This window comes from Glandiceps talaboti, chromosome 5 (assembly GCF_964340395.1).
Source record: "Glandiceps talaboti chromosome 5, keGlaTala1.1, whole genome shotgun sequence".
Classification (NCBI taxonomy): Eukaryota; Metazoa; Hemichordata; class Enteropneusta; family Spengelidae; genus Glandiceps; species Glandiceps talaboti.
In genome coordinates, this window is record NC_135553.1 from 12,782,075 (window position 1) to 12,844,076 (window position 62,002).

Sequence of the window (62,002 nt, forward strand, 5' to 3'; positions counted from 1 at the left end):
AAAATATAGAGACCAAACGATCAATTCAATGCCATTTATTTTTCACTGTCGAGGGCATTTTGAAGAAGAACGATTGTGACTAACATCACTAGACGCCATGGATATGGCTGTGAATGGCCCAGTGGCTTTTGTAAAATGTATTAACTTTGAAGCTTTTGAATTTAATCTTCTAACAATAAAAGTTGTAGTTGTTGTAGTTGTAGTTGCAGAAATTTAAATGGCATATTTCAGTCAGACTAATGTAGCAAGAAATCGCAAAGAGAGAGAGAGAGAGAGAGAGAGAGAGAGAGAGAGAGAGAGAGAGAGAGAGAGAGAGAGAGAGAGAGAGAGAGAGAGAGAGAGAGAGAGAGAGAACAGTAACCTCCAATGCGCTGTAAACGGTGCGACTGTAGTGCAGATTGAGTATTTATCTAAATTGAGTAAAGGCAAATGTTAATGAAATAACTTAGATTTAGTATTAGGACCAGCATGTTGCAAATTGTGGAATTATTTTAAAAGACATCCTATAGTCTAGATCTCCCACATGCAATGCATTAAATATAATCATATATTATAATAAATTATATTTAGCATGGCCTTCTACAGAAAACTTGATAAAAATCTGATATTTCATGAATCTAAATCTGACTCTTATCTGAAAACCTCGAAGTTTACAATGTAGCATAATCCAGTCATGTGCGTTCTAGGTTAGACTGAAAGATTCAACGTTGTGGGCGCTCTTTAAATCGCTCAGATACAGACACATACAGGCAGCTAATGCACAATACGACTTTTATTGTCTTCAATTCCTATTGATTGTCCAGCTAAAGTTTTGATACAACAACGTCCGAATGTAACTCTACGGACTTGTCCACGTCATGATCAATTTTGTTTTGCATGGAATTAATTTCTTGTGTAAATTTAAGTCAAAATACTGCATTCACACGACAATACTTACAACATTTGTGTATGCTAATATTTGTATTTCTTAATTTGATACACTTATAAGGGAAGGTTATGGTATGGTGATGGCTGTCTGTCTGTCTGTCTGTCTGTCTGTCTCTCATTTATGTTGTATGTGTGTACCTGTCTGTGTTATCATTTTCTTCCTCAATTTACATGAAATTTGGTACACACCTTTTAGGGTAATGGCTAGAACAGAGATGGTTTTCATAGCCATTCCAGGATTATTTGAAAAGGTATATCATGCATGACAACAATTTTGCGCATGCTTCAAATTTCACATAATTTCGTATGTATACATCGATAGTCAATAGGGCACATATATTGCATACAAACTATGATGTCTCTTTTAACCGCATACGAAAAGTCTACTTTACCCACCTTACCCAACTTTTACCCTACATGTGACCCACCTAACCAACATCTCTGTCCAGGGGTAGTATGAGATGCAGTACCACTTTTGACTAGCTACAGCTCCCAGAGGAGAGATCATCGTGGGTAAATTAAGGCAAAGGAGGAACATCATCTCATACTTCCCACATTTACACATCCTCTGCTCAAGTTTTACCCCGGGTGGAAAGCCATGACTTTTTGTATAGTGATAATGAGTGACTTGCATAAATAAAGATTTTCTGTCACTTGGCAGTATCTTAACAATGAAAGCTGTAAATTTCATACAATTTGATACACACATGGATGACAACAAAATTTCCCACCAAGCATGTTGGTGTAGCCTTAAATCTAACGAATAATTTGCACAATGTTGATTATCAGCAAATTAGGCAATATCTGAAATGAAGAGAAACTTCAAATTTTATATAATTTGGTAAATACATTGATGATAACAAAACTAACTTATCCTATATATCGTCTAAATGTTGCTGTTTTATTTTCATGCTTCATTTGCATAATTAATGATAATAAATTAGACATCATCCTAAGTTTATGAGCATTAATATAATTGTAAATAATTTGGTACATTCATTGCCAACAACAAAACGTGTCCAATAAAGCCTGTTGGTGTAGCTTGTAATTTTGATGAGTCATTTGCATAATTAATGATTTTCAGTAATTAGGCAATATCTGAAGAATTCAAGCTTAAAATTTTATATAATTTGGTACATAAGCTTATAACAAAGTACATGTGCTCTCTGTGGCCAGTTGATGTAGTCTTTAATTTCAATGGGTTGTAAGTAATCAAATGTACAAATTAAGTGATACACCTTGTATGGAGGCTAAGAATTTCACAATCTGCTGTGAAAGAACTAATCAAAAGACCTTACTGAAGGCATTCAGTTTACATCTCGATTCTTCTTGTAGTATTACTTGATATGACTTACACTTCATTGTAAAATCTTTGTTTGTAGTATAAAAACTAGAATACTGTTTGCATAGATACAAAAATGCAGATGGACAATCAACAAAATAAGAAAGTCACAAACTTAAAACCACTGAGAAATTTTGACACAATTTATCAATAAATGCTGATATCATTACACCCGGTAGGGTGGTGTCTCATACAGCGAGTTTTTCTTGAGTGGCAACATTATTCAATCTCATTTCTAACTTCTGAAATGAATTATTGAAGGGAAGAAAAAATGTCATGTAAGTTTACTGTTCTACTTAATTAGTTTCCATGATCTCCTAGTAAAGGTTTTTTATGCACCTTGCTTACCCCTGTCACCCAATAGTATTTACATAACTGACAGGGATAAATTAAGAATAAGGTCGTTAAGTTATGTTTGTTTACAAACAAAATCAAACTACATGCATGCTGCACCAGTCTGACACATTTTCAGGATGGCGGCTTTGCAAGTTTGCTATTATGTAAAGCACACACAGCACAACAGTGGCTTTAGTTTGTGTCTGTCTTAGTTTGCTGATACCACTTTTGCCATGGTAATAATATAATTGTATTCAGTGCCTGGTTATAGTATCTCAATACTAACTATACAGCTTACCATAAGAACCCACAGTCATAATGCAATCATATATTTCCTACTAAGACATATTTTCAATAACTGTACTATAACAGTTCTATACATTATAACTGTAATAGATTTCCTCATTATATACTTTCCATGACTTCTGTAGACTCTGAATATCTATATCACTAATAAGTTAGATTTATACTATACTATCTAAACCATCTACTGTTGTTACTACCAAAATTAGTCAGAGTACATATGCATTAGATTAACAATGAATATTCATGATTATGTATCTGAAGGTACTATAAGCACTTAGCAGTCATGGCATTGACAATTTCTATGATGCAAGTCTAAACTAAACATAAAACGAGGAAATTAATAACCCGCAAAAATCCCATCCCACTAATTTGAAAGGAAGGTACTTTGTAATATCATTTTTGAATTGATAACATGATTTAGAAAGAACCATTTTTGAAAGTTAGTTTGTTAAAATGGACATATGGATGAGAAATGGATATATATTTTGTATTTTTAAGTAATAAAACAATGATACTATCTTTTGCTACTTGAAAAACACAACGTGAAACAGCTTAGCTAGGCCAAGTGTTTATGGACCAAGTCAGTGTTTGTAACTACAATGGAAATGAACAGCAAACAAATGTAAAAGTTTACGTAGGAAGAGATTTTTTTCTTCTTTTAAAAGCTTTTTGCAAGTTACAAACACAGAAATTGGCCAAGTTAGTTCTTTCACATTTTTTCTCAGGTACCAACAAACACTAAAGTTGTTTTACCAATTAAATGTCCAAAACAAATTCCCCATTTTCCATCCATATGGTTCATCTTTCAAAAGTTGGTTTTTGAAATTTTCCTATGTTTATATAATGTCTCGGTTTTGGTCTCCCCTACAACTGTACAACCCACAAAAAAAACACTGGTGCGTTTGCTCGCTCATGGTAAGCAAGAATGAGACAAGACGTCGATAACTTATCACAAAGCATAAACACCACAGGAGCCAGTATCCCGTGACTCCCATAAATGTTTAGTGATAGAATGCAACATGGTATAACAATGGAGTGTGACCGTTAGTGTTCAATTATAAGCAAACTGATAAAAGCGTTGCTTGAACTTACATCAGAGGCACCCCTTGTTGTTTTTGTATCAGTTGTATTTATTGTTGTTTTAATGTAACTTTGTTGTTATATGAAATGTTTCTTTAGCTCACTTGATTTAAGCAAATTCACTGGTGTTTTTTTGTGGGTTGTATCAAAATACATATCATTCTCTAATTATGGGAACATGGGCCTATTTGAGAAAGAAAAGTTAAAACTGCAATAGCTGCACCTGAAACATTTTTTGAAACTTTTGCTAGATTATGACGTTAATCATAATACTATACATCTTGCACAGTATTATGATCACATGGCGCAATATATTCAATCAAATTGATTGTTGGGTCGGCACCCAAAAATCAGCAACCCCCATCCCATCCAAACACTTATCAACTCACCACTACACTACTTATAGATAAAGTATACCTCTAATTGTCTAATTATGTCTAATTATTGGTATTTTAACAATTTTCAGTGAATACATGGTTGGTTGTCAAAAATAGTAAATCAGTAACAGAGAGCGTAGGTTTAAACACTTTAAGTAAAACCCACCCAGTATTGTATAAATGTATGTGTTTTTAAATGAATATAACAAGATATTGGTTTTACTTCGGGTTAACTAATTATTTAGTTTGCCTAACTTAGCATGCTACAGATCTGACAATTACTAATGTTAATTAAACATACATCACTAGGTACAAATTAGAAATAAATCTAGAAATTCTTTATATGAAATCAATGTAACACAGAAAAATGTTGAGATTTGGCCCATGTCCCTTTAAAAGAAAATTTTTAAAAGGGAGAGTTGGAATTGAAGCCAGTAAACCTGAGATTGAATGATGTTTGGTTCAACAAAACTTAATAATATTACTATGGTTCTTATCTAACTTGACACAACTCTTTCCAAAATTGCTACATTTTCTTCAAATGTAGCAAAATATGTGTCAGATTTTTGTTGTGTCACATGATATTATTTCATGTTAGCTGACTTCAAATTGTAACTTCCAAGTCTCTTTAATCTGTGACCATGAGTCAAAGATAGGTGGAAACTTCTCAGTGATTATGGTATTGCTCATCACGAACTTGACAGTCTTCAGAGATCTTCTTGCCTTTTTTTCCATTCGGCAGAGACAAGTGCATGTAAGTGTTCACATGGAAGGCAATGTCGTGTAAATTAACCCAAGGGTGTCAACAATTTCTAGAAAGGAATATAAACAGATGTTAAACACAAACATTTCAGATACTTTCATAAAAAAGTCAGTCTACATGGTGGAACAACAAATAACAATGAATTACATATGAACAAAAAAAAGAAGATGATCATTGTAATTAGACATTTTTTTGCAATTTTCAACCTCAAATGCAAATTTCATATCTGCACACCCTAACTAATGTCCCAACCAAATACTAAGGCAAGCCCTTTTTATGTCAACTGGGACTTTGTAGGGGCCATATAAAAATTGCACACATTGAAGATTTCCAAGACACCATGTTCAAGTTATCTACCTTACGGTACATTCATTTTGCAATGACATGACTCTGAACATTCCAGATGAGGAACAATGAGGGCTGAATCACATGGCCATACATGACAAATTTATTAAAATGTGCCTAAAATAACTCCTTTAGTTCCTGACTTGATTTACAGCCAAGCTAGCAGTATACAGTTGCATTTGAAGTGTTTGTGAATGCCACCATTTTGGCTGCGGCAGAGCAAAATGATAGTTTTTGAAGGTATATTTACTCAACTATTGTTACCCACATTTCTCATGCGGATAAAAACAGTGTTTCCGATAATACGGCCTCTGAAAATAGTGTAGGTAGGTTGGGAGTTTTATTTTATTTTATCTTTCTAATTGCTTTTAACGTTGCAAAATCAAATGAAATGTCATTCAGAATAACCCTGCTTGATAGTTTGATGAAGTATGTACAGACATCACTGGGGAATGAAAACAGACATATATGAAGGTCAAGACTAAGAATTTCTTATCGTTTTATTTTTAAATGTTTACATAATGTTTAAGGTCAGTGGTAGGGTCGGTCGGGTTATCAGAAATACACTTTTTTAGAAAAGTATCCAGGATTGGACGGTGATACTGTAATGGAAAAACTCACCACCAAAGTTAGGAGGTCTCAAGAGTTCATTATGTGACCGACATCTATCAATCAAATTGCAAAGATCAGGTGGGCATGTACAGTCACTGGGTATTGGCTCCATCTTCTTCTTGTTTACCACATAGTCATCAATCTGTTTATCAGTCATTCCTTTACAAAAAATACAAGAAAAAAAAAGTTGATATATGTTCCATTTGTTAAAAGTATTTCTTCATCCATCCTAAAGTTGTTAATAAGGAAAAATAGGTAAAATGACATTCTGCATTCTCACTATTTTGACACTTTCATTTAAGACATCAGATAAGTTTGATTTCTTCCACTGTGAGTTTGTGTTCATGCCAAAAAGTTATAGACATACAGTATTGTAAGCCCTCATTGATGGAAATGTCTGAATGTGTACTTTATATCTGAACAATCATCTTTGTGGTACAAGTATACTGTGCTGCTACATAAACCAAAACACATTACTCGTATGGGAGTGCATCTATGCTCTTTAAAGGAGAATGCCACTAGCAAATAAACGTATTTCATAAAATTGGGTTCTGGAGAGCCATTTCTTGGTTTCTCATTGTAGACACCGTGGTGAAAAAGATATACAATTTGGTTTTTCTTGGCAATCGAGTGAAATTTATGTAATGTGAAATCCATGAAATGACCATCCATAACCCCAAGTATATGGAAATACCTTTTATTTGCTGGAGTGTCATCCCATTTTAAGGACAAACCATAGTTTTGTTACAAGACAATGTAAATAATGAATTATTAATGTGTCTGTGTATGTATATTGTGAGTCAGAGTTAAACACCAGACTTATGTATATATTCCAGTTATGTACAAAGTGAAGTGTACATTCATACTTTAAGTTAAAGGGAATGAAAGATGAGGCTGATTTCACCCTCGCTGCATTTCTTAAACTTAGAAATACAGTTCATTGCATGGCATCTCTAAAAGAGACCTATGAAATTTGCACATTTTGGTTCAGTAGTGAGCTACTGGATATTGCAGCATCATGGGAAGTAAACATTGTTTGGAGCTTCTTTTTATTCACACAGCTGACTCCAAATTATGGCATTGTTCCAAGATATATGATCATAGCTCATAACTTTATTTATTTCCCATGCTTACTCCTAGCATCCTGCAGGTCTTTTATGAACCAATTTTGACGAAGTCAAGTTTTGGTGCTCAATTTTTTTTTTCAAGGCTTTGCGATTCAGAGACAGTAGCAACAATTTTTCTGGGCCTCCTAAAATAAGAAGTTATGCAAAGACAAAATCAGCATCACATTACCATTTCAACATTTAATATTGGGAACAGTCAGATAGGCAGCCAGACAGACAAGTTACAGAGAGACATAAACATGCATGGACAGAAAGACCAAAGTGACACGCTGTAGTATCTTCCTTTGGGAGATGAAAAAATTGATGGCTGATACATGTATTAATGGTGTACATTTGAGGTGAAATGTGATGAAATACCTTCATATGGAGTCTTGAATGTGGCAATTTCCCACATAACGATGCCATACCTATAGAAAATTGAAAATGTCATCAGTTAATATGGGCATTTTGTGATATCATTAAGTTAATTATTGGTGGAGTGAAATTCTTCCTACAACTCTAATATGACAACGCCAACAAATTTGACTGCAGCAGAGACTGGCCACCTTTGAAAGTATAATACTCTGGCTTACGATTTTCACAAATGGTATATACATTGTACAAGTAGTAGGTGAAAGGTGCACTATCATATTTAGTGTGTTTCTATGATTATGGAGATGATATGCTATCTATCTAAGTAGACTTAATGTAAATAGTCTTAAATGTTATGATTATCATCTTTAAAAGCAAAATTAGGAATTATAACGTAACTACAGTGTAGATGTATTTGCTGGTTTGTGCTATGACAATCATACACATCATATTCAAAGTTATATATCATACAATCATTAGAATTAATCCAAGAAATTAGGAGTGTAGGTCGAAACTCGGATTTTCACGTTTTTGCGATCTTCAGTCGTCTGAAGATTGCAAGTGTGAAACTCTGAGTTACGATTTATGACCTCCTAATTAATAGGGAACTTGCAAACCCGCCATGTTGAATATTGCATCATGGGAAATGTGATAATAAATGCTAATCAATTAGTATTATGAACAATATTGTTATATTGTTTGTAACCACGAATGATCAATTCATAGTCACCCTGACCATTGTGGGAGGTTTATTTTATCAGTAGTTCCAGATTAGGTAATACGATAACCTCAGATAATCCCATAGTCCTTTGCGTCTGAGCATGCTGTCTGGATTGCAAGTTCCCTATTGGATTAAGTCAAAATGCTCTTTTACTAATATTGCATTGAACACTGTTCTCTCAAGTGAGATGCATCTATCAATACCACAATTATTGTGTATTTTTATTCACTTTCATTCTTAGAATTCTTAACTATAAAGAGAGAGACAAAATTACTTACGAGTATACTTCACTTCTCTCATTATACTTAAGATGAATGCCACTGGGCTGCAGATGTTCAGGTGCTATGTAAGTTAAATTTGTTTTTTTAGAACTACTGCTGTGTCGAGCTGCTGAACTCTTTGTCAAGCAAAAACGAACATCAGAAATCTGCAATACAACAAATACAATGGAAATACAGCATTTAGCCATCTTCTTCTAAAATTATTTACATCAAGTTTTCAAAGTATTTTGTGGACAAATTTTATCTTATGAAATCAGCAAATTGTGACTGTTTGCCAATCAACCAACCAACCAATCAATCAATGAATCAAAAATAGCTAGAAAGTACCTGAATCCAGTACACACTACTGATCAAAGTTGTTGAACAAGAAATACCCAGTAGAGGTATTTAAAATGCCCTTGCATAAAGTCTTAATATCTTTCCTGAATTTATCAAACATGAGAGTACGGCGTATTCAAAAAAAGGTAGTCTGTTCCATGTGGGGGTGGGGGGCATGTGAAAATGTGCAATCACTGTGAGATTCCATTGAGGCTAATGGGGTATATTAACCCCGTAGCAATCACTGATGTTACTGTGTCTTCAACTTTGATGTGTGACAGTCTCAATGAACAGTCTAAACAAATCATTGCCAGTTGTCAAATTCTACAGTTCAAAGTAGCAGACATGGTTTGATCACTGGTGTAGATGCTCACATCGTCACAAACCACGGCCTGTTTTACGGCAACGTTCTTAACGAGCCTCCCACTTAAAATTTATTTCGAAGTGTAGTGGTAGAAATAATAACTCTGGTTTGCGAGAATGAGATGCTCAATGACATACATACATGCACCTCTGTCAGCAAAGAAAACAAAAAAATCTTTAAGTAAAAATGAAGAACAAAATTTATCTAAAAACGTATTTTTAGTGACAGCTACTGAAATAAAATTATGTTACAAAAGTCCTGAAGCTTGATCATCACATTTTTCTCAAAAGTAAACTTACCTTGACATGCAAGTCTTCATTGACAAGAAAGGTCACACTTGAAACACATCTATGTAACATTGGTGGTTCTCCATTATGAATACGGAATAGTCCACTTGCTCCTTCAAGAGCCATTCGTATTTGAAGTCTGACGTTCAGATTGTGCTTTTTATGGTCAAGCACTTCTCTCAATGTCCATGGCATATATTCCATGATATGAAGGAATTTATCTGAAAATTAAAGAAAAATAATTTTACATTGGTGTAATGCTACATTACATCTACCTTAGGGACAATCAGATTGTCACGCAAGCTCAATAAACGAACTTCGTTCATTTATGGGGGAGGGGTCTGGCACCAAAGCGATTGCTGAACTTCATTTTTGCACTTCTAACCAAATTTTGAAAACTTTCATGCCTTCAATGATAACAAGTTCTGTATTTAATACTGAGACAATTATAAGTTAATTCAAATTTATTGATGTAAATGTGATATAAAGTGTTGGGTCTTGGGTTAGTATTTGTGTTTATACCACGTTTTAAAATCTGACCAACTGTAGGGATGGGATCCTACAATAGTTACTATGGTTTATACCACATGTAAACATGTGAATGTTGCACTAGTGAACCTATTTAGGGGGAGGGGGAGGGGGAGGGGGAGGGAGATGGGGTTTCGGCTTAAATGAACTTCTTTAATTTAAATGTAAATGCACGTTTTTTTCAATTAAATGAACTTCGTTCTTTTATTGAGCTTGTGTGAAATTGTGCGATCATCCCTTACACAAGCTGAGTTGAACACGTCTGAACAAAATAATATGGGATTTAGATGCAGGTTAATTTACATGTACATCACAAAAAACATGCATTTACATCATGGCTTTTGTGATGCTCAATGTACCAGTCTAAATGTTCAAAATCACCATTATTTTTCATGGTTTTCATAAAATATGATTGTGCAGGTACAATTATGTCCAAACATTTTTCTTCACTCAGCAGGAAAAGAACCCATAAAATTAACTACTCTAATAATCCTGCAATGTGAATGTTTGATGTAACATGCTCATGGCAGAAAACAAGGTGACCCTGGCTTCGTATAAATGTAATAATATACTGTTTTTATACATCTTGCTGTGCTCTTGTAAACAAATGATACATGGTGATACAACATTAATACCAAATGAAGGGAACTGTGACAATCTGATTACACAAATTTCACTTGATCTGGATGTCAGTGACAGCTTGAGATTGCAATTTGTTAAAACCGTAACAGGCATGCATGTTTCATTTACCTGGCTCTGTACAGATTCCAAATAGTCTAATGACATTCATAGCTTCTAATTTTTTCAGGTTCTCAGCCTCTTTTCTTAGGCTTAACTTCAGTTTCTCATTTGAGCCACTGTAGCAAGAAAGACCAGCATTAAAATACAGTTATTTATATGAAATCTGCAAAAAACAAACTATCTTGAATAGTGACTGAGTTATGGGAAATGTAGTGTTAGTCAATAAAAACAAACAGGTATTTAACAATGGGGCTTATAGTTTATGGGCAATCACACAAAGTCACACGGGGGGGGGGGGGGGGGGGGGGCTCGAGGCGGTCTGGCATCAATGAGATTGCTGAACTTCATGTTCACACCTCTAACCAAGTTTCAAAAACTTTCATGCCTTTATGATAAAAACTTCTGTATTTACTACTAAGATGTTGATAAGGAGATAAAACTTTACTGCCAATGCGAGATAATAAACAGTGCTGGGTTTACAATAGTATTTTGATGTGTTTATAACCGTAAGCAGGTTCATAAGGCTTAAAGTTCATGTTTACCCTCATGTTTTTATATTGCATCGATCGTAGTGGTGTGACCGCTACAATTTTCATCATGGTTCACATCATATATGAACATGCCATGTCGCACTTGTAAATGCTCGCTGGGGGTTTGGGGGGGGGGGGGGGGGGTTTGGGGTTGTCTAAATGAACAATGTTCGTTTATTGAGCTTGTGTGACATTGTGCAATTGTCAATGTATATAAACAATGCCAAAAAGCAAAATGGAAAATTGGGTTGGTCTCAACACAATTCAACTACAGAATTCTAGACGGTATGACTATCATCATAGGGTCAGTAAACACAAATTAATTTACTTACATCTTTGGAATATCGAACATCTTTACTGCTACAACATCAGATGTTGTCTTATAAACTGCTTTATATGTAGTTGAAGAATCCCCCTCTCCAATGACCTCTTTGATGCTCAGTTCACTGCTATTGATGTATTTCAAGTCATTGCGTGGTTGAACAATAATGCTGCCTCGCTCTATTGATATAATGGAAAGAATAGCAAGTTGGTTATTCCAAAGAATATTACTGATTGGATAATCCAACTACTTAGAACAAAATGACTTGTCATTTGGTTGAAATCTTCACAGTATGTGCAAAATCCAGGGTAAAGTATATGCTAGTATGGTACAGATACTGCTTAAATACAAAGATTGATACAATACAAATATTGTTTGATACTTTACAAATGCTTTTTGATATGGCATGAATATAGTTTTATATGGAACAGACATCACTGCATGAAAGTGTAGCATTTCGGGATCTCAGAGTCTGTATACATGATGGTCACACAGTGGAATTGCCAAAAATCCAGAAATGCCGCATTTCTGTTGTATGACCGTCATGTATACGGAACGAGAAACACCACTTTTTATGCAGTGTATATATATATGTAATAAGGTACAGATACTGTTTGATATGCCATGGAATTATTGTATGATAAGGTACAGATACTACTTGTTAAGTATCCAATTGGTACTATTTGATATGGTACATATATGGTCAGATACGGTAGAGAAACTATTTGGTATGGTAGAGATACTTGACAGTAGGGATACATTTGTACCTGTGTAACATGGTACAGATACTGCCCTATGCCTTGTTAAAGACCTTGCGTCATACAACTGTTTTAGATTGATGCTGTTAACTATATCTTTCAGTTGCTGTATTTGGTGAAATTTACTGTAATGTTAAAAGTTTAGTTAGTATAATTTCGTAAGATTTTTTGTTAGGCCAGATGATGAAATAGGAGCAGTGAAAGTAAGATATTTGTTGAGTTTTAATGTAGCAGACTTAGTAAGATTTTTGTTGAACCAGATGACGACAAATTGTTTCTTCTCATCTGATTAAACATCATTGCTTGCCAGTGTTAATATTGATATTTGTATCAAACTTACTTTCTGCTTCTCTCCTTTGGGCTAAAGCTGCTGCAATTTCACCATATATGCCAGTTAGATTTGATATGGATTCTGCCATTCTTTCATTTTCTATGTGTAGCTCTTGAAATCCCGAGTCAACCTCCTCTCTTAGAATGGTTTGGCCTGTAAACAAAGCGAAAGTACAGTCTGTGTATAAGAGTATGACAGAACCCCATGGTGTGCGAGTGCAAGTGTGGCATACTTGGGGCATTTTCATGAGTTCTTGTAATGTTCTCGGCAGCAGTACTTTCACAAGCTTAGCAAGTGAAAGTACAGCGGAAAACACTGCAAGCACAAATGCAAATACCCCTGAGTACCCACACTGACATGAGGTTCTGTTATTATTACAATGTACATATGTTTATCCAAAACAACAAATTTCCATAAAAAAATGACACTGCAATCACGCGCACTCATGTAGAACGAATGATAGCATCTTCATTTGCATATCATTTGCATGCAGGTATGCAATAATGTTTTCGGTTTTGCACTGCAGTGCAAATACCTCGTGTATGCGTGTATATCGGTGCAAGTAATCTCTGGTACATATGTAATTACTAGTAATACTGTCCTATAACAGTTCAACACATAACTGTTTTCCATCCTTTCACTATTGGCTTACTAATTATAAGATCACATCACCTTACTGATATGAACTACTTCTTCATAGTGATAAAAACGTGTATACAGACGTCCTAGTTATTTTCTATTAGTGATAGAGAGACTGTGCACTATGGCACTAGTACTAGAACAGGAGCCCTATGAAGTTGCTATAGTCTGCAGTTGCCAGAAGCAGCTTGAACTTGAATTTGAAAGATTTACATCTATAAATCAAGCAATCACTGTCAAGAACACATACTTTATGAAAAGACCTTTTATATTTCGGAGTGGGAACTTCCCATTTAATACTGACTAGCTATAATACTGACTAGTACTAGAACAGGAGCCCTATGAAGTTGCTATAGTCACCTTCAGCAAACATTTCAAACAACCCAGTCCTGATTCCCCCCCCCCCGTAATTACTGAAGGCTCCCTTACCACTGGAAGTTTAATGAGACTTTAATATATCAGTCATTGAATGACTCACACATACATATTTATGTTTATAAAAATACCAGTTTTGAGTTCAATAGCAAAGAATTGTGTGTCTACACCATGTTATCAATGGCAAGTTTTCTAACTTTGGGCTCCACCCCTTCAAGTGTTTCAACTTTGACCAGTTACTATCAGTTACCTCTCCTGATATCTTCAACCATTTCTTGAAATGACTTCCAATCATTCTTTTCATCCTCGATATCTTGTTGAATTTTCGTCGTTTTATCAAACATTTGATCGATGGTACTCTTCATAGTCGCATTCAGTCCCAAGGTCAAAGCTGGAACTAACTGATCAAGGCGAACGTTGATATCGTCAAAACGAGATTTTATTTCCTCTCTTTTCCATATTTTCCGGACAAAATGAATACTCTTGAACTCAGCGATGAAAGTTTTGGAAGACTTTAAACACTTCAGAAGATCTGCCAATGCTTTGCGATATACTTCCTGGTCGTTGGCATTCAAGTCTCTGACATGCTCGACGGGTTTAACCAGACTTTCAATCCTCCTTTTCAACCTTTTGCAACGGGTCTTGTTCGATCTCACCTCTTCTACTATCTTATAGATTTCTAAGGCAACTGTCAAGACACTTTGTACGATTTCAAGAGCCGCCATGCTTGACTTCGACTGTGTATCCTATAGTATGACTTATGACCTCGGTGTGACGCACATCCGGGTACTCCGCTAAAGGCTCGCAAAAACTTTGAATATTGTAGAAATTTCTACAAATGTCTTTCGTAGCTCGCTTTGGAAGCAAATGGAAGAGGACTTGTGATAATCAATATAGGGACAAATTATAAGAGTTCGACGGCATGTTGGGCCTACTACAACTCGAGTCTCGATCATAATTTCATATCCCAACACCACAGTCGCTTGTGAACTAATATTCCATTCCAGGATGGTGATATTCTAGTCTACGATGATCGTAATACACAACAATGACGTTACTATTGGTATTTACGATATTCATAAAATGCCAGTACCGTTACTGGTGACTTGTGTTGAGGGTCATGTCACTGATCTAGACCTGCATCGATGTGCACGGTCTGCAAGCAGGACTACACGCACTGTGGTGAGTGCATGGATACTGCATACTGGTACGGTGAGCAGCTCCTAGCTAGGCAGCGTTGCCATAAAAAGTCGTCTGCCACTACTTTCAGTCTAAGGCAAAGGATAAAATCGATGCGAAGAGTTTGGGGCACTGCCCGGGGGTGGAGTGGAGTGGAGTTGGGTGGATGGGGGTATACGGCCGGTAGGGTGCATGGGACGTAACTCTTCAGGAACTCGTTCGGAAGGTGAACTATATGTGCATTGTGGGATCGTGACCCGACATGAACCGGGAAGTTACCTGCAACTTCGTCAGTTGTTGTGCGAAGATCACCGATGTACAGAGTAGGCCTACTTATGCGGTAAATGGATGTTTCTTATAATTTTCCTTTTTTCTTCAAATGCAATAACCAGCAGATTGTCCCTTTGTGTGGTTTTGCATGAATACATCGCTGTTGAGATTACTGACGGGCCAAAGAGTTGTTGACTGTTGTTGTTTGCGACGACCAAACGATATTGTCCCGAGATATTGTTACATCAAAAGCCCAGGTCAAATGCATCCGCTATCACAAATCACTGTAGCTGCAATAATTGTAGCGGGAGTTTCGATTTTGCGGTGTTTTACTCCTCCTTTGAGCTTTTTTCGTTCCGTTTTTCAAATTAAAACAATGTTGAACAACCGCGGAACGAAAAAAGCTAAACATTAAATAAGATAATTAAACCACCAAAAAACCACCTCAAAATCTAAACTATTAAACGCTACAGGTTTTTTTTTTTTTTTTTTTTTTTTTTTTTTTTTTTTTTAAGCGAGAATCACTGCAATGATCACATGTACGTTTGCGAATATATGATGACAATACATTCTTCTAGACGTGTGAATACTTTGACGAACATAACTGGATGTCACTTTCAAAAGATTATAGGGCTGGCTGCACTTACAGAGATATTTAATATTAAATAGTACATATTCATTCAGTATCTGAGTTCAGACATTCGTAAATCTACTTTTAAATGTTTAATTAAGGTTAAAATACTGTACCCTTCATCACATTGTGTATTATATATATTTTTTTGTTATTTTGTATGTTATGTTATGTTATGTTATGTTATGTTATGTTATGTTAAGTTATGTTGTTGACAGTTGTGTTATGTTATGTTATGTCATGTTATGTTATGTTATGTTATGTTATGTTATTTTCAGTATTCACGTCTTTTTTATTTGCCACAGAGTATGTATTTTTGTATTTATAGTATAGAAAAAAATAAAATAATGAGTTACTGGGTTGTAACTTCAACATGTAGTATTATTTTGTGATAACTTAAAGAATGGCATGTAGTCTTTTTAGAAAGTTGAAAGTCCGCTGTTAACAGAAGTGAAAGGGTATATGTGCTATTTGATATTCCCTTGACTGAGTAAAATACAAAGCTATCTGGGGTATATAAGTATAGGGTAATATCAAATTATTGTTCAGATAAACTTTATATCAGTTAGTTATAAACTATCATATTCTTCATGCTAGTAAACTTAGTACAGAGGTTAAATGTTTCTGTGTAAATATTATGCAGATATAGATGTCAAATCCATAATGCACACCATACATGTATGATGTGTTACAGTGAGTGTGGAAAAAACTCTAACAATTAACTCTAAAATGTCTTTCCATCAGTTAGGATTGGTCCTGAGTGATAGTTCTGTCATACTGCATGTGAGCAGAAACTAATGGTGATGGCTACCAAAACACATAAAAGTCATTATGAATCTAATGAAACTGGTTATTCAGGTAAGCATACTATCTCATGTCAGATTTCTTAGTGCATCCACTTTACGGACTCTGCCAAAACAAAGTGGGGGGGGGGGAGGGGGTGTTGACTTGCTTGGGTTCTATCTATTCTGTATTCATCTGTATGTGCATACATTCATCCTCCATGCACAGCCATCATTGACATGCACTATCAGATTTCACTCAAACTTGATACAAAAGGTTATGCACTACACTTATTCTATGCTAACAAAATGAAAATCAGAATTTATATACTTTTACCAATGGGAACTACAATCATCATATGGTCATTCATTAATTTTGCTGCTAGCTAGTTAGATTTTCAAAAGCCAAATGATGTATATTTCCTGAAAAATCAACCACAGTGCAGTACAAAAAATATTAGTACAATCCAACTCTTAAGTAATTCTTCAAATGGAAGAAAAATAATACAAATATAACAAATTTTGGTCCTTGAATATGATGTTTTAACAAATAACTTGATTAGTTTTGTATATCTGCTTTATATTCATAGTTGAAGAGAGTACACAATGGAAAGGTTCTTTGAGACTAGTAATCCACTCTGAGAAGACACAGAAAGATCTTGACAGTGGTGATGCTAGTAAAAGAAGAGATATTTTCACTAAAATAAAGGCTGTTTTTGAAAAAGATGGATCAGACCCAGAGGTGTATGATGTTGATATTAGAAATGATAGAGTGGTCATTGAATTAGTATTCAAGTCTGAGGATTGCTGTTTTACTTTTTTGAAGGTTGGTAATTAGTATTTGTTTTGATATCTAACTAGAAATTATAACCTAATATCATGTCAATTTCTGAGAATAAGTTTACATTCAAGCAATTAATTATCCATTTATGACAGACATAGTAGACAATTTAGTTGACATTCCATTTTGTGCACACTTTGTTGCAAAATCCTCTTCTCTCTTACAGTCCCATAGGCTTCCCTAAATTGTCTTTATGTGTACCTTAACCAAGCAGCTAGCAGCTGATACAATGCCCATGTTTGCTGCTCCTGCATTGGCTACATGAGCAATGCACTGGTATGACATGGCAATTTAGCCAGCAAGACTGTTATGCTTAGTTTATATTGTTTATATCGAATTTATAATTTGGAATCTATTGTCATCTAACTACAAGTATTTAGGTTAAACTTGACTTACTGTGAAGTTATTTACTTCGTGAGGTCAACAATAGTAACTGAAGCAACCATGTGTTGTTATGCTGTTGACATAGACATGTGGATATTATAAATATCATAAGGCAAAAATAATAATAAATTAAAATTTCTTTACAGAATCATTTTACTCAGTGTACACACAAGAGAGTACTGCAGCATGCTCTATATAATGATATTCACGAATGTCAAATCTTTGTTGGAGACAAATACATTAAGCCAGCTGATTATGAAAAGAACATATCTTCAGCAGTCTGCCTGGTCAACCAAGTAAGTCATCTTTATATCATATCAAATATGAAATATTCAACACCAGTAAGGAACAATTCTAACTTGGATATTCTATATTACCCCAATATGAGTATGTGTGAATGGGGATATTAGGTGGTTATTTGTTCAACCTGGATAATAACATGAAGCAAATGTAAAAATGCATGATACGGAGCTTTCTATTTTTATGACCCACTGATTAAATGTTTACTAAGTGTGTACTGTTATTGTAATTATGATTATAATTTAAGTAGAGAGCTAAAACATAAATTAATGCAGACAATAGCAATTTGATAATGGGTGCTATTTGCTCTCTCATAGGACTTTAAATTGTTATTAAATCCATTATCTGTGTAACATCTTATGACTTACTCCAAGTGTTTTTATTACCATGGAGTAACCATTGACATCACATTTCAAACTCACTATATATATAATTGTATGTCACAGGCAATAGCTATAGTGACTCTAGAGAATGACAGGCTCTGTGTTAGTAGACCAAGTATGGAGCCTTTAATAATGACATGGGGAGGGGCAGGGGAAAGGGAGTCACTTTTTACAAATTGGTTCATGGCAAGAGGTGGGGGTATTTCCTCTCATGACTGACGCGTTTCTGCTGCACTTTGAATTGCTATTCTCATGATGCTGTTTCATATTTGTTGTGTCTGTGTGTCACTATGGTTCTGAAAGTATGGCTGTATAGAACCTGAAACCACTTATGCAAATATCCAGAATACAACACATTTGCATTTACACCCATGTCACAGTGTCGGCTGGTTCTATCATGATTGTGTAATATATTTTCAGAATCCACTTCCCAACAAAAATTCTGAAATGATAGATGATGTAACTGGTAAGATGGATAACCTCAGCATAACAGATGCAGCTGAATCTTGTGAACAAAGTTGTGAAAGTACATCAACTCAAAGTCAAGAAATTGACTACAGTAAGTATTTGTACAACCATTTGGACATTTTTTGTCAAGAACATTAACAATTCTGTGATGTTAATTACTTTAATAAAAAAACAACCAATCACAGTATGATTATTGTGAAGTTGTTTACTTGTTCTTAAAGTTCTCATAGACAGTGTACATAGTGGCTACAGGATTATACGATTACTTCTTTAAGATGGATCTGTCATATACATACTAGACTAGTGTACCATTTATTCATAGAGTTTGCACACAAACATCAAACCAGTATACACATTACAATGTGCAACAAGAAGGCAGTGAAGAAAAGTTTTTTTTTTAACCAACAGACTATTATGAAAAAATGATTACAAAGTTTCAGAACTTAGTAGTTTTTGTTGTGGACATGCCTTTACATGCACAGTCAACAACAGTATTTGTGGCTGAGTGGTTAAACCACTGGCTTCTAATGGCTGTGATTTGAGCCCTAGCGTGGATTTTAGTAAATCTACCAGGCTAATTAAGTAAGTGACTCTACTCAACAGTAGTTTTTCCCTAGGCTTCTAATTTTCTCACACAGTAGCACTGAACCCAAAGTCTTCAAATTTACAGGTGTTATTCACCTGTGTTCCTGATTTCATTGAAGTCAAAGATTTCTATAGAAATACATATTAGATCTTATTATCTTTGTGTTCTCCAGATAATTTGCAAAGACCCATCACCAGAAATCAGCAGCTTGAATTCCAAAGAATCTTAGGTGGTGATAAGTGGCACGATGTTGCAAAACGGTTAAATGCCCTTGGTTGTAAGTTTCTAACTGATGCCGATATTGACACCATAGATGTCGACTGCCGAGACACGCCTGAGAAAACTTATAAAATGCTGAGGAAGTACATTGACTCTGAGGGAAAAGATGCAACTCTTGGTCGCCTTGTAAAGGCAATGGTTCTTTGTGGTTTTAAAACCCAAGCAGAAGAACTTATTGCCGTTGAATAAATATATACACTTTTGGCAATGCAGAATTTTACTTTTTAGTGTTTCTGATATCTCATTAATCCATTTGAAATGAAGGAACTTTGTGCTTCTGTGAGATCATCTTTTGTGATTGGATTACCAGCTGCAGTGCTTCTAACTATTGCAACACATTCACTTAATGTTTATTGTGATTGGATTGCGATGGACCAGTTGCAGCTCTTTCTAGCTAGTATGAGACATTCATCCAGTGTTTAATGTGTGAATCCCCACAATGGCACATTGAGTTGCTTATGAAATCTTCTAGCTGTCAACTGCAAACAGTTGCAACCTGGGTGACATTTAACCAATCTGATTAAAATCTGATGTGGTTAACATGGCTTGATTCCGATATCTAAATAAATTTTCTTTGTTAATTGTCTTTTATTTTCATGTCATTGTTCCAGGAGTGATTCCAGCCTTCCCATGGTGGCAATCACCCCGGAACAACAAAAATTGAAAACAAACGACACTAATCAAAGGAAATAGAGGTAAATAAAGAAATTGAACGTCTTTCACCACATTAAATTTTAATCAGATTGCATTTAATAGAGCAGAACAGTGACACTAAATGAAAACTTGAAACTTCTTTGAATGTGATAATACATTGTAATATTGTAATAAGGGATCTCCCTATAATGTACACCATGCAATTATCATCCCTTGCATATACTTTTATGGATCATGATCAAATACTCACTATGGAATCTGAAGTCTTGTGAAACATGGATGAATAAAGTCTTGTCAAAAGACTTCAACCAGAGACAATTAGAGTAGGGGTAGGGGTGGTGGTGGTGGGGGGTCAATCCGGCTATGCACATATTACATTTCAGCCACTCATGCTCAGCATCTTGAGTTCATAATGTGACTTCTTCTCTTTCTACCGAAACTGTTAATTTACATGGTCAACAGAGAATTGATTAAAATCGTTTTTTTTTCTGAATAGTTAGATAGGGTTTGAGATAGTAATAAATATAACATTTTAGACAATAACCAGTAACACAATTTAGTAGTCACAACAGATCATTGTTTTTGGGGACTTGTAGATCATTGGTTTTGGGGACTTGCAGAAGACTATTTTTTGTGAATGTCAGTTCACAGTGATAATTTAAAATATATGACTATAAATACAAAACATGTTTGTATAAGTGGTATTGTGTCAGGTCATAGGTATTCCTCACATAATAATGATGTAAATTATAATGAACATCTGCAAGACTGATCTGATTGCCACCAATGGCCCGGCTCCGTCCATCACCAACCAATCTGACATGTTTTTAGAAAGGTAAAACTATGTTTTCAAGTATGCTAAAATTATCTTATGTGATTGTTTCTGTAAAATTCTGTACTACTTATGGACTTGCAGGTTTTGTTTTAGTTTGCTATTATGTAGACATGTTACATTCAGACTTGTTAGAACATTTTCCATCAAAAGTACTAAATACAGATTCAAATGAAATGTAAATTTTCCTGAAAAATGTTTTGATATTTTAAGTCAACAAACCAAATTATGAGAAGTCTATTTTTACATGAAATTATTCTGTGTAATGAACAAAATGTACTTATCCATTAATAAAGAAAATAAGTTTAGAGAAGTTAATGTATAATCGTTTCCTGTTATGAACAGTAGAAGTTGGGCAACTTCTGTATTGAGGGAAAGATGGTATGTACATGACATACTACCCATTCTAATGTGTATTGCTCATAATGTCCTGCCTCTGCAAATTGGGTTTATGTAATTGGAGACCTGTCGTTTATTGTGCAAGTGGAGTAGGTATATGGCTGAAAACATTAAGTTCATCAGTATGGCATATCAAGGGAATTACAAAATGTATAGGTTATACACGGCTTTAGCTGTGAAAAATCATGCTGATGTTAATATATTGCTGTTGTTTTCCTCTTGATAATATGTCTTCATCAAAGACATAGCCCCAAATCAGTAAATGTGCTATTTAATCAGTGTTTAAAGTATGGTCCTACCATTCACTGGAATGACTAGAAAAAATATCTATTCATAACATAAAGTGATGTTAATAGATACAGACACACTGCAGGAGAAAATGAGCATCTGCTGAACAAAACATTCAAAAGTGACACAAGATGTGGAGATAAATGATGAATAACCATCGAACTTTGTTTAGCAAATTAAAATTTGGGCCAGAAGATTGATTTACAAGGTCAAAGGAAGGTCGGTTTGTAAACAGAATGCCAATATATAAAAACATCGATGCATAACCTTGAGTCTATACATCGGAAACTTCAAACATATTAATTGCCAATTGACCTTGAATATGAAGGTCAAAGTCATGAGATATTGTATTATAAAAAACATACTGCTGATAATATTGGTGACAGCTGTAGACAATTTGATGGCCCCATGAACAAAACGACCACTTTGAATATGAAGGACAGGTCAAATTTATTTGTCTGGATAGAAAGCTTGCCTATAACAATGTGTGTACACGCTTCAATGTTGTCTCTAGGCATGAAAATTCCAAAGTTATTGAGCAATTTGGCATTAACCAATAAGATGAACGTCAAGGTCAAAGCTAGTGTTTGACTTAATAACTTACTTCTGTAAATATGGTGTTCTCAGTTGAATGGTATCTCTAGCTAGTTTACAAAACTTCAAAGGTTATCGAGCAATTTCCTGTTTGACCTTAAAGAGGGTCAAGATCAAATGTTAGGGTATAAAAAGAAAGCCTCCTTCCGATAATATGGGTGTAGACACTTTATTAGATTCTTCATTATATAAGTATATATTCAAGTTTTTGCATTATGGCTGAAAGACAACTGTCGGCTGGTTTACCTCGAAAAGGAAGTCAAGGTCACCACTGGTAATGTGGGGTAGACATTTACGTGACGCCTGTATTCACTAGACATATTGAGGTATGGGGAGAATGTGCAATCTACTATACATGTGACCTCCATTTCGCCATAAAGGTAAAGTTCACCAAATTACGTGACTTGCAATTGTATCGTATAGTGTTTGACATTAGTGAGATCTGGTTGTAATGAAGTCATATAGTGAGTGATATGTGGCCGACAGACGGATGGGTCATTCCCATACACACCCATTCGAGCGGGTATTGACTGTTTAGGTACTAAAAATAGTAGGAATCTACATCTAATATCAAACGCTTGTTACAAAATACCTCAAATTGTTATATATTAAATACACACGACACAGGAAACCCTTTCACAGTTTGTTGCATACCTGTTAAATGATTTATACTGTTTTAAACTTTTATAATGATAGCCTGCGTAAAACGTATACACCAAGCAGCTAGTGTAGTTTAAGTCATTTATTATACTTATGTGGAGTTACGACACAGATAATAGTAAAAATAGTCTTGAAGTATATACAGAAATAAAATTAATTAGTCAGTCAGTGGGCAAAAAGTATGGTTTGTTAGCGATAACATGGCCTCAGAAAATAGGGTAGGTAAGTCAGGATGTTATTTTATTTCATTTTATCTTTTTAATTGTTTTATTTTTGAAAACAATATTGCTTTGACCCCAAAACAAACAAAATGTCAGTCAGAATACCCATTCATGTGATAATTTGATGAAAAATGTACATACATCGCTCAGAAAGATAACAGACATCCGTGAGGGTCAAGAAGACAACGAATTATTTATTTTTTGTGATTATCGGATTTTTGGCCTTGGCATAGTTTTTACTAAAAACAATAATCCTTGATGCTTGAAATACAACATGTACATGTACAACTACAAAGAACAACAACAACAACAACAACAACAACAACAACAACAACAACAACAACCACCACCACCAAAATAAAACCCAACAAAGCGTTTCAGGCAACCCCATATGTTGCTTTCTGATTTCTAAGGGCTTTAATAATTAATACATTTATTGTTTAATAAAATATCATATCCTATTACTTTTAAAATTGGGTTTCAACCACTAATACGAGAGAGGAACAGTACGTATCTGCTTTATTCATTTAATGTTTATAGACACGCACTTCACTAGTTTGTTGGGTGATACGACTGTTGTTCTCAGTACAATCTGTGTTGTAATTATAGTTTCCTGCCCCAACATAAACAAGATGCTATTTTACACTTATACTCCCACAGTAATCCTGTTTACGGCGCTGAATGATTGACTGCGATAGTAAAACAGAGCTGTCTGCTAGAATAACATCTGAAGGATTAGGGGAGAACCATTTGATTTCGGGGGGGGGGGGGTATGGAGGAAGTAGGTATGGGAGCAAATTTTTTTCCCATTCAGAGTGACAGCAATTTTTTGTCTGTCTACCAGTCAATTCCTCTAAGTTCTCAGGGAAGATATTATTTTTTGTATTTCATTATATTTGTTGTTCCTCAATTTTCATTGTCAACTTGAGAAAGATTTATTTGTACATCTTTATAAGAGATTTATATTGAAAGAAACATATATTGATTTTAACACTAGTTTATTGATTCCTGTCTTGTTTTCTAAATTGTCTTAATTTACAGAAGCCAAATAGTCCCCTTCAGATATTGACTGCGTCATTGAGATATTGCAACAAAAATCCTGAAATCGTGGGTCAGAAAAGGAAAGGAAAACTTTGTGTGCACTTGGGTTTAAAGCAGAGCTATATAGTGCATGCGCGCCGCCAAAGACTACATGAGAATAAGATTTCCAAATTTGCTCATTTCTGGTGCATTGTGACAATTTTTTTTCTTCAATTCTGTCTGTTATGACAATTTTTTTTCTCAAGCCATTACAGGATCAAATTTTTTTCATGGTTCACCTGGAAACAATTTTTTCTCTCTCAAAATCCTCCATACCCCCCCCCCCAGAAATCAAGTGGTTCTCCCCTTATACATGTCGTATTTTGCTTTATATTGTACCTTTAATTTTACATCTCAACCCTATGTCAGGGTGAAAGCAACGGCGATCTATGATTCAGAAATTCGAAATTTATTCTATGAAAAGTGTTCTGCATTCAAGATTCCGTATCATGACTCACTTGCCGTCAAACAATCATGTTATGACATCATTGGCGACACGGGGGGACAGTTCAAGCAATCCAATATGCCTCGGCCATGTACCAATCTAGATACCCAAATAATTGACCGACTTGTTTGTCATCAGTCGGGTCTACTGCAGGCGTTGCTTCTATTATGACGTCAACAGGAAACCATTCCCCAACTGTACCTAGAATACAAATTAAAAGTTCTTTACTTGGAACTTGAATTGGATGGACTTCTGAACTCTGGAGTGTACAGTTGTTTGGTCAGATTTTCGACTCGATGTAGGTAGGCATAAGATGGAGACGTTGTGCAGTGTTCTCCATATGTAAAGTGTTTGTTTTGTAATGGACTTTTCAGACGTCATCCTGCCGTATTTATTGCTGTTATGGTGTTGTTGTAGACGAACACAAGCAATTGGAGGTGAGATTTCGTTTTATTATGTTGTTGTTTTAACTGTTAACTCAGTTGCCAACTATTTGTATGATATCCTTACAATTAACTCGATTCACGGTTATTCTTATCATTAGAACTTTTCATGGTGGTCTATGTGCACTGTGTTAATTTCACAGAATAATAAATTAATGATATTGACAAATGAACTTAAGTTTATAAAAGCCAAAAATACTCGAAAATTGTGTCGCCGCAGACAAGCAAGGAACATATTGATTTGAATAAGTCGTTCGACTAATTGCATTTAATAATTAGCTGTATATAAAGTTTAACTGAACATTAAATGTTCGATTTTTTCAAGTTCCTGTACACCAAAAGTCCTATTATCCTAACCTTCTTAGGGGACATGGATTTTGGTTGTGTCTGTCTGTCTGTCTGTCTGTCTGTCTGTCTGTCTGTCTGTCTGTCTGTCTGTCTATCTGTCTCTGTGGACACAATATCTCAAAAACTACTGCATCGACTCTAATGAAACATCTAATGAATATTAATTAGTCGTTTGCATAATTGAAGGTTTCTACTAATTAGGCATATACCAATTTCAATATAATTTGGTACCATTCGTTAAACATCACAACATTAATAAATGCAAAGTTGATAAACACAGATATACTCGGGGGGGGGGGGGGGGGTTAAAGACCAGATTCAAATATAAATATACTAACAGAAAGGCCAACTCTGATAAAAGGTGTATTTATGTTTTTGGTCTAAAAGTACCGTGCAAATGATGTTTTAACACCAAATACGGCCACCATTCAGTGAGAAAGGATATCAACAGCAACGTGATGCATGCGTATATATCTTCTTCTGTATCACTTTCGGACTAGAAATTGACAAAACTTAAATATGGCAAAATGTACTAATAGCCCAATGTACAAGAAATTGCTTGATTTTGGCAACTGAATCAGGATCATGGGAAATGTTCCCAAAAGCTACGTATTAAGGCACTTCGCTGCGGTAGTCAGCTTTCCACAAATGGAGTACATATAAGAGTCCGGTCATTATTTTTAACGTTTTTGTGTTCTTTGGAGTAATGTTCTAACACCAATCTCCAATGTTGTCCGAGGTCGTTGGTTGCATAGATATTCCAACTATTTAAGTACGTGCTAACATGAGTAATATTATCTGTTCAGTGACCAACACCCCTGTTAGCAGAGTAGACTGCTCAACGGCACCAGATGGTCTGTATCCACATCCGACGGATTGTACCAAGTATATCAATTGTGGATCTGGTCTTGAATACGTATCTTCTTGTCAGACTGGTTTACTCTTTAACCCGAGACAGCTTAACTGTGATTGGCCACAAAATGTACCAGAGTGTACAGAAACACGGTCCTCATCAACAATGGTCAAGTTGGAGCAATCTTCTGCAAGCATAGTTGTCGCACATTCGTCAGGTAAATGTTCCACCCCCACTTCTCTCTTAGACATGTTTCTCACCACCCCCTGTCACTCCCTACCCCCATATGTCACAGCTTACTCTTGAGCTCCACTCTTTCTCTCCCCACTTAGTCTCCGTCCGTCTGTCTGTCTTGTAGCATGTGATCAGTATATATATACGTGCCTTGCATGATATACTTTCTACCTTACCTTTTCAGTGACGAACATCCCAGTCAGTGAAGTATATTGTTCCACTGCACGAACAGATCTGTATCCACGTGTACATCCAACAGATTGTACCAGGTACATCAACTGTGGATCTGGTCAGGAACACGTCTCTCCTTGTCCGCCTGGGAAAGTCTTTAACCCAAGACAACGTTACTGTGATTGGCCAGAAAACGTACCTGAGTGTGACGAAATACGGTCTTCAACAACAAATGTTAGAGTGACTTTGGGACAGACTACCAAACTAACAAGTGCAAGCATCCCTGTCTCAAATTCGCCCTGTAAATATTATACTTTACAGCTTTCTCTGTATTTTTTTCTGTGACATATTCTTGAGACTCATCACGTATCTGTGCATGTCACTTGATTTATTGACCCCCCCCCCTGTCTACTTTGACTTTGTGTGTGTGACTCTTTGTATAAGTACGTACTCTGTCTGTCTATGTGAGTCTGTATCTCCGAGTCTGTCTGTCTGTCTGTTTGTCTGTCTGTCTGTCTGTCTGTCTGTCTGTCTGTCTGTTTCTCTCTGTGATTGTGATTGTGTACATGCTGAGTTTGTTCCGTTTAATTTATTCTCAATTTTTACTACGTGGTGGCTCCATATGGGATAATATGGCAAGCGACAGAGGGAGGGGTATCACGTGGAAATTACTACAAGTGACGTACATACATCCAGGCATGCCATGCACGAAATCTCTAAGACGCACGTGTGCTGTTTTTATTTTAATTTTTGTGTGCACTGTTACTTGTGCTTCAGCTGAAAACTGTGAATCTGCAACTTGAAATTCAAGTACGTGCATGGCAAAAACTTCATTTTGACTTGAGTCACAGCTACAGAGTTCGTGTACACGGGAAAGAGTTAACGTTTTCCATAAATTCAAAGATCTTCAAACAGCGCAACGTATACTAGGTGTATACCAGTCGCTACTTGTGATATGACTTTTCTGTTATAAATTGTAAACTGTCTATAATTATATCAAGAAATATTGTGAAACATTCTTGGAAATCAAATAGTGTTATTATAAGAGTTTCTGCCAGATAAACACCAAGGAACTTGGTGAATACTGTCAATATGAAAGAATCTTGCCAATGCTTATTATTTAATACTTGCTAACATTGGTATTGTGATCTTATCCTTACGTTTTCAGTAACCAACACCCCCGTAAGCAGAGTAGACTGCTCAACAGCACCAGATAGTTTGTATCCATTCCCAGCGGATTGTACCAAGTATATCAATTGCGGATCTGGTCTGGAACACGTCTCTCCTTGTCCGCCTGGGAAAGTCTTTAACCCAAGACAACGTTACTGTGATTGGCCAGAAAACGTACCTGAGTGTGACGAAATACGGTCTTCAACAACAAATGTTAGAGTGACACTGGGACAGACTGCCAAACTAACAAGTGCAAGCATCCCTGTCTCAAATTCGCCCTGTAAATATTACACTTCACGACTTTCTCTTTAATTGTATTTTTTCTGACATATTCTTAAGAGTCATCACGTTCTGTGCATGTCTCTTGATTTTGTTGATCCCCCTCTGTCTACCTTGACTTTGTGTGTGACTCTTTGTATAAGTACTCTGTCCGAGTCTGTCTGTCTGTCTGTCTGTCTGTCTGTCTGTCTGTCTCTCTGTGATTGTGGAATGGAAGGTGTACATGCCGAGTTTATTCAGTTTAATTTATTCTCAAGTTTTACTTCGTGGTTGCTCCATATATATGGGATAATAGGACAAGCGATAGGGGAGGGGTGTCACGTCGAAATTACTACAAATAACGTACGTATACACATCCAGGTATGGTATGCACGAAATCCCTAAGACGTGTGCTGTTTTTATTTTAATATAACATTTTTGTGTAGAATGTACTATCTTGTGCTTCAACTGAAAACTGTGTGAATATGCAACCTGAAATTCAAGTACGTGGCCAATACAATTTTGGTGTCATAAACTTTACTATATACTAGTATTAATTCTCATTTTGACTTGAGTCACAGCTACAGAGTTCGTGTACACAGGAAAGAGTTAACGTTTTCCATAAATTCAAAGATCTTCAAACAGCGCAACGTATACTAGCTGTACACCAGTCGCTACTTGTGATATGACTTGTCTATTATAAATTGTAAACTGTCTATAATTATATCAAGAAATATTGTGCAATATTCTTTGAAATCAAATAGTGTTATTATAAGAGTTTTTGCCAGATAAACACCAAGGAACTTGGTGATTTCTGTCAATATGAAAGAATCTTGCCAATGCTTATTATTTAATACTTGCTAACATTGGTATTGTGATCTTAAAGCTTATTCTTACGTTTTCAGTAACCAACACCCCCGTAAGCAGAGTAGACTGTTCAACAGCACCAGATGGTTTGTATCCATTCCCAGTGGATTGTACCAAGTATATCAATTGTGGATCTGGTCTGGAACACATCTCTCCTTGTCAGTCTGGGTTACTCTTTAACCCGAGACAGCTTTACTGTGATTGGCCACGAAATGTACCTGAGTGTAAAGCAACACGGTCGTCATCAACAACGGTCAAGTTGGAGCAATCTACTACAAGGATACCTGTCACACATTCGCCAGGTAAATCACTAACCCCCCCCCCCCTATTTCGTTTGTGTTTGTGCATATACTATTATATATATATATATATATATATATATATATATATATATATATATATATATATATATATATATATATATATATATATATGTCTGTGAATAATTTAGTAAATTGGAGGACATCTAACCCAATTTCTAAACACATTCTTTTGAAAATGCTGTACACAGCAGCAGGATATGTATGTATACCAGCCAGTGACTTACAAAGCTCTCTTGAATAACAGTCGGTGTATGTATACCACAGTAACTGTATAAGATATTTAATTGTGCTATTACTGATGTCATTTCTTTACATGTGATGCAAATGCAACTGACTTCAGCGTTGGCATTAATTACACCAGTTATCACTTCTGGGGTTACAATATCAATAATTATCATCATTGGTGCAAGCATTGGAATAATTGTGGTATGTCGAAAAAAGTTGCATGCCAACAAAAATGGTAATGTTGTGATTATGACGTATGGCGGTGGTGCAGGACACCAGATACACATTGAAGACCCGGAAGTTCCTGAAAACCATCAAACAAGTGAGTGAAGATGAGAATTATTTTTTTAGAGTTCTTCAAAATTGACTTTACTAAAAAGGGCAAATGAATGGTAAATTTCACAGGGAAAAGGAATCACTAACTTGTCGAAGAGAATTTTATATGGGCGCTATGTACAATGATAGTAATAAACTTCCTTGCAGTGAATGGTTGAAAATACCTTAACCACCTTACTTATGTCAACTTGCACAATTGAGGAATATATTGAACAATTTCTCCATCATCAGTCTGTCTCTATAAATCATTTTTCCTACATGCAATATCCGATTTTAAACACACCTGGTACACAGATGATATATCATTCTGAACGTCACTATGTTATGGAAATTTGACCAGATGGCTACCATAGTGTGGTTAAAAATCATTACTGACTGCATTACTCAAAAACTATAATACATAGAGACATCACTCAGTGCCTACCCTTACATTATAAGGAACAAGCTTTATTTAAAGACCTTGACCTTTGCTCTTCCTTTTACCTTTATGGTCAATATTAAAAATGGAGGCATTTGTTGCATATTGCAGATACTTTCTAGGATTTATTTGTTTCCACCATTTAACATTTACAAAAAAATCATGTCACCATTTTGCCACATGGTAGTAATGTATTGGAGAGGGAGGGAGTGTGTCTTGTATGAAAACTTGTTCTGGTAGAAAGACGGTGTTACTTTTCTAGAATAGCCAAAGAACCCAATATAATTTCTCATAAATCTAATGTTCATGTGTTCACACTCAGTCCTGTTCGACTTAGTGTTAGCAATGCAGTAATTTGGCAAAATTCTCAAATGTACATATATTGGGGCACCTTCAGTAATTACAAGGGGGAAGGCTGGGGGAAATCAAGCCCAGTCTGTGGCATAAAACGTGCCCCCCCCCACCTTCCTCGTCCATTGTGCTAAAACGTGTCCCCCTCCCCCTGCCTTCCTTGTCCATTGTGCTAAAATGTGCCCCCCCCACCTTCCTCGTCCTTTGGGCTAAAATATGACCCCCCCCCCATCCATTGTGCTAAAATGTGACCTGACCTCAATGCCCTTTCCCTAAAACATGACCCTTCCCGATGATTAAAATATTTCAGTGAAAAACATTTTTAACACCACCTGCCTGTGGCGTATAGTTGTTCGAACTCAAGATTAGTAGTAAGGAGGTCCTGGGTTCAAATCCTAGAGAATGGGAATTTTTCTCTCTAGATTTCTCTGTAGTAAGATCCCATCACATTAGTAGTTTTGTTGTTTGCCACTGTAATTGCATCACAGTCAGTGTGTGTTTGTGTTTTGATCTGTTGCCTAAGCTGAAATCAAGAACTACCAAAGATTAATTGCACATGCAACTGACAACCTCAGGACCGAGGTCAACATCTCCACTCCACCACATTATCTTGCAATGCTGTTCCACTTTACTACTGTGCACCTGCTCCTCTCCCCATACCACAACTAAGAGTTAATTCACTGCATTCCAATGATATGCCATGATATTCCTTTACAATGGTGGCAGTGGTGGGATGTGGTAGCAGTAGGATGTGGAACTGGTGGCAGCAGTGGGATCATGCCAGAGTCATAAAATAATGCAAAGTTAGATAAAAAATTGTGTCAATTGAATGTAAATTATACCCCTTTCCCTGGCCCTTCTATTTGCAATTACTGAAGGTCAGGAGCTCCCTTATGTTAGTATGTTATTATAGGGATATACCACGTATTTTCCTTTCTTTAGCCAGGGAAAATATAAGTGACATATAAATGCATTGGCCCTGTCACTTCCTATCTTTGACTTTAAGTGACAAAAATATGTCAGGAATATTTTTTGGTCGAATGAAGAAAGTATTGGAGAATAAAATAATTATGTTGTAAGCATATATATTTATGAAAATCAAGAAAATAATTTGTGTCATTTTGTGTTTAAAGATGCAGAGCTGCAAGACCATCTCTATGAAGTACCTTATGATCAACAGGACTCTGAAAATGATGTAGAATTCGAGACATATGATGATATTGAGGTAAATGAATGGCCAGAAGCAGAACTGTGCCAAGTGCAAACTGGGGTTGATTATATAAGTGTATGTCTTAACAGTGAATGGGATGATTTGGAACAGTCCCAATGCAAAGATCTGGCTGACAACACATGTCATGAAGAACCCCACGATCAACAGAACTTTGGCAATGAAGTAGAGTTCGAGCCTTATGAGGCTTTGCCACTACCTGAAAGCACAGAAGTAGAACTGTGACTGCTGCAAAATAAGACTGACTACACGTCTTGATGAAGAAACTATCTGCAAGAGTAATTGTGCTGGCTGAAGTAAAAGGAAGGACTTGGAACAGTCCCAATTTAAAGATTTAGCTGACAACACATACCACAGAACCTCAAGATCAACAGAACTCTGCTATATACACAATAGTAATGCTATAACACAAAGTTACGGATAATCAGGAATTGTTTAATCTGATAGTTAGTAGTTAGGACAAAATGTTTTTTTTTTTAAAAATTGCTGCAATCCTTTTGTAAAATTTGTCATATAATGGATACACTTGACATTCAGACATTATACTTTTCTGAAATGTTTAAAATGACATAACTTTCCCTGAATGTTTAAAATGTCAAAACTTTCCCGGTAATGTTTAAAATGACATAACTTTCCCTGAAATGTTTAAAATGTCAAAACTTTCCCGGAAATGTTTAAAATGACATAACTTTCCCTGAAATATTTAAAATGTCAAAACTTTCCTGGAAATGTTTAGAATGACATAACTTTCCCTGAAATGTTTAAATGACGCGTCTTTCCCTGACATTCCAAAATTTACATACACTATACTACCAGTGGAAACTAAAAAGTATTTGTAGCTATCACATAAAATGCCTTAATCTCATGCAATTTACATTTTTCTCTTAAAACTTCCTGTCCAATTTTAGTATTATGCCAATGAAATTGTACAATTTCTGAAAGGCAAGTTTTAAAATGTGTATTGCCTTACACGAAAAAGTTCTTTTTAAAAAAATATGTCAGTAATTATCTGGTGATACTATGTAATCCAGAACCATTGACTTTAGAATACCAATTTTAGGTACAGGACTTATAGTATGTATAAATACATATATATACATTCAGACAAAAGTTTAATTAAAAATACAAATTGCATTTTAGAAAATCTCTTGTCTCTATGTATGTATGTATGTATGTATGTATGTATGTATGTATGTATGTATGTATGTATGTATAAATATATACTATAAGCCTAAGGTAAAAAAAAATTGTTTGGTTCCAGTAACCTGACCCAACCTAGTTCTTTACTTCCTACCCTAAATTTTTTTTGAGGCAATTTGAAGGAAAAACATATTGAAAAATCGAAACAATTTACAAAGTCACGCAAAAATAGTGACAATTGAAGATGTCATCACCTTGTGTACAGACCATATGGAAGGGCTCTAGACAAACAACGGGAAAAACATAACCTGTACCAGATCAAAAAAGTTACAAAATATATGTATATATATATGAAAAATACAATAAAAATCCTACTTACCCATCCTAATTTTAAATTGGGTTTATTGGAACCACACAATTTTTTTTTGAATTTGGCCTTATCAAAGGTAGTACTTAATTAATCTAGTCTCAATTATATTTGCTTTTTGCGATTTTTTAGTTAAAAATACAAATTGTATTGTAGAAAATCTTTTGTCTAAATATACATGTAGTGTTTTTACAGGCTAATATCAGATTACAATTAGAAGCAGTTATCCAGTGGAGCTGTAAAGAAGGCTGGTCTTTATCATCCAGAATGACAAATGTTATTTAATCTGTATGACTCTGCTGATAAGACCGTAATAATCCTAGACTGTGGGATTCAAGCATTAGGGTTTAAGAAATCTGAACAGTACCCCAGGGCTTGAAATTAACATTTTTCTTTGGTAGTCCTAGTGGGGTACCACTTTCAGAAAACAGTAGCCCAAGGATGGTGACTAATTGTCTCATATTCCTCAACTGAAAACAGAGTTCCTCTATTGGAAATATGTGTGATATTAAAATTCTTTTATGTTTTGTAAATCTTCCTTTCTTTAAGTCATTACATAATCAGTGGTGGCCTGAGCAGGCTACCAGCTACTTATTATGGTAGTCCCATCACAAGAATTGGTAGTCTGCGGACATGTGACTACTGTGAATTTCAAGCACTGTACCCTTAATGCTACATGCATGCGAAGTTTCGATGTTCAGCTTCATGAAGTTAAAATTCTATTTCCAAAGTGGGAGTTAAGCCAAACCCCCTCATGACAACTTTGTTTGAGTAAACGTCAACAATTGCATAGGAATTACTGTCAGGTTCTACTTCAATTATGCCATCCATTAGAATGTGGTGTATGCCATGATCTGTGCCAAGACTGTATTCATGTTCATGTCCACAAAAATATGCTACTACACAGTTGTATTTGTGGATGATTTCCAACACTTCATCGTAGTTCCACTGTAAACATATAGGACTTGAAGCTGATGGATGGATTGGTGTATGACCTGGAAAGATAAAGAATACATGTTGAGGTTTAGAATGACTCATTGACAGTGATGGCACTACAGCAATTAAATTAAAGGGTAGCCTAAAGTGTATGAGAATTTCAAATACAAAAGTTTTTTTTTTATATTTACACTTTCAATTCACTTCAAACTAAGTTATATACAGTGATCAATTTGAGCCGCCATTAGTTTTTGGTGGTTTTTTTTTTTATGTTATTGGCTAAATTCTATTGGGCAAGATTTGAAACACAACTCTGTTTGAAAATCTATTACATGAAGCATGCAACTCTATGAAAGTGATTATAAATCTCAGATGTAAAATATTTTCGGAGCAGCGAACTAAAAGTAACTCACCGAAGAGGACGACTTTTTCTTCTTTGTCACAGGCACTCTGCAGAATACCATCCAACCACTGTAACTGACATTTTGACATGGCACCATTAAACTGTACAAATCTCCTATCCAAACCTTGTAGTCCCTGTGGTGAATTCTTATCTTTATTTCTATTCTTCTTCTCCAGTATTGCTTTCGCCTGTTCATAAATAGAGCTTCCTTCCTCATAGCCAAGCATTGCAATATCGTAATTATCCAGCACAACAAAACGAAAACCTTCATGAGGGCTGAAGTCATAGTAACTATTTCTAAGTTGTGGTGAAGTCTGAGGACCACTGTATAAGTCACTCAGTAAGAGTTCATCTTTTTTGAAATTATAGACATCGTGATTGCCCAATACATGGTGGACTTTACCTGAGAATTTTCTGAATTCATCAAGTACTGCATTCAATGCGGTCTTGCTGGTTTCCCTGCTTCCTTCATATAGATTTCGAGCATCAATTGTGTCTCCGAGGTTGACAACAAAGGACACATCACTGGGATCTTGGTTCCAGGTCTGGACTGCATCTCTGAGAAGCTTCAAGGAAGACCTATAGTATCGCCATTTTGTTTGGGTGAAATTCATCTTGTTATCCGAGTCAGCATACTGCACGTCTGCTATAACACCAAAACTAAATCTTGGCTTGATCTTTTTTATAAGTGACATGACTATGAACTTCACTTGTTGAAGACTGTAGCCCTCTTTTAGTTGAATCAAGTCTGAAATGGAAATGTAAACATATAATGAAGTCAAGTTTTGGCGGCATACAGAGAGGACAGGGTCTTACAAGTGTAGAAGTTTTGTCATAAGTGCAATTATTATCAGTAGTAGGTGGACTTACATCTATGTTGCTTTTGTGTCACAATACTGAATAGTCCACCACTGGATATTAGCACCTTCATATACCTTTGCATTGGAGTACTGACACAGTGACACTTCCACTAAACAAAGATGTGTCCAACATAATGAAGATATGCAAATGCATGTCAGAGAGTAAAAACAAAAGACAATACAGTGGTGAACAATGGAAAAACCTCCAAAGGTGACAATGGGTTCTTTTAAATATTACTATATTGTTTCTTTGATTCATCTATTTCAGAAAGCATATGTGGCACAAACTGAGATGCAAGAAAAATTCAAACAAACTCTGATCATCAATTGCACTACTCATGGACCTTGACAGGGACATAAAGTATTAAAACTTTATAACTGCATTCTGTTGACACAAGTCAAGTAATTACTAATTTTCTGATACAAATAATGGAAAATCATTTAAAAAGAAATATTTAAATGTAGTTAGTCTCTAGAGCAGTAGACAGTTTTTCATTTGCAAGTGCATGTGATGCTAATATAATATATCACATTGTAAAGGGTGATTCAAGTACAAAGTCCTACCCCATTGTATACATTTTGTATTTACATAATTTTCATTGCTATAGCGATAATAATTTTCATTTGCAAAATTCAAAACAACACCGAAACTTCTAATATTAATTTTCATATATATACTGATCATGAGTTTGTTTTATGAAGTTGTAATTGCAGTGAATGCGATATTGTTGATGACAAAAACCAATGGGTTTAAAAGACCAGGGTTCCGATCCAATATCTTATCACTGTGGAGCCATGAGGATTACATAGCATTATTCTTTTGTTCTGGGCCAACTTTTTCTATAGTTTTGTCAGACAAATGTTCTTTCACACCTACAATTTCACCCCCTCCCATTTCTTGTCTGTTAATATATGCTATGGACTGAGACCGGGGACCAGGTCATGATCAATTCATATTCTGAGTAATATGTATGCTAGTAATAGCTTGAGCTCCCAAACAGCACATTCTCCGTATTTTCTCAGACACGTGTACCTCACCGGAGCGTATGATCTATGAATTAGAGCTAGTTACAGGTACATGAGATGTATTATATTAGTGCACTGAAGTCATTTGTAGTTATCATGGATGTTGTTTACCTGATGTCCTCAGCTCGCTGTTGTCACAGTCGTCACGTCACTTGAACAGATACTATTATCACAATCAAGTAGACATGAGCTTTACGTTCATTATAGAACACGCCGAGTATTCACTATACGATTAATAAGACCATTTCTACTTCTGTTTTGTGGAGATTTTCTTCACCGGTGCAGTTTCAGTCCGAAGGAATACAAATTCAGCGTTGAAATGTTTCCCATTCTCACTACAGAGGGCGTACTGCACAAGAGCAAAGTATCAAAACAAACAAATATCAGACGACGCAGAATCAAAGTGACGATCTCTGTGGCTGACACATTTCTTGTCAAATCTCTAAATAAGGTACAACACAAAAAATCCAACGACAAGAAAAGAAGAGAAACAGATAGCGACGATTAAATAGCAACATTGGGTAGATCCGACGAACGCACAGCGTAACGATTGGAAAGTAGGTGAAAATGGCGGATGTTGACGCAGAAGTTATCAACGCTACTGCAATCGGCCTATGTGCAGGGATAATCGGCGGCGTGGCGATAACTTTAGGAGGTGTTGCACTTGTGAAATACTACAGAAGAAGGTCCAAGAAACCTAAAAGTCTGAAGTTGTATCACAGCTTTCCTTTCCGATCAGTGAGATGTGCATGGCTTGTGAAAGGTTAGTGACCACAGGCACTTGAATCAATCTGTTATAACTGTGCAGTGACTGTAACGTACTCGCTTAGTACACATGTATACGCTACAACAAGACAAGAGCAGCAGCAGCAAAACAACAACAAATAATGATATTCAGATAAAGATTGATTCAAATGCTTGTGTTAATGACTACGTACATTGTATACTTTATATAAAAAAGTTGTATTTATGACTGACTAAATGATAAAGCTTTCTAGTCAATCATTTAGTCAGTCATAAATACAACTTTTTTATATAAAGTATACAATGTACGTAGTCATTAACACAAGCATTTGAATCAATCTTTATCTGAATATCATTATTTGTTGTTGTTTTGCTGCTGCTGCTCTTGTCTTGTTGTAGCGTATACATGTGTACTAAGCGAGTACGTTACAGTCACTGCACAGTGCACAGTGTGCTTTCTAGTCAATTGGACCCCTCGTCAATTGGACCCTAGTCAATTGGACCCCTAATCAAATGAACCCTCGCCGTAACCAATGTAAGTTGTTCAGGGATATTCGAAATATTATTATTAAGAAATAGATAGCACAAATACGAGTGTAGTCTGTTTGGGTGTGGGAAAGGTATCCACCGTAACATTAACAAGAGTAAAGTGTAGAACGGGAACAGTCTTGCGCTGGAGTCTTGCGAACCATGCACCCACGTGGGTTAACGAACTACAGATTCACGGTGTGCATTAAATGAGACCAAACTTTATCGTGTGCAAGCAGGATTATATTTTACCCACAGTTTAACCCAAACTTTTATCCAATTCACCAGTTGCAATTGATAAATTTCCTTGCCTCAGGCAAGGGTTCATTTGGTTAGGGGTCCAATTGACGAGGGGTCCAATTGACCTGTTTCCAATGATAAAATATATACAGACTGATTCACCTGCAAGCACAGGTACTCGAATCAATCTGTAGGATTTTTAAACAAAATGTATAGTGAATAACTACTACACTATAATTAAAAAAAAAGATCATACAGATTGATTTGAGTGCCTGTGTCTGCAAGTGCCTTTGTTAGTGATAAATCTTCATAGACAACATTTGGCTATGTAGCTATATGTAGTTGCAATAGTGTTGTGATTCTCCCAAGTTTACATCCCAATAATAGACTCATCTAGATAACAACGTACCGCATTAATCAGCGTTCTATATTGTATTGCTCAACTTGGCCGACGGCCTATATGGAGTTTTCCTAGCCTTATCGATGTGTAGAATTTCACACACGGATGTAAACAACTGACTTTCAAAATTCCGACCCTGATCAGTAAAAATCCTGAATAGACACCCGAAATGTGCGAAAAATTTGTTTACTGAAGCTTGAGCCATGGCTTCTGTGGTTTGTGAACTCAAAGGGATGCATTCAACCCATTTAGTGAATTGATCAACCATCATCAACACATATTCATGACCCCTAGCGGTCTTAGGTAGCAGTCCCAAAAAGTCAAGGTGTACCAGTTCCATGGGTGAACCTGCATGGTAGGAAGTCATAGGACACTTTGGGTGTTTCCTGGAACGTTCATTACGGTTACAAGCTGAACACTCTACCACAAAACGATGGACTGACTGCCTGAGACATGCCATACCAATAGAACCATTCTTTCATTTTCGCTTTAGTACGAGCAGGGTTCTCCACAGACTTAATCTTGTGGTGGACAATCATTAATATTCATGAAGTAATTAATATTCATAACATCATTAATATTCATGATTTAATTAATATTCATGATTAATTAATGTTAATGATTCAACTTCTATGTTAATTTCAAACTGACACATTGTTTACTGATACACACCAGTGTTTATCAATGCACATACACAACACTACTTAAGTTCATACACTACACAAACTTATGGTTTTATGGTTGATAATTTGTCTTGCTTTTCTACACAAGTTTATTTTAAAGACATTCTAGTAATTCTACTAATGTGCAGGATACAGTACTGGTTTGAAATAAAAGGACTGATTAATAAAAAAAAATAATGCTCACAATTCAACTTCTATATGACTTCCAGTGCATATACACACACCACAGTATTGATTTGAAATGCAATGACTGATTAATAAAATAAATGACTGCTTAATAAAATAAATATCATGACTGACTGACTGACTGTAAATACTGGGTTAACTGTAAATGTTCAAAGTTACTGTTCAAATTTTAAAATTAAGTTCAAGTTCACCCTCCATCATTATCAGCTCAAGTTCATTACTTTGAATGGCACGAAATCCGAATGCGACGATTCTTCACACCAGCCCACCGTTGAACTGCAGCTGGATAATCATAACTGTCCACTGAAGGACCGTCAGTGGCAATCCTCACTAAACTGTCAAGTGAGGCTTCATTCAGGCGATTGCGTGGCAATGTTTTAATTAACTTCAACTGGGAAAATGTTCTTTCGCTATCAGCAGTGTGACAGGGGAGAACGCGATAAACTTTGGCAAGTTGTGTTACTCTTGGAAATGCAAAAGTGAGTGACGGCGTTATACACAGATGGTTGACGATGTAGTCGGATGTCACGTCTGGCTGTTTTAAAATGGTATCTCTGGCGTAGACCCGGAACCCGTTCCACTCGTTGACGACGTCTGCTACATCTTCTTTTGGAAGAAAGTGTTGTGACAGTGTTCTCACATCGTCGCTGGCATCGGAACTAAGATTATGAAAATCGAAGATGCTAAACTTGCCTAGAATGCCTGTATCTTCATCTGGGAACCGTTGTTCAATGTTAGAGATTATGGTGTCTATGTATTTTTCGCGGATATGACGCTGGAAGAAATCTTCATCGTCGCCACGTTTTTTTACCGTTATATCTGCCTGGTGAACCTTTTGAAGGAATTCGGGTAAGTCGTGTAGATTTGCTCCGTCCCTGGTCTTCATGTCGTTCAAGCAGGACTTCACTAATGGCTTGACTTGACTGTACTCGAACTTTTTCGCTTGAAATGCCTTCGATAGTCTGCTTACATGTGGAAGCAGGTCACACAGCAGCAACATCGATGCGATGAAACGCCAGGATGACAGGAGAGCTTGAAGACCAACGGCTTTGGCGTCGCCCCGTTCTTCTCCCTCACAATCAAGACTCAGAACAACACTGACAAAAGTGTTCTTCAACCGGGTGACTGATTGTTCAATACTGAGCCATCTCGTTGACGACGGTTCGATTGGTCGTAGTTGTTTTTCTTGTAGTAGATTTGACTGGATCGTGAGAAGGCCCGCCATACGTACTGTGCTGTTATTGAAAAAGTCATACAGCTGCCTGAGGATTGATGTGAACTTTTTCACGTAAGGGACTGCATTCGCTGCCTGTACAGCTGCCAACTGGAGACGGTGTGCATGGCAGTGGATACCAATAGCTGTCTCGGCAATGTTCTGTAATCTCTTCACGACCCCAGAATGTTTACCAGTCATAACACTGGCGCCATCTGTCCCAATTCCAACCAAACTATCGAGTTCGACTTCCTTCTCACGCAGATAAGATGACACGTGATTGGTAATATACACTCGGCATTCAGGGTCACGGCCAGGTCACCACGTGGTTTCAGTGGTTCGATCATCTTTAGAAATCTAACTGTCAGATGCCCGTTTTCGTCCAAATATCTACAGTTCAAAGTCAATTGTTCACTGGTACAGACATCTGTTGTTTCATCAAGCATAATGGAATAAAATTCTGATTTCTTCAACTCAGTGATCGTCTTCTCTTCTAAAATTGATGGCAGGATATACAGCATTTCTTGGATAGATCGTTCACCCGTGTATGTTACGTTCTTACAAACATTCAGCTGTTGCTTGATTGATAAACCGAGTTGAGTCAGGAGATCGAGGGTTGGTTCAAAATTTGTTGTGTGTGGTATTCGACGTTTTGCTAGGAAGTATAGAACAGTGAAGGCTGATGTGATTGCGTCATTAGCTATTTCTGGATTGATAACTTCGCCGATGTTTTGACTTGACAGTGACTGAAGTTCGAATTTGATGGTATCTTTATGAGCTGCGGTTTGTTCGTGATCTTTGATGCTACTCAATCTGATTCTCTTGCACGGATATCGTTCCAGGTACCACGATCATATGGGCGCATGTTGTATTTCTGACATAAACGACAGAACATTGCAAAAGTATAACCATTCGCGTCCTCTCATCCATTCATTTCGGAATGACGCGGACTGTTTGGGAGTGTACTGTATACCCCTGTCAGTGACTTCGCTGTCTAGCTTGGCCTTCTTGACTTCACTTCTCGGCAGTTCTGTTGGAACTTGGTTTTCTTCATCGTTATTCTTCCGTTTACGGTTGAGTCATGTACTTGAAAAGCGACATGGTGGTGTTCTCTGTCAGGTTAGAAGTGGTACTGGACGAGATTTTTTTTTTATGCACATGGCCACTGCAGAAATTATTTCAGTGATAATGTTTCAAATTAAAGTTATTATTCAACTTCACAAAATGATCGACTCGGCAACACTGTGTTTTCTTTAATGTTATTTTATTCTTAATATCACGTATTTCACACCATCACAGTGCTTGCATTGTTGGTTCATGTTCAACGTACACACGATAGAAAGACAGTGATAGTATTTGTATGGGCGGCACTTTTAAATGATGTTTGACAGTGAAACACTACAACTCTTTTGTCGCGGCTTTTACCGACCGACTTTAGCGGTCTTTGTATCAGATCTGAACGACAAAGCATCGTGTTAGTTGCTTTTGTTTTCGCAATGCAAAGAGTCCGTCTAAGTGTTAATGAATTATTGTCCACCATTGATAAGTCCCCCACCCCTGTCGCATCACATAATAGAATGAAACAAACAAAAAACGTGACTTTGGCAATGGCAAATGTTTAAAACGGAGCTACAGTATTTGAAAACAAATTCAGATGGGCGGCAAGTTTTAACAATGGAACAATAGAACTGGACGCAAGCTTTTTGTGGTGGCTTTTTCCTTCGAGACGTGGACGGGAGCACCCACTGTGATCCACCGTGTGGAGAACCCTGTACGAGCTACTCCCTGATGACCAGATGTAGGAATGTTATGATTCAATTCTAACACTTCCCTTTGCATTGAAACTGGAACTACTATTAATTTCACAGTCCCTTCGCACTTCCAAAGAACACTATCTTGTAGACAGAACTGATCCGGTTTTTCATTCTGACACCAATGTTGTGATTCTCCCAAGTCTCTAATCTTGTCAGGGATGGCTGGGTCGACTTTGGATAATCACAAGCAGAAATATTACAGTACACTGAATGTACTTACACGAGTGATAAGCAGCTCCGGCGACGCACAGTACTTCCTCCATATGGAGAGGGATAACCTCAGCTTCTGGTAGCTAGATGAGACGGTATAACACCAATTTGACGTCTTCTGTAAAGATACACCGCACCATGTAGTTTCCAATACAACTTCCAAGTGGGTCTGTATTCACCAATAACGGATAATAACGTCCTTCTTGCCGTGGGTAAGATATCAAGTATTTAGTACCAATAATACATGTGTTTCCAGTAACAAGTATAGTTTCCAACTGCGGGCCAAACGTCTTGAGACCACGAGGGCCTTCGCTGTTGGTAATTCCGGTTGGGAGAGAACTTTACTACCATATAAGGAGAGTCCAACATCCAACCAAAGGTCGTCCCCTAGAGGTCACAGCTGACATGATTGACAGGATGTCTCTCACACGAGGACAAGTTACACTCAATGTGAAAGGCTATTTCACAACACTCTCCCCAACTTTATTTTTGGGAGGTTAACCCCGGGGTCCCATTGATTTAACCCAGATTAAAGTACCAATAATTGATGTACAAACTGTGTCAACAAACACCAACGAACTTTAACTCCAAAACAACAACTAACATGTTTGAACACCTTATCTATTAAATCGAGGGCTCCATTCCATATCTCCAATTTATGGTCGACTGGTAAATAACCCTCACTAATCTGCTACTGCCTATACAATAACAGAATGAAAAACCATGTCATCATCATGAATAACACACAAGTACCTGTGATACGGTCCTATACTCTACACAAACAGAGCGGAAAAGAGAAGAATGAGAAAGCCCCCTAAGACTTAATCGTAGGACAAGTATCACCCTCCTCTACCCAACATGGTAGGAAACTAACTCAACTCTCAACACTGTACCTGAAAGAAAACATAGTTGAGAAGATCAAATAAAATACAGGAAAGTGTATTGAAACAAACAAGAAACCCCATGTTTTTTCCCCCAAACTAGTTGCAGCCACTAAGGTGGGTCATTCCTCTCACAGATGGGATACATATACTCTTCCTTCGTCTTTGCAACCTTGTCCTTGGGAGTAACCCCAACACATTTCCCATGAAACCATTCCAAACATGTACTGCATAAGATCATGAATGAACCATCGAACGGCTTTCTACAATGACAATACACCTCTTTCTTCTTTACTTTACCTGCCACTATTGACTCTTGCGTACCCAGAATGACCTTATACTTATGTATCCCCTCTGGGAGTTCCTTATCTGTAGAACGCTTCATGCGGCCGTGATTAACTGTCATTTCCTTAGTACATTTTTTTACTCGGAATAGATATGGAGTTAATTTAGCAGTGGCAACTCCGAACCTTTCCATGGTGGACTAAATTTACGACTTTTCCCTTTAACTGTTGCGGAATCTAACACATACACACAATCACCGACCTCATACGTGTTTATGCTTACGCGGGTATCGTAATCGCGTTTCGTACGTTCTTGTGTAGTCTGCAATGTAGAGCGAGCTGTCTCATGTGCCTCACTAAGAGATTGTTCGAGTTTCACTACATAGTCATCGCAGTCTACGTCCTCCCCATCCTTAACAATACTACGCTTGAAACCAAACATAATATCAGCGGGCTGATTCACCTCTCTCCCCAACATTAAACGATTGGCGGAGTAACCGGTCTGTCTATTAACACAAGATCTCAGAGCACCAGCTATTAATGGAAAATTTACATCCCAATCGGCTTGAGACTCATCTAGATAACAACGTACCGCATCAATCAGCGTTCTATTGTATCGCTCAACTTGGCCATTGGCCGACAGCCTATACGGAGTTGTCCTAGCCTTATGGATGTGTAGAATTTAACTCATGGATGTAAACAACTGACTTTCAAAATTCCGACCCTGATTGGTAAAAATCTCGAATGGACACCCAAAACGTACGAAAAAATCGTTTACTGAAGCTTGAGCCATGGCTTCTGCAGTTTGTGAACTGAAAGGGATGCATTCAACCCATTTAGTGAATTGATCAACCATCATCAACACATATTCATGACCCCTAGCGGTCTTAGGTAGCAGTCCCAAAAAGTCAAGGTGTACCCGTTCCATGGGTGAACCTGCATGGTAGGAAGTCATAGGACACTTTGGGTGTTTCCCGGGACGTTTATTATGGTTACAAGCTGAACACTCTACCACAAAACGATGGACTGACTGCCTGAGACATGCCATACCAATAGAACCGTTCTTTCATTTTCACTTTAGTACGAGCTACTCCCTGATGACCAGATGTAGGAATGTTATGATTCAATTCTAACACTTCCCTTTGCATTGAAACTGGAACTACTATTAATTTCACAGTCCCTTCGCACTTCCAAAGAACACTATCTTGTAGACAGAACTGATCCGGTTTTTCATTCTGACACCAAAGTTGTGATTCTCCCAAGTCTCTAATCTTTTCAGGGATGGCTGGGTCGACTTCGGATAATCACAAGCGGAAATATTACAGTACACTGAATGTACTTACACAAGTGATATGCAGCTCTGGCGACGCACGGTACTTCCTCCATATGGAGAGGGATAACCTCAGCTTCTGGTAGCTAGATGAGACGGTATAACACCAATTTGACGTCTACTTTAAAGATACACCGCACCAGTAGTTTCCAATACAACTTCCAAGTGGGTCTGTATTCACCAATAATGGATAATAACGTCCTTCTTGACGTGGGTAAGATATCTAGTATTTAGTACCAATAATACATGTGTTTCCAGTAACGAGTATAGCTTCCAACTGCGGGCCAAACGTCTTGAGACCCCGAGGGCCTTCGCTGTTGGTAATTCCGGTTTGGAGAGAACTTTACTACCATATAAGGAGAGTCCAACATCCAACCAAAGGTCGTCCCCTAGAGGTCACAGGGTCACAGCTGACATGATTGACAGGATGTCTCTCACATGAGGACAAGTTACAAGTTCAATGTGAAAGGCCATTTCACAACACTAGTATACATTAACATGGTTTTCTGTTTTTTAAATTTTACTGATGGAATTCACTCCAAAAATAACCAAAATGACAAAGTGCAAAAATACACAATAATTTTTTCAAATTTTTAAGAAAAAAGTCAAACCTACACTTATTGCAGCAGTTTACAATGGTAGGTCATGGAGTTCACCCAGGGGTGAATGATTGCATGCCATTGACTACAGGCTTATAAGGCTAGCTCCTTCACACTAGTGGATTTCAACTACATCACACATACTCGTCAAAATCTGCAAGTGTGAGGACCTAGTTTATCAAAAGATATTGCACAAGTCTTCATATAAGTTGTTGACTGTAAATTTGTGAATGGAGACTGAGTGTGTTTTGTGCCCTAACTTTCATTTCTATATCACTTTTTGTGTTATTACAGAGCTAGGTATCGAGGATGATGTAGAGATTATCAACTTTGACCTACACAAAGTGGATTCCACCGAGTTAGAGAAATACCGACAAGAAGTCCATCCACATGGGACGCTACCAGCTCTAGTTGTTAATGATGACTACACAGTGTTAGAATCTGGTGCTATTTGTATGTATTTAGCTGATGTTTATGGTAGATTAGTGCCAAGTAGGTTTGACAGAAAGGAATATTACAAGTAAGTAATCCTTTATTCAGTTCATTTCCGTTTGGTTCATATGATGATCAATCCTTCCAAATCTTCAGCATAGCGTTCAGCTTAGACATCATCAAAATTTTGATTATAAAATGGCTGCCTGGTCAGGCAATAAATTGTGATATTGTCCTCTCTTGTATGTGTTATTGTTTTAAAAAGCAGTTGTCTGTGTAGCCTATCTACATTTGTACATCTCGATCTGTGAACCTGTGAGTTTGCTTTATTCTACTCTACTTGCTTGTGAAACTACAATCATGTATCAATGTGCTGCCAGTATTGTGGTTTGAAAATATGCACTGACTCACACTGATTTGTCACACTAGGGCATGTTTATGCTATGGTAGACTGTTTGACTATATTCAAATGAAGTCATTAATATGTAAATGTACATTCATTACTCAGATGAACACTGGCATTAATGACAGAATTTACATGTAGGCTAAGGTTGACATGGATAGTAATACAAGCGGTTAGTGAAGAACGTAGCAAAATCATCGATTGTGATGTATTGCCACTAGTCTAGTTCCTGACAGGGACCATATTCTGTATGTACTTCATCACTATCCCAGTCTAGTCAAAACCCTTAATTTAAAGGCGTTAATTATGGTTCACCCGCATGGTGAGTGAAGTGCGAATGGCACATGTCAGTAGTATACCATCACAAATTGATGGGCTGTCATTACCGCTCATTAATATTCATTTGGTACAGCTGTTTTAATGATGTCCAATGTCCAACAAGGACTCCACCCCAGTCATTTAAACTAAAATCACGTGGGGATGCAACAACATAATCATGTTTATATGAACGCTGTAGGATGGAGCACAGAAATCTGTGTGGATCATCAGGGCCTTGACTAGACTGGGATAGTTATGAAGTACATATGAAATTATGGTCCCTGTTAGGAACTAGACTTTATTGCCACAATAACCACAATAGTGGCAGCACATTGATAGTTTCACAAGCAGTTAGTGAAGATTGCGTATTCTAAATCCTATAATATCATACCCGATAGTATTCATCATACGTATAGTGGAAATAAGTATGAGTCACTGTGTGCCAGCAGTCTAGTTAAACATGAGTAGTAGATTCATCTCCAGGTTCTTACACCTTGTAATATTGTTGCTGTAGGATTTAATGACTGCTGACTGTGTTTAACTATCATATGAATTTAGCACATACATGTAATAACAGGAGGTATCATGCCATTCATGTTTAATTTGACGCAATAACATTATCACATTTATATTAACGCTTCAGTAGCATTAAACTGCCATAGGTGGTAAGAATGGAATGTTTATCGAAACTAAGGCACTTGACTAGATAGTGGAGAGAGATAACTTTTGAAAATCGATCCCACATATAGACTACATTTTTGACTGACCGTTTATTTTCTTCTTTTGTTGACATAGTTGGATTGTTTATGCCACTGCTACGATTGATTCTGTCCTGGAACCGCTATATATCCAATTGACTCACACCCCTGAAGATAAAAAAGATCATGCTGTAATTGAGGCGATGGAAAAGAAATTTCACGTCATCGCCAAACATTTGGAGAGTGTGATGGAGAATAGACACTGGATTTGTGGTGCCAGGTAAGGATGTCAGTCCGTTTTCATGATTTTTGTTCAAAGTAAAGTGTTAGGAGATATAGTTCTACCTGGTGCAAGCAAAGTTTTGAAAGTGTAAGGTAATGCCACCATTACTGGGCATATTGTTTGTTTGGAAAAATGATAGCATGGATGGAGTTTTCAGTTATGTAGGATGGAGAGAGAGAGTAAAGGAGTAATGTACCATATTTGGTGTTTGATTTCCACAACTTTGCACTACACTAAACATGGATAGAACTTAGAAGATAAAATTTCAATAACTAACCATTATTTTGATAGGGGTCATAGGTAACATCTACCGTAAGGGTCTCTTTAAATTTTAAACATTGTACTAAATTGGGGGATGTTTATGCCCATGTAACCACCAGGATTACCTCTCCCACCCCCTTCCCTTGTTACCAAACCCTTGTTACTGGTTTCCAAACTTTTGCAAAAACACTGGAATCTAATTCAGTGTGTACATGGAAATCCAAAGTAATAGTAATAATTTTTTTTTCAATTTATGATTTTGACTAAAACAAATGCAAATCCTTAAAACCTAGATATCACCTCAAATAAAAAGCATGCCCTCACAGAATAAATGATACAATTCTTTCTTTTTAGCACAACTGAACTTGTTCAGTAGTGCTATAGGGATCGCCCGGCGTCTGTCTGTCTGTGTGTGTGTGTGTGTGGATGTGTGTGTGTGTGTGTGTGTGTAAACAACTTAAAGTCAAAAACCGCTGAACCGATTGCCACGATATTTGGTGGGTCCATTACTTTGGGTGTCTAGTTGGGAAATTGTTCAAATCAAAATGATCGCATCACAGGTGTGTGATTTGGGTCAAAAAATGTGATTTTTGGTCAAAAAACTTAAACTCAGGAACTACTGGGCAGATTGGTGCGAAATTTGGTGGGAACATTCTTAAGGGGGTGTAAAGTAAGATTTGTTCATGACGGGATGATTCCATCAGTGATATGCAAATTAGGGCTAAAAATGTGTCTTTTTGGTTAAAAATCTATAATTCTAAAACTACTGAGCAGATTGGGCTGAAATTTAATGGGAATGTATCTAGGGATGTATGGACGAAGAAATATTAAGCATACCATGATTCCATGAGTGATATGCAAATTAGGTGTACAAATGTTCATTTTTGGTCAAAAACTTATATCTCAAAAAGTACTTGGTCAATTAGTCTGAAACTTGGCGAGATGTTTCTGAAACTGTTATTCTGCAGATTTTCTTAAAAACATTTTGACAAAATTGGCCCTAGCGACCATGACCACGCCCTTTAGCAACAACCAAATGGCAGTATATTTTGGTCAAATAACAACATCATCTGGTAAGCAAGTGAGTAAACATTCAAAAAATGTATGCAAATACCCTAGCAACCATGACCACGCCCATAGCAACAGCCAAACAGTGGTGTATTTCACAAAGATAACAACAGGGTTTAATAGATAATTGAATAAACATCCAAAAAATGTATGTAAATTTGCATAGCAACAAGACCACGCCCATAACAACAGCCAAATAATCACGTATATTGCAAAGATAACAACAGGAATAGAAAGACAGATGAATAAACATTCAAAAAATGTATGCAAATACCCTAGTAACCATGACCACGCCCATAGCAACAGCCAAACGGTGGTGTATTTCACAAAGATAACAGGGTTTAATAGACAATTGAATAAACATTTTAAAAATGTATGTAAATTTTCCTAGCAACAAGGCCACGCCCATAGCAACAGCCAAATGATCACGTATATTGCAAAGACAATATCAGGAATTCATACACAAGTGAACAAAAACATACACAAATGTATGCAAATATATCTAACAACATGACCACGCCCATAGCAACAGCCAAATGATAGCATTTATCGTAAAGATAGCAACATGGTTGGATAGGCAACTGGATAGTTATTCAGCAAATAAACACCTATTGTTAGCATAGACTAGCATATGGATAAACATTTTTAAAAACTACAGTTGTGCTACAACGCCATTGGCGGTATTTTTTATATACAGTTTCAGTGCTGCTGATTGTGTGATTGGCTATAACATATGGTGGGCATCACACATCAAGAAAGGAGAATTAATGAATGACTACCCAGCACTGTTGGAATATTCAAGAAGACTTCAAGACAGACAAGGTCTTCAAGACTGTATACCTAGCAAAACTAAGACAAACTGATTTGTCTCGTACTCTGTAAGGACATCTCAACTTGAGATCATAAAGACTGTGGATTCACAGCTTGGATAAACCACATCGCGACTGTTGCTAAGTCACATTTTCAGCATCAAATGAATAAACTGTGGGGTGCATACTAAAACAAATTTAAAGTGTTCCAGTTTTCAGCTGAATACTGCTATTGCTCATAAAAAACTGCCTTCCCCATAAGCAGGTGCTGAAGGAGGAAGTCATAGTATAAGTTGATGGCTGCTAATCCTAGTGATAAGGGTTAATGTGTTTATCATGCACTAATTGTTGTCACCCAGCAGTTTACATTTTTTTCCTAACATTTTAAGGTACTTACTATAATTATCACACTAATGAATTTCAAGTAGTAAACTGTGTTTACTCAAATCACTTTTAAAAAAATAATTGTCAAACTGATGACACCAAATATTGTAGTCATCTACATCTAGTAAATTCATGTTGTTCATTTACATTTGATTATACCAATGAAATCAATCCAAGAATGTACAATTGCAGCCAGTAATTACTGACGTTTTTGGCAGGTAAAAATGGTCAAATGCAGGTTAAGTTTTGTAAATACCTGCATACAGCATTACTGGCATTTAACAGGTGAAATTTCAACTTTACCTGCATTTGACAGACAAATTTTGAAGCCCACTTGTATATTGACTATTTTCATGATAATGGGGATTTTTATTTACATTAATATGAACATTGTCATTCAACACCATTGATGATTATGTTTACTGAACAATTGTATTTATCACAATGAATGTTGATAAGAAGTAAAGTTTGATATATATTACATTAATTTTGCTTTTAGGTGTTAAATTTTAGGAGCACATTGCTCCTAAGTTTAGAATTTTTAGAAGCATTTTGCCTCCCAAAATTTAAAATTCAGGAGTTAATTGATCCTAAAAAATCTTGCTCAGAGAGTTAACTTCCCAGGCTTAATTTTGGATTGTACTGAGATCGTCTATGGCACACAAAAGTGAAACTTCAGTTGAAATTGTAACTCAAATGAAATTCATTAAAAGTAAAGTTAATAACAGACCAAGAGTAATAAATGGATGATGGACATGACTCTCAATTATACCGTTGACAGTTTTCTCTCTCACTGTTCATAGGTTCATCAACTGCACAGACCATCTGAAACAGTATACAGGGTTTTTGCTGAAACTGCTTTAGACAGTTCACAACCTTGTATGCTTGTCAGTGCTTTGTATTTTAAATAGGATGCTGTAGGCATGATTTTGATAGTATAATCAAAAGTTCATTCCTATCAATTTTAATTGTTTTAATTTACAGTATTACAATTCAGATTCAGATACTTTATTGCCATATGTATAAAATTCATTGGCATGTGACTATGCCTGAACACCCCTAAGTAGGGTATAGAGGAAAAGACGAGATAAAAATGGACACAAAAGGATAAACAAAAGCAATTGTATGTACATTGTATCTTGTAATTCAAAGTTGTTAAAGTTGTCTTCTTAAAGAAACGTAGTAGACATAGTAAACTGCTGACAATCATAACAGTGAAAACCAGCAAATTTATTATACCGGTATATCTCCTCCTATAGGTTTGAATGGGAAGAATGGACAGTCATTTTACATGCAATACGTCAATGACAACTTTCAAAAAACAATGTTTGCTATCATAGTTGTAAGTCTTTCATTGAGGCAGAGCATAATATTGGCAGATGGTAGCATTTATACCTCATGTATGCTTTAACTACTTTAAAAGAAATTATTTTAAAGATTTTTGATGAGTTTGATGATTGCCATTGTTTTTACGTGGAGTTTGATCATTACAATCATAAACTGTGTTAATGAAATTAACAAAAAATTGATGTTTGTTAATAATTGGGGAAGTCTCCATTATAGTCTTTCAAGTTTTGATATATTTTCAATGTTTTATTAAGGTTTATAATCCTGTAATGTTGCTAAAAAGGATTTATTGATCATTTAAAGGGAACAGTACGCTAGGAAATGGAGACATTTTCATGAACTTTGGGTTCTGGAGAGAGTCATGTCATGGTTTTACAGTATGCGCAATTTCAGAGAAATATCAATGAATATTCATGACATACACTAAAGGTAATAAGGCTTTTAGGGGGCCATGAATATTCATTGTTCTACCATTGCATAAACATTTCTGCTGGCTCCCATTAGGCAATGTGGCCAAAGCAAAGATCACCAGATGGGGAACAACTTCAACTTGATGTTTCTCTGAAATCATGATGTAAAACCGTGACCTGACTCCCCCGAATCCAAAGGTCATGAAAATGCCTTTATTTCCAGGGTGGTGTTCCCCTTTAATAAAGGGTTACCATGGGACTGACGTGAACAAAGAAATCTGTTCACCCAATGAAAAAAATGTACTAGCATTTGTTGCATTAGTAAACACATGCTGTACTTTGCCACTCAATCAAGACAGGTTTGTTTCTTAATCCAAACAACACAATATGTCTTTGTTAGGACAAAACTACACAAGGTAGAAATCATAACTTTGTTGCAAAATCACAAGCAAAATATATCAAATATGAATCACAATATACAGCATTTTCATGGGAATTTGGCAGACTTCTCCCACTGTTTGTCATGAGTTCTCTTCACACCAAACAAGTTTCTGTGACATAGAACAAGAGCGAATATACACTTCAGCATGTGTGGCATTACTACAGTGGCAACATTGGTTTCGACAAGTTAAGACAGACACACAAACTATACAACTATTATTGTGCAATGAGAACTATGTAGGTGATGATGGTAGTGTTGCCATGGTGATGTAATCACGATGTAGAGATAGCGTAAACACAGGCAGTCAATGGAAACTTACTTTTGCCAGTAGAATTACCTTGTTGATACCAATGTCACCACTGTAGTAAAGATCTCTATGTCATCACACTGCTTAATATAATAATAAAATGTTATTACATAACACATAATAATGTAATGTCTATGTTTATTATGTTTAGATTGTAACTAATAACTCTTGACAGTATGATACTGAACATGGCTTTCTGCCACCTAGGCAAGGCAAACAGAAAACAACACACTCCCTTCTTCATGCACAATTAACTACATGGGAAATTGACTCCAAATATAAATGTGAAGTATTAGGTTGTAGATGAACCAGTGGTAATAGGTGGGATGTCAAAATGAGCAATTTCATGAATCGTCATGGGTTACTATGGTAATATATATTCATTACTCTTATTCATATTATCACATCGAAAGTACTAGTGTTTCATTTCATCCACAATAATAAGTTTCATTCTTTGTTGTGAATCCAGTCATCAGATAACTTCAGCTGTCACCATTGACCATATGAGTACATTTTATGGATGACTGGCATTCTTTTCTTCAAGTATTATTGTATATTTTTTGGCCACTCAACAGCTTATAATTTAATATTGTATGGGCAAAACGCAACAACTTTTTTTATCTTATAGGGTGGAGGAATAACAACAGCACTGATATTTAAATTGAACTCTGAAGCTAAAGGTGATGACTTTTCTGCATCCAAGAAAATTTCGTTGGTGGCGCTCTTATAGTCTATGCAGCGTTTGTCACGGAATGTATGGCGTCGGTTCACCAACGGTGAACTTTATCTGTTGGTCTAGTACTGACCCCTCAAACAACACCTGACTTTTTCAATGGTATAAATCATTATAGTTTAAATGTTATGATACATTTGTAATGTAACATTTCATTTCTGACCCCGATCGGTATAACTAAGGCGAAAAGGAGAGAACAAACCTAGGACACCTTTTGAAGCCAGTCTTGCTTCATTGAAAATTGTTTTTTTTTTAATCATCTGGAAGGAACTTAGGTAAGAAGGAACCAGGCGTTCATAAAAGGTAGGCGTGTTTGGATTGTTTTTTTTTAAATCTGTAACTAATTAGGCGACAATGTTGTGGGAAGGACGTACACCATTTAGCGTTTTTTTTTTGGTTTATTGCTTACCGGGGTTTCCTTCCAAAATTATAGTGCAAGGTACAGAAGTTTGTCATGAACAGAAGTTTTGAAGTTTTTAGCATAACCCCCCTCATTATCTGGGCTCTCAAAACTAAAAACACTGCAACTCGGTCTAGATATACTTCAGGACCAATCGTGTTATTTTGTACAGTTGCCAAAATCCCTCTTGATTTATTGGAATTTACGTAGTGATACGAAAATAAATAATTAATAAGTCTCTTTAATACAAGTGTAATTGTGAAGGATTCTGTATTGAAATATTGATGTATATGTACTTGGTCTTACCAATGCAGAAATTGTTCCAATGTCAAGTTCACGAATCGAAGCATGTATTGTAAAACGTGCACCAATTAAAAAAAGTCTAAGCTATTCATTTCGAGGACGCACAATTTCTCATACCGTATCTAGATCTGTTTGCACGTTTAACTGTTCGACTACGTGATTAAATACATTACACCCTTCCATCTATACTACTACTGTAATAGTAATCACAGGTATGTGGATTATTTATGGTTAATGGGTCGCTTGGTTTGACCAATGTATCATGGTTGTACTTGTCTAACAGAGACGTTGTTATAGTGACACTAATATGTTGTGGTGTGTGCAATCAGAAAATATACAGTGGATTGACTAAAGGACAGCATGTATCGCATGGCTCGACCAAACATATTATAACCTACCAATGAATCAGCCTTTGTTAGGCTGCATTCACAAATAATGGGGGGGGGGACGACCTAAAAATATTTTTCACATATAATAATGATGAAAACACATTTTGAGATACCCAATGTCTTTTTTATAACTTAAGTGTGTGTTGATCACAACTATTAAACCAACTGTAAAATGAGCACAGGAAGAGACTGCACAATATAGATAGCCCAAAATCACTGCAAAATGAGTATGAGATAGTCTATGGACAATTTCAAAGCATTGCACTATTTATCATACTCGACATCGGCTGATGGTATGTTGAACTGTCCTTAAGTGAATTTCAATCTTTTAAATAAACGTTTTAAACTATCTTAGCCTTTTAACAAAAAATGGTGCAAAACATGTATATACACAAGTTCCTGTATAAAAAACAACTAACATCAATTACCATGTTTTCAGCTTCAATATACACTCAAGTAATGTTAAAGTCTGTGCAAATGAGTAAATCTGGAGATTCCAAATGTAAACATATTCATGCAATTACATTAGAGACAATGTATGTATGTACATGTATGTATGTATGTATGTATGTATGTATGTATGTATGTATGTATGTATGTATGTATGTATGTATGTATGTATGTATGTATGTATGTATGTACATGTATGTATGTATGTATGTATGTGTGTGTGTGTGTGTGTGTGTGTGTGTGTATGTATGTATGTATGTATGTATGTATGTATGTATGTATGTATTTAGGTATATGTATGTATGTATGTACACATGTGTATGTGTGTGGCTATATATATGTTATAAAAATAAATGTGTGTGTGTGTGGGGGGGGGACTTGAACATTTCTGACCATGTGGAGGGGGGATCTGAATTTTTTGGGTTATAAAGGGGGGTGGGACTTGAAAAAAAATCTAATTTTGTCATGATTCCTCCGACCCCCCTCCCATTATTTGTGAATGCAGCCTTAGACTGTGGTTCGAATTAGTGTGGCGGGGATCTGGAGGGGGGGGGGGCGCTTGGGAGAAATATTTTGGTTAAAATGTTTTTGCAGATCTCTTTTCTTCGCGCTCTCAAAATATTTCATGGCCCCCGAAATTAACCCAAGAATTGTCGTAGCTTCCCCCCCCCCCCGTACGCATGTTTCAATATGTGCAAGTATACAGTACCCTCCCCCCCCCCCCGCGTTCCACTTCCCGCATTCTAGAGAGATCATGAACAGTGTGGTACACTACATTAAACTAAAATTCGAAATTAACTTTTGCGTCCATACATAACAATAAAATATTTCACACGCACGCACACAAACACACACACACACACACACACACACACACAAAATTCATAATCAAATCATTAAAATATCTTGGCTCACCTTCTAGGTAGATCTCAGAATGGAGTCTCTCAGTGTGGACGAGGTATGTGAGTGGCTGAAAGAAATTAGACTGGAGGACTCGGTAGTTGCGACATTTCGCAAAAATAACGTGGAAGGAGAGGATGTTATTAATCTTACCGACGAAGACTTAATTGGCGATGGCTTCAGTTTGAGTAATTTTGACGCCAGAAAGATCATACGACACAGGGACAAGGCCCTTGCAGTTGGTTCGTTCACTAGTGATGAAATACGACCGAAAGGAAAGACTGTGCCACATCCTTGTAAGTGAATCTTCACGTGATCAAACTCGCTACAAAACGATATATGTTGTAATTGAATTGTCACAAATCATTACAGAAATTGTACAAGTTCATCAAGTGTTCTGAAAGTTATTAATTGAACAACCTATTCAGTATTTTAACAACATTCCACACACACAATGTACCGTTGTCTTCATGCCTGTCTGTATGTATGTATGTATGTATGTATGTATGTATGTATGTATGTATGTATGTATGTATGTATGTATGTAGGTCTGTCTGTCTGTCTGTCTGTCTGTCTGTCTGTCTGTCTGTCTGTCTGTCTGTATATTTGTCTTCTCGTTTCCTCTCTGTATTTCAAGTAAGAATTTGTCCGGAAAATTACCACTAAACAGAGAATCAATTTGCATGTCTAAAATGTTACACGCAATCATCCTCTTTTGAAAGTAAAAAGATCATTCAATCCCAGATCGCACGAACTGGATTAAGATTGACCAGATGTGTACCTTAACTTTTGTTCTGTTTATCCATGTTTTGACATGAAATCTCACCGGATTAAAATTAGCAATGCTGATTGTATGCAAATATTCACTTTTGCCCACAAAAATCCAACGAGGTTAAAAATCCAAGCACATTTAGTTGTCATTAGATACCAAGTATTCAGACTGAACGATCTGTCGTTGGTGGCGCTCCAAAACAATATATTGACTATATGATGTGAACATATCTTTATATGATGTAAACAATTCATTATATGATGCAAGTACATCATTATGTGTGACAGTTATTGACATGGGTTTACAGGTATAGTAACTGCATTTATAATATTGTACTTGATAATTAGCTGAATTAATCAATATTAATAGTTCACTCAATCTAAGAGATATCCTAGAACTTTTGGTTACTAAACCATGAATATTTTGTATGTCCGCGTGAACAGACAATCATACTTCTCATAGGGTTCCTATCTAAAGAGCTTTATACATGTGAAACAATGGATTTTGGTTAGCAATTTACCAGATACACTTAAAATTACTGAAAATGTAACATGTAAAATTAACTATGCAGTGTGCAGTATTATGCTTTGAGAATAGTGTCTTTTGCAAGAACAAAAAGAGTGCTTCTTGTCAACAGAGGGGGGGGGGGGTGGATTGTTTTGTGGATGAATTGCAGGGGGGTCACTATTTTAAGTACAACATGAACATAAAGTCACCGGCCCTCCCCCGGCCGTAAAAACTGCTCGGTCCCTTAGGTCACTCGTATTTTTCTTGCCTGAATGAAGAAATATATTTAGGAATATCTATCTATCTATCTATCTATCTATCTATCTATCTATCTATCTATCTATCTATCTATCTATCTATCTATCTATCTAACTATCTATCTATCTATCTATCTATCTATCTATCTATCTATCTATCTATCTATCTATCTATCTATCTATCTATCTATCTATCTATCTATCTATCTATCTATCTATCTATCAGGTATATTCCCTGAAAAAATCTACTACTGTACATGTGCAGTACAAAAATCATAGTACAAGCGAACCCTTAAGTAATTCTTCAAATGGAACAAAAATAACACAAATATGATATATTTTGGTCCATGAATATGATGTCCTAACAATATTTTGTTTGTTGAATATTTATATTGTGTACATCTGCTTTATATTTATAGCTTACGAGAGTACACCATGTCAAGGTTCTTTGAGACCAGAAATCCAGTCTAAGAAGACACAGAAAGATTTTGAAGGTGGTCGAGATGACTTGTTGTTGTTGTTGTTGGTGGTGGTGTATATGTGTGTGCGTGCGTGCGTGCGTGCGTGCGTGCGTGCGTGCGTGCGTGCGTGCGTGCGTGCGTGCGTGCGTGCGTGCATGCATGCATGCATGCATGCATGCATGTATGTATGTATGTATGTATGTATGTATGTATGTATGTATGTATGTATGTACATTTGTATGTATGTATGTATGTATGTATGTATGTATGTATGTATGTATGTATGTATGTATGTATGTGTGTGTGTGTGTGTGTATGTATGTATGTATGTATGTATGTATGTATATATGTATGTATCTATCTATGTGTATATTTATGCCACGCAAGAACCAAGTTGACAAAAATAACACAAATATGATATATTTTGGTCCATGAATATGATGTTCTAACAATATTTTGTTTGTTGAATATTTATTAATATATTGTGTACATCTGCTTTATATTTATAGCTTACGAGAGTACACCATGGCAAGGTTCTTTGAGACCAGAAATCCAGTCTAAGAAGATACAGAAAGATTTTGAAGGTGGAGATGACTTGTTCTTATAGTTCTGATAGACAATGTAGTGTCTATAAGATTATGAGATTACTTCTTTAAGATGGATCTGTCATGTACATACTAGACTAGTGTACCGTTTATTCATACAGTTTGCACACAAACATCAAACCAGTATACACATTACCATTATCAACAATTAGGCAGCGAAGACATTTTTTTCAGCCAACAGACTTTTATGAGAAATAAGAAAAAGTTTCAGAGCTTAGTAGTGTTCGTTGTGGATTTGCTTTTACATGTACAGCCCAAAAAACAGTATATAAATTTGTGGCTGAGAGGTTAAAGAACTTGCCGCTAATGGCTGTGATTTGATCCCTAGTGTGGATTTTAGTAAGTCTACCAGACTAAGTAAGAGAGTGTCATTCAGTTTGACTCTACTCAAAAGGTATCTCTTGGCACTCTAATTTTCTCCCACAAAACCAAAATGTTCACATTTGCAGGTGTTATTCACCTGTGTTCCTGACTGAAGTCAAAGATTTCTATAGAAATACATATTATTGTTATCTTTGTGTTCTTCAGATAATTTGCAAAGACCTATCACCAGAAGTCAGCAGCTTGAATTCCAAACAATCTTAGGTGGTGACCAGTGGAAACATATTGCAAGACGATTAAATTTTCTTGGTTGTGAATTTCTAAATGATGCCGTGATTGACACCATAGATGTCGACTGCCGAGACACGCCTGAGAAAACTTATAAAATGCTGAGGAAGTACATTGACTCTGAGGGAAAAGATGCAACTCTTGGTCGCCTTGTAAAGGCGATGATTCTTTGTGGTTATAAAAACCAGGCAGAAAAATTTATTGCAATTCAATGAATATTATACATATGTATACGCTTTTTGCAACATAAAGAGAATATTAATATGCCTATAAGTGTATCATAAAAGTAAGGAACACTCGATTTCTAGATCAACACCATAACTCCCGCTCCACTAAAAAATTCACATGCATTACTTACTATAGGCGCGCTTTAGAATAAGTCGACCACCTTGTTCTATTTTGACCCTCTAGCATGAGGTAAAATGTTATTGCAGGTACCGAGAATTCTTATTGATGTTAAGACATGTTACATGCAAGTAAGTCAAAACTTGATAAATCTGTATGCTTATAATATGTAGTCCTCATTTTTTCAAAACTCAGAATGTGACGTACGCCCACAAAGTGTGTGACCTAACGCCGTGACAGTCTTCCTATTCAAAGCTATGAGGAGAAATAGAATGAATGTGGTGGTTTTTACTGTTAAGATTGTCTGTAGTTTGCAATGGGGAAAACTGTAACAACTCTGAATAAACCGTATTCCGTCACGCGAGATCGTATGAGATCACGCGTGACTCTCCATAGCAACAATTAAACATAGCGGTACGCAGGTCAAGCGGAACTGTCAAAGCGTTAGCAACGGCATTGTTCTAGTACGACGTCAATGTGTTCACTGTGCACCATCAGCTGAAGTATCGAAAGCCCTGAAAAGTTCTTAAGATACAATGTACACACAATTGATGTTGTTTTTACCTCCCGTAAGGGTACGGGAGGTATTAAAATACAAATGTCTGTCTGTGTGTGTGTGTGTGTGTGTCTGTCTGTCTGTCTGTCTGTCTGTCTGTCTGTCTGTCTGTCTGTCTGTCTGTCTGTCTGTCTGTCTGTCTGTCTGTCTGTCTGTCTGTCTGTCTGTGTCATCATTTCCTAAAATTCGGCTGGCTAATGAAATTTGGAATATATAATCTTTAGGGTAATAGCTAGACCTGATTAGGTTTTCAGCCAGATTGGTTAATGTTTAATTAGAGAAATTTGCATATTAATGAAATCAAATAATTAAGCAATATCTTAAGACTGCATACTTCAATTTCAATATAATTTAGAAAATTCGTTATAACAACATACATTTGTCCTATACAATTTGATGATGTACCTTACAGCGTTAACGAATAATTTGCATAATTAATTATTTTTGGTAATTAGGCTATATCTTAAGAATGCATACTTCATATTCAACATAATTTAGTACATACGTTAACCATAAGAAAACACATATGTCCTATAAAGTTAGCTGATGTACCTTACAGTGTTAATGAATAATTTGCATAATTAATGATTTTCGATAATTAGGCTATATCATAAGAATACATACTTCAATTTCAATATAATTCAGTACACATGTTAACAATAACAATCGCACATGTCCTGTAAAGCTTGTTGATGTACCTTTCAGTGTTAATGAATAGTTTGCATAATTAATTATTCTTGGTAATTAGGCTATATCTTACGAATGCATACTTCAATTTCAATACAATTCAGTACATACATTAACCATAACAAATTGTGTATGTCCTATAAAGTTAGTTGATGTACCTTACAGTGTTAATGCATAATTTGCATAATTAATGATTTTCGGTAATTAGGCTATATCTTAAGACTGCATGCTTCAATTTCAATACAAATTAGTACATAATGTTAACCACAACAAAGCAGGTATGTCCTATAAAATTTGGTGATATAGCGTACAGTTTTAATGAAAAATTTGCATAATTAATGATTTTAGGTAACTACGTTGTATCTTAAAAATGCAAGCTTCAAATTTCGTATAATGAAGATTGTTGCTACAACTTTTACCTTTTATTGAGTATTTTGAATAATGAACGATATTCAGTAATTAAGCAGTATCATGCACTCTTCAAATTCCGTATAATTTGGCACATACATTAACTTAAGAAAGCACGCTTGTCCAAAAACAAAGCCTGTTACCAAATTTTTTTTTAGTTTAATTAGTTATTTGCATAATTAGTGATTCCCTTACGGGAGGCATTCAGTTTAAATCTGGTTCTTTCGTTTGTGTCCATTTTTACCTCCCGTAAGGGTACAGGAGGTATTAAAAGGGGAATGTCTCTGTGTGTGTGTGTGTGTCTGTCTGTCTGTCTGTCTGTGTCTGTGTCATCATTTTCTAAAAATCGGCT

General features: G+C 36.3%; 5 protein-coding genes across 8 annotated transcripts; 3 read left to right on the forward strand and 2 right to left on the reverse strand.

Annotated features, from left to right (window-relative positions):
* Positions 1-4,297: 4,297 nt before the first annotated feature.
* LOC144434894 (mixed lineage kinase domain-like protein) lies at positions 4,298-15,138 on the reverse strand. The gene is made up of 9 exons (XM_078123410.1): positions 14,012-15,138; positions 12,757-12,900; positions 11,669-11,837; positions 10,816-10,922; positions 9,550-9,758; positions 8,566-8,714; positions 7,573-7,622; positions 6,098-6,247; positions 4,298-5,180 (listed from the first exon to the last, which is right to left on the reverse strand). The coding sequence occupies exons 1-9, from the start codon at positions 14,484-14,486 to the stop codon at positions 5,131-5,133; spliced, it is 1,503 nt and encodes a 500-aa protein (XP_077979536.1). The 5' UTR covers positions 14,487-15,138; the 3' UTR covers positions 4,298-5,130.
* Positions 15,118-20,833, forward strand: LOC144434895 (uncharacterized). 2 transcript variants are annotated; one of them, XM_078123412.1, is made up of 6 exons: positions 15,118-15,280; positions 16,586-16,699; positions 17,214-17,449; positions 17,995-18,144; positions 18,952-19,090; positions 19,758-20,833. In XM_078123412.1, the coding sequence occupies exons 2-6, from the start codon at positions 16,639-16,641 to the stop codon at positions 20,051-20,053; spliced, it is 882 nt and encodes a 293-aa protein (XP_077979538.1). In that variant the 5' UTR covers positions 15,118-15,280; positions 16,586-16,638; the 3' UTR covers positions 20,054-20,833. The 2 variants fall into 2 exon arrangements, with proteins under 2 accessions (XP_077979538.1, XP_077979539.1); XM_078123413.1 differs by having other exon boundaries at positions 16,590-16,699.
* A 4,396-nt stretch (positions 20,834-25,229) lies between these two features.
* Positions 25,230-33,390, forward strand: LOC144435192 (chondroitin proteoglycan-2-like). 3 transcript variants are annotated; one of them, XM_078123766.1, is made up of 7 exons: positions 25,230-25,474; positions 26,635-26,898; positions 27,100-27,387; positions 28,255-28,536; positions 29,420-29,683; positions 30,045-30,251; positions 32,168-33,390. In XM_078123766.1, exons 1-7 carry the CDS (start codon positions 25,399-25,401, stop codon positions 32,485-32,487), a joined length of 1,701 nt encoding a protein of 566 aa, XP_077979892.1. In that variant the 5' UTR covers positions 25,230-25,398; the 3' UTR covers positions 32,488-33,390. The 3 variants fall into 3 exon arrangements, with proteins under 3 accessions (XP_077979892.1, XP_077979894.1, XP_077979893.1); XM_078123768.1 differs by lacking the exon at positions 27,100-27,387; XM_078123767.1 differs by lacking the exon at positions 26,635-26,898.
* A 1,048-nt stretch (positions 33,391-34,438) lies between these two features.
* On the reverse strand, positions 34,439-35,811 carry LOC144435644 (uncharacterized). Its single transcript, XM_078124241.1, has 2 exons — positions 35,119-35,811; positions 34,439-34,764 (listed from the first exon to the last, which is right to left on the reverse strand). The coding sequence occupies exons 1-2, from the start codon at positions 35,801-35,803 to the stop codon at positions 34,481-34,483; spliced, it is 969 nt and encodes a 322-aa protein (XP_077980367.1). The 5' UTR covers positions 35,804-35,811; the 3' UTR covers positions 34,439-34,480.
* A 1,750-nt stretch (positions 35,812-37,561) lies between these two features.
* LOC144435987 (glutathione S-transferase GstA-like) lies at positions 37,562-50,731 on the forward strand. Its single transcript, XM_078124644.1, has 4 exons — positions 37,562-37,757; positions 46,401-46,626; positions 48,055-48,237; positions 50,267-50,731. The coding sequence occupies exons 1-4, from the start codon at positions 37,562-37,564 to the stop codon at positions 50,430-50,432; spliced, it is 771 nt and encodes a 256-aa protein (XP_077980770.1). The 3' UTR covers positions 50,433-50,731.
* The last annotated feature ends 11,271 nt before the right edge of the window (positions 50,732-62,002 follow it).

Bases quoted from the DNA above. Each gene is read 5' to 3' on its own strand.
- LOC144434894 (XM_078123410.1), bottom strand. From the start codon at position 14,486: ATGGCGGCTCTTGAAATCGTACAAAGTGTCTTGACAGTTGCCTTAGAA. The intron at 10,923-11,668 runs GTAAGTAAATTA...TTCTTGCTACAG, and splicing joins ATGTTCGATATTCCAAAGAT to TGGCTCAAATGAGAAACTGA. The intron at 7,623-8,565 runs GTAAGTAATTTT...AATTTTCTATAG, and splicing joins GAGAGAAGTGAAGTATACTC to GTATGGCATCGTTATGTGGG.
- LOC144434895 (XM_078123412.1), top strand. From the start codon at position 16,639: ATGGTGATGGCTACCAAAACACATAAAAGTCATTATGAATCTAATGAA. The intron at 16,700-17,213 runs GTAAGCATACTA...TTATATTCATAG, and splicing joins TAATGAAACTGGTTATTCAG to TTGAAGAGAGTACACAATGG. The intron at 17,450-17,994 runs GTTGGTAATTAG...ATTTCTTTACAG, and splicing joins GCTGTTTTACTTTTTTGAAG to AATCATTTTACTCAGTGTAC.
- LOC144435192 (XM_078123766.1), top strand. From the start codon at position 25,399: ATGGACTTTTCAGACGTCATCCTGCCGTATTTATTGCTGTTATGGTGT. The intron at 27,388-28,254 runs GTAAATATTATA...TTACGTTTTCAG, and splicing joins CCCTGTCTCAAATTCGCCCT to TAACCAACACCCCCGTAAGC. The intron at 30,252-32,167 runs GTGAGTGAAGAT...TTGTGTTTAAAG, and splicing joins TCCTGAAAACCATCAAACAA to ATGCAGAGCTGCAAGACCAT.
- LOC144435644 (XM_078124241.1), bottom strand. From the start codon at position 35,803: ATGTCACTTATAAAAAAGATCAAGCCAAGATTTAGTTTTGGTGTTATA. The intron at 34,765-35,118 runs GTGAGTTACTTT...TTATCTTTCCAG, and splicing joins AGAAAAAGTCGTCCTCTTCG to GTCATACACCAATCCATCCA.
- LOC144435987 (XM_078124644.1), top strand. From the start codon at position 37,562: ATGGCGGATGTTGACGCAGAAGTTATCAACGCTACTGCAATCGGCCTA. The intron at 37,758-46,400 runs GTTAGTGACCAC...GTGTTATTACAG, and splicing joins ATGTGCATGGCTTGTGAAAG to AGCTAGGTATCGAGGATGAT. The intron at 46,627-48,054 runs GTAAGTAATCCT...TTGTTGACATAG, and splicing joins GACAGAAAGGAATATTACAA to TTGGATTGTTTATGCCACTG.